Genomic DNA, 59,344 nt, shown 5'->3' with positions numbered 1-59,344 from the left:
TGCCACCTATTTGATCAATAGGAGACCGTGCAAAGCCATAACATCGCGTGTGCCGTATGAGCGTCTCCATGGTCGTCCTCCTCCCTACGACACACTCCGCGTCTTCGGCTGTCTTTGTTACCCCAACATTGCCTCCACCGCCAAACACAAAGTTAGCCACAGATCAGTTCCTTGTGTGTTTCTTGGCTATCCATCAAACCATCGCGGGTATCGTTGTCTCAATCCCTCGACAGGCAAAATACTAATCTCCTGTCATGTTATTTTCGATGAGACTTTATTTCCCTTTCAGCTCTTATAACAGCAAGGGGGTTCCCCTCCTCGGCGCTTGGACTTCCTCTTCGCCGCCCCACCAGCGGCCACACCTTTGACAACGGCCGCAGCTTTGGCTCGCGTCCCGACCACCCGCGGACGGTCGGCCGCTGCTTCTTCGCCACGTGCCTCGGCTGTTGCACCTACGGCTCCTCGCCAGGCTGCCGTGGCACCGAGCCAACCTGCCGTGGCATCAAGCCAGCCTGCCGTGGCTCCCCACCAGACTGCCGTGCCTCCTTCCTCTGCCACGGCACCAGACGCTGCTGCGTCACCCAGCGCCACCGACGCTGCCTCGACACCGCCCGCTCCTCCACGCATGACACGGTCTGGCCGGGTGCTGCGACGCCCTGATCGGCTGAACCTCTCCGCCATCACTACATCCGCGTCTTCGGTTCCAACCACTTTTCGCCAGGCTCTAAAGGACCCTCTCTGGCGTGCTGCTATGGCGGACGAACACCAGGCTCTTCTCGACAACAACACCTGGTCTCTCGTTCCTCACCCTCCTCATGCAAATGTGGTCACCGATAAATGGATCTTTTGGCACAAATTTCACTCGGACGGAACTCTTGCTCGACACAAAGCTCGCTGGGTGGTTCGTGGATACTCTCAGCGTCCAGGCATCGACTACGATGAGACATTCAGCCCTGTTGTCAAGCCTGCCACCATTCGTCTCGTCCTCACCATTCCCATCTCCAGCTCTTGGCCCATCCGTCAGCTAGATGTCAAGAATGCCTTTCTCAATGGCAACCTGGATGAAGTGGTCTACTGTCAGCAACCACCAGGCTTTGTTGATGCTTCTCGCCCTGACTATGTATGTCGCCTTCACAAGTCTCTCTACGGATTGAAGCAGGCTCCTCGTGCATGGTACCAACGCTTTGCTACTTACCTAGCCACATTGGGTTTCCATGCATCTGTCACGGACGCATCCCTGTTTGTTCTCCGCTCTAGAGGCAACACAGCCTACTTACTCCTCTATGTGGATGACATCATTGTCACGGCCTCATCCACTGAGTTTCTGCAACAGCTTCTTCACCGGCTGCACAGTGAGTTTGCTATGACTGACCTTGGCGATCTTCACTTCTTTCTTGGGATTGGTGTTACTCGATCCGCCACTGGGTTATTGCTCTCATAGTGCCAGTATGCCATGGATGTTCTTCAGCGTGCTGGCATGGCTGACTGCCACTCTGCAGCTACTCCGATTGATACTCAAGCGAAGCTTTCTGACACCAAGGGCGAGCTCCTGTCTGACGCTACTGAGTATCGAAGTCTGGCTGGTGCACTTCAGTATCTCACCCTTACCCGACCTGACATTTCCTATGCTGTGCAGCAGATCTGTCTTCACATGCATGCTCCTCGTGCACCGCATCTCGCTCTTATCAAGCGGGTTCTTCGGTATGTCCGTGGCACTTTGGAGTATGGTCTGGCTCTTCATGCTTCTTCATCCACCACATTGACAGCTTATTTTGATGCGGATTGGGCTGGCTGTCCTGACTCTCGCCGCTCGACATCTGGGTATTGTGTCTATTACGGCGACAGTCTCATCTCCTGGTCGTCTAAACGATAGACCACTGTCTCACGCTCGAGTGCGGAAGCTGAGTATCGTGCTATCGCTCATGCTGTTGCGGAATGCTGTTGGCTGCGGCAACTTCTGCAGGAGCTCCATCGTCCTCTTCACTCCGCCACACTTGTCTACTGTGACAATGTGTCCGCCATCTACATGTCGTCCAATCCTGTGCAACACCGGCACACGAAGCATATTAAGATTGACATTCACTTCGTCCGTGAGCGAGTCTCCCTTGGTGAAGTTCGGGTTCTACATGTTCCCTCCTCACTTCAGTTTGCTGATGTAATGACCAAGGGCTTGCCGACTCAGATCTTCCTCGACTTCCCATCCAGCCTTTGCGTTCGGAAACCTCCCGCTGCGACTGCGGGGGGTGTTAGCGTGTATATAGCGTGTGTAACATGTGTATGTAACCCTAACCCTAATTGGCCTTTGAGCCCTATATAAATACCCAGGAACCCCAAGTCATTACGTGCGAGGCTTCCCCCAAATCTCCCTCTCTCATGTTTCTACAGTGCTCTCAGACGCTTGGGCAGCCATGACTGACATGAGCAGCTGTTACAACGGATGGCTGAACCTGCAGTGGGTCCCCTTGGTGCATTTGCTGCTGATGTGCTCTCGACAAATCTCCCCAAGCGAGGTGCCAACGTTAGGCAGGATGGCCCCACCGGACGCGCCAGTGGAGGAGCTGGGGATGAGGCCGAGCAGGCTGGGGAAGGCGCCCGAGGTTAAGGAATCTGCGTAATTGGGCATGTTGGGCATGGTCTGGGTGACCATGCGGAGGAGGTGGCGGTGGGTAGGGGGATGTAGTGGTGGTGGAGGCGGCGCTGAAGAAGACGGGGAAGGGGCTGTCGATGATGGGCGCACCATCGAGGTCGACCCAAAGCAGACCGGAAACAAGTATCGATCTGCCTGTACAATCGGACCAATTGACTTGGCATGTTGCCGCGCCTGGGGACCACGTAGCTGACAGCGTAGGTGCTCTCCGCGTTGTCCCTAACGACGCCCTCGAGGTCAGAGTTGTCATTTGTCAGAGTTATCCGCGGGGCGGCGGCGGACACGCGCGCGCATCCGTAGGTGACCCGGCGCCCATCGCGGTCATTACCGACGACGATGAAGGTGGCCGGCTCGCCGCGGAGCCACCGGCGATTCCCGAGCTGGCGGCTGAGGACTTGACAGGGTCGAAGGGATTCAGCGGGGTGCGGGGACGGTCGTTGTCGTCGGAGGTCTGAGTCTGAGTTGGCGGAGGCAGCCCGAAGGGCGGGGAAGGAGGCGGGCTGGGCAGGGGAGGAGGAGGGCTCGGGGTCCTCGGGCGGCTGGTCGGCGTGGGCGGACACGGAGAGGGCGTGGAAGGCGGCCTTGGCGGCGGTGGTGTCGGCCTTGGACTTGAGATTTGCCTCCTCAGCCTGGCGCACCGGAGGAGATCGGCGGCGGCAGGTGGCGGTGGTGCTTAGGTGAGCTGGTTAGGATTTTGCTTCAACAGAGAAGAAAGACCGAAGACCGGTCAAAACAAACCCAAATGGCGACGACACGTACGCGCGCACAACCACATTTTTCCCCACCGGTGGGGCCCCTGAAAGGGACATGCATAGCAACGAGGAGCGTCCCCATACCTAGGAGATTAGTTCTCTTTAAGGATGCCTACTACCAATGATGGCTTTGCACGATTCATACCACTCATGCACACACATCTGAAATTTCAAATAAAGATGAAACACAAAATGGAGATGCAAAAGATGATGGTCAAGATGATGAAGAATGAGTGTTGCTTTCTAATTTGTTTTCATGAACTTTGTTTGTCATGAGCTTGCTTATGTTGAACTATGGTTTGCTTTTAAGCTATGTCATGGATTTGAAATGTGTTATGTTGAACAAGTCATTAATTTAGTTCAGCGTGTTTTTAAATTGTTCATCATTTCCTATGTTGATCTAGGACCTAACCTGTCACGCGCCCTGCATTTTACGCGTTTGGTGAAGTGTTGTTATCCATGCGCGAAGGTTTACATCGCCTTGTAGAGCGCGGACGTATGCCTCACACGCTAAGAAATCAAATCAAGTGATGTAAAACTTTTTTTAGCGCGCGGCTTTTTTAGGCGCATGTTGGAGATGCTTTTAGGATGAAAATGTTGCATTGTAAGTGTGTAACGTCCAACCCTCTTTCTCAGCTTGAGCTTTTCGAGTGAACTCATTCAACATATGCAGTTCTATAGGAAAGAAACAGCTTCGAGAACTACCTCCAAATCCACGGAGCACCAAAACGCTAAAAAACGGAGGTTTTGTTTGGAGCACCAAAACGCTAAAAAACGGAGGTTTTGTAATGCTGGTTTTTATTGTTTATTTTCCATTTTTTACCTCGATCCCTAGAGCTAGAGGTGCCATATAATTTTTCCTTACCTTCACGCAGCACAGGCGCCAGAGCACCAATTAGGATTGATGTACCGAGAGAGTAGAAATCCATATTTACCAATTGTGTTTTACAGAATTGGTCTTGCCGACTAATGATAATGTACCTCCTGTGCTAGCAAACCTCATGCATCACGTCCTAAGGGTGTGTAGTCGACAAGTTAGGTAGCAACTGACACTACGGGAAAGATACAATGTGCCGACTGCCAGACTGTGCCGATGGTGGTGAACGTCGGCACATCGTGTTGCCTGCCAAAACCCACCGGCGAGCAGCGACGAGCAACACGGAGAGCCGGGAGGCTCCCAGGACTGCTGGTGGGTCCTGGTCCATCGGGCAACGGCCCGCAATGCTCTGGCACACGTCCTGACGGTCGCAAGGGCGTGCCACCTGACCTATACCTGGTCAGGAAGGTGTTGGATCGCTTCGATTAGTTTCCTGCATGATAGACACGTAAACATTAAATACGAGCCCGATCGGCTCTCAGGTTGCCCTGTGAATCGGCTCAAAGAGCCGATTGCCCCATGGTTCACGTTGGATTTACGATGACATGGGATCCTGCTTGATCAAAACAAAGTTAAATCAATCTACGACAGTTTAGGGTTTTCACCGCATAACCGGAACATTCTACACGTAGTTGAGCCTAGCAGATACGAAAGATGATGGAAAATCAGTCCTAAAAGAGGCCTAAAAACCAACATAAAGTCAATTCCCGGAACAATCCCTCTTAGGACTAACAAACCACGCCTCACGCACTACCGGATCGTTCAACCCGTTTGTAAGGCCTAACCATGCGGATATCAAACTAATCCTTGGAGAACAAGGAGCAACTATAACAGATCGGATCTACTAAATAAAGAACAAGCAAGATGCTGCCCTTACACCTAAGATAGGTGTAAAGGCAGCTAGATATCGAGGGGTAGCATGGCTAAGCAAGCATATTCAGAAAAGCATCGATGCAAGCCCCAAAACATCTACGATAAGGGTGTTACTCGCCATCAACAAGGCTTCAGTACGAGCAACACCAGATAACGAATAAACCGATACTGCCTAGATCGCAAGATGCGATCTAGGCAGCATGATGCTTACCCGGAAGAAACCCTCGAAACAAGGGGTGGCGATGCGCCTAGATTGTGTTTGTTGTGAACGTGGTCGTCCTCCTTTCTCAATAACCCTAGGTACATATTTATAGTCCGTGGACTTTCTAATTCGGGAATAAACCTAACCGTGTATGAGCTAAACTCTATCTCTTAATTCTAAACTAAGATGCGATCTACCATAATGTACAGATACACGGGCAATCTAGCCCAAACTCTCGTACAAGGCCGATTTAGAAACACTTCATGCGCATATCCTCCAAGCCCATCTCAATAACGGCCCATCTCTTGATCCGGTTAAAATCTGGTGATAACACATGCCCCCTGGTTTTGGTAATGATAATTTCAAAACCACTCTGTTTTTTCTTCATCGGGTCACGCGTTGCAGAGCAGAACCGCTTCAGTGTCTTTCCATCATGATGCCTTGCCTTCTCAACTTCTCTGCACGATTTGACTGTTTTGGCACCATGTCCTCGAAAACTGCCGTAGCATTAAATCTCCACTATATCCCCTTTATTTAACCGAGTCGAACAGTTCGCTTCTTCGTCCCCCTGCTCCACATTAGCCATCGGAAAACCCTCCTTCGCACCATGGATTCCTCCTCCTCCTCCTCTGCCTCATCGGGTATTTCCTCCCTATCCTCTTCTTCTCGTGAGCCGACGCTGGAGTGGGGCTCGTTGGCGGCGCACGATATCCTCGCCCCAACGAAGTGGGACGAGGAGGATCACGATTCCTCCGTCTGGTCCGAGGATGACAAGTCCTTGACCGACGGAGAAGACGACTTCCAGTTCCTCGTCGATGGGGAGCTGGAGGCGGAGAGCGAGGATGACTCCTTCTCCTGGGACGACTTCACCTCCTCCGACGAGGAGGAGGAGGAGGAGGATGACACCTCCTCCGACGAGCCACCGGCGAAGCGCTTCCGCACCGGGTCGGATGCCGACGACGACGACGAAGACGACGACGACGAGGAAGAGGCCCCTGCCGAGGGCTACAGCAGCAGTGACGAGGAGCCCGCCGGTAGCAGCACCGACGGCAGCTACGACGGCGACGATGAGGGCAGCGACGGCCCTTAGACTAGGACTACTAGCATAGGACTAGTAGTAGTAATCGGCTCTTCTTTTGTTCTTCCTCTCCTGAGCAATCGGCTCTTTTCTGTAAAAATCCTCTTTATTAATGAAGAAAATGTTTCTATGTCGATTTTGCTTTCATATCAATTTTGCCGATTGTCAAAGCAAGTCAACGCGCAAAGAGCCGATGGCAGCGCATCGGCCTTTACCATAAAACGCGAGTAAGGCCAAATCAGTTGCCTATTTCAAACGGTAACCTGCAAACTTTATCTGAAAGAGCAAACTCAGATCCCCAAATCGCCGCTCGAACAGATCCACCTTACGGCGACGCGAACCTCAAATCTCAATCGCGTAGATTCAACTCCGCAGCGAATCCAATGGCGGAATCGTCCAACACCAACACTACGGTCTCTGGCCTGAAGGTAATCCTCAACCGCTCCTCGCTATCCGAGCATATTGTTAGAAGTAACAGCAAACATCTGAATTAATGTCTCGTTCCATCATTAATTTTTAGGTATCAGACATTCTACTGCCGCATCCTTCTCTTCCAAATTCTCTCTGTCTTGGCCCTCGTTCTACCGAGAGTCCTGCCCATTTGATTTCATGCGAGGCCAATAGAATTCCCTTCGTGAACCAGAATTTAGATCTAACTTCCTGGGCCGACTGCTTACGAGCCTGGCCTAATCCTCCTGAAGATTGGGTTTCATGGTACAATAGAATATCCAAAACTCACCAAGCTACCTGGGAAACCACAGGAATAGCCGATGCTCTAGCTTTATCACTGTCTCCGCTTGAGAAACATGAAAACCTTCTGAAAACCATAGGCTACTTTTGGTCTGACGCTTTGAATTGCTTCATGTTTGGCCATGGCTCCATGACACCAACCCTACTTGACGTGGCCATGATCACTGGTCTAGACATTGCATCCCCATGCCCCTCTGCTTTTATGCTGCCAAAGGTCCCTTTCACACTCTCTTCTAAAACAGAGTGCACAAACTGGGGTGCTTATCTTCGACGCCACATGAAAAACAAAGGCCCTGTGACAGAGAAAGAACACACGGCTTTCCTGAATTTCTGGTTGGAACACTTCATATTCTGTGGCCCTTCACTTGCTCCCACCAAGAACTACCTTTCCTTGGCCTATGAACTTGCCAGAGGTACCCAACTTGGCATTGGCAAACTGTTCCTTGGAGAGGTCTATCGATATCTCCAACTAATGTCTGTCAAACTGTTTTCCCAAAAGACAGTCAAAACAGGAGGTCCCTGGTGGTTTATTCAGTTATGGGCGCAGCTATACATCCAGAACCATATCCCAAGCTTCCCACTTCTGGCCACTCGCACCTTTCCAGATGCCAACGGGAAGCCAATCCGGTGCACTAGCTACGGCCAAGCTCTATATAGCCTTCCAGGTAGTAAACTGACCCTCAAGGAAGCATTGGAGTGGTTCAGAATTTTCTACCAAGGCCTGGACAATCCTCTCTTCTTTCCTTATACGGAGTGTGAACATTTTGAAAATCCAGTTTCCTTCAGGCTAGACAGCTTTGCCGATGACGCCAGCACCCGGCAATTGTATTCCATCATGATCTGTCCCTGCTTCCTTCCAGTTGGCATGAGCACCTCAAACAGGATCATCAAACCTGGTTATGAGTCTTATCAGCCGGTCGTAGCAGCCCGGCAGCTTGGTCTTGGGCAGGTATCTCCCCATTTCTTCCTCCACCACTTAACAGAGAGCAGAGCTGAACTGCCCGATGTTCTCACCAGTCAGAGGTGTTACTCTTTCTTTGATGCTCTAGCCATCCCAATCCCTCACAACCTCTCCTTCACCTCATCAACCGATGGTTTTGAGACCTGGTGGTCAATGTGGAAGACTCATGCCTTCAGGAGAGCTCTGGGACCATTGCTGAAACAACTTGATGCTGAATATGATATCCCTGCAGAACAGGTACCACTACTCACGAATTATCTTGAAGTGGCTCACAATGATTTCTTTCCTTTTATAATCCTGCTCTGTCTTCTTGCAGCAACAAGACGTTCCAGAACCTGTACATGATGACGGCTCCCCTTTCAAATTCCTCCCACCAGCTCCGGTGGTCCTCTTCTGCAAAAACTCACCACCCTTGAAAAAGGTCGTGCTGCAGAGCCAGCCGATTTCACCAAAATCGGCTTCCAAGAGCAGAGCATCTTCTAGGCCAGCTGCCCCCCGAGCCTCAGCTAAGGCGAGAACAGCAGTGAGGAAAGTAGCTGCCAGGAAGACCCTGAAGCGCCAAAACCCTACTCCAGCCCAAGAAAGTTTGCACGTAAGCTGATCCATGCCTTGGCTGATTTCATCTATCCTTCTAGGCTTCTGCAACATGCTTGTATTTATTTTACAGACCTCTACTGAAGAGAACTCCAGCGAAGAGACACAGTCCAGTCGAAGGGACTCGAGCTCGGGCAACTCTGGGAAAACCACCACGCAGAGCCAGCCAGACCTGCCACCATCGCCTTCCAAGAAAAGGTCAGCTCCTGAACCTGCTGCTTCCCAAGCTCCAATCAAAGCAGGGCAGGGCGGATTACGCACAAAGAGCCGATGCATCAAAAGAGCTCGCAAGGAACCGCAAACCTCTTCATCGAACCAGGAGGTTTTGAATGTAATTACCCTCCATACTCTCCTTGGCTCATATTTCATGCTAACCTGTTGCTGTTCTCATCGGCTAACCACTTCCTTTGCAGACTGATGACACCTCTAGTGGGGAAGTCGAGGAAGTACCGATGCCATCCGCCACCCTGGACCTAGCAACTCCTAACAGTGTAGCTGACAAGGTTGCCACCTTGGTCAAGCCCACAACAGAAACACAAGAGCCGATCACCTCTTCATCGGCTGTTCCTCTGGTCTTAGGAGAGGTACACTCCCTTTCCTTAGCTCTACCTTTCTCTTTCGCTGTATACTGACGTTGTTCTTGCTGTTTGTCAGGGTCATGACCTCTCAAGCTTACTAACGTTCGACCCTGAATCCATCGAACCAGCTACGTCTAAAGCAAGTGAAGAGCCAAGACCCAGCGCTACACATGGTCAACTCCAGCATCTCAAGGCCCTGCTCTCCTCCTCAATTGAGACATTGGTTGAAAACCCCGAAGAAGTGAAGAGCATTCTTGAAGACGTCCAGCCTCATCTCCCGGTGACGTTGCAGGTGAAACTCTGGCCAGTTGTGACTCTGTCTGCCTACAGGTCAAGGGTGAAATTGGCTCGTCAGAGAATCGGCCTACACCACGCCCAGCTTCCGTTGAAAGACGATATTGCAGACAAATGTCAGCGGCTTAATGAGAAGAAGGCAGCTTTGGACGCCAAAACTGACACCTCTGTCAGCACTGCTGAACTTGGGACCTTGCGAAAGGAGTTGGAGGACCTTGAAGAGAGGGTCCGGGCAACCAAACAGCTCATCCAAGATAAGGAAGCCCTAATTGCCCAATCCCACGAGGAAGCAGAAGGTCTCAAAGCTGAACTGAAGACTGATCTGGCCGAAATACGTGCCCTGAACAAGCAACTGGTGACAGGCAAGGACGAAGATGATGAGGCCGAGATCGCCGAGGTGGATCGTGTTCGTGCTAACGCCCTCCATGCTCTTGAGGCATTCCTTCAGTAGAGCTTCTCTATGTACCCTGATAACTGCTCAATTGAGCTTGTACCTCTGCTTGTAACAGTTTGTACCTCTTGAGTCGATGGCTGCACATCGGCTTTTTTATTCTAAAGTCGATGTCTGTGCATCGGCTGTACTTTGCCTCCTGTTGCTTTGTATATATTTTTTTATTGGCCGATTTCATGTATCGGCCCCCCCATGTTTCACTGTCCATCATCCCACATACTTGGGACATATTTCTTGAGATGCTGGCCATTGACAACCCCTGGGAACATACTTCATGGCCTCATATCTTACCCGTTTAGGTGCCCCCGAGCCGAATCTTTCAAGTAATTGAAGATATCGGCTTTCTAGTAATCCGGTTCCAGGAACTGTACCTGAACATCGGCTCCACCTGCTAGCTCGATGTTGTGCTCTACTATGGCTACGTGACATGCTTGAGGTGAGATCATTGCTTTCTATTTTTTGGGGCCGATCGCAGGGATCGGCCTTGCCACGTACGTCCATTGATTTTGGTCTTGCTACTCCGTCAGGCCGGTGGATAAGACCAGCCTCACCCCGTTTTTTGAAGCATCGATGCGCTCACAGCCGTCCAAACTAATTCCAGAGATCGGCTCTTGGTCGTCTGCATCCCAAATATCCATGCCAGCTAGTGAGATCTCAATCGAGTCATCTGCATGAACGACCTCCACTTCATCTCCATCCCACTGTATCAGGCATTGGTGCATCGTGGATGGAATGCAGCAGTTGGCGTGAATCCAATCCCTCCCTAGCAGGACAGCGTAGGTGCTTTTGCTGTCGACGATGAAGAACGACGTAGGGATAGTTTTTCGGCCCACGGTTAGATCAACGTTCAGAACGCCTTGTGCTTCTGATGCTTGGCCGTTGAAATCGCTTAGTGTGACGTTGGTCTTGATCAGATCTTCGTTAGAGCGTCCCAAACGCCGTAGCATGGAGTATGACATTATATTGACTGCCGCTCCCGTGTCAACCAACATCTTGTTGACAGGCTTCCCATTGATATTATCTCTTAGGTACAGGGCCTTCAAGTGCCTGTAGCTCCTCTCTCATGGCTTTTCAAATATAACTGGCCGTGGACCGCAGTCAAACTGTGCTACTGGCACTTCTTCAGTTCTTGGAGCACAAAACTCTGACGGGAGTATGAACACCATGTTTGTATCAGCCGATGTCTTTGCATCGGCTTTTGTCTGCTTAGGGCGCCATTCTTTCTTGTGTGGACGCGTCTCCGTTTCCAACGTTTGCTGAATTTTTACGGCCAGATCGGGCCGCGCTTTCCTTAACGTATACAGGTACTGCGCCTCGGCTTCCTCCAAGTTACGTAGCCTCTGAACCCTCCACTTTTGGGAATGACTGAGTCCATCAGGGCACCACCTTGGCCGGTGGTATCTATCTTCTTCTTCTTCTTCTTCTTCTTCTTCTTCTTCTTCTTCTTCTTCTTCTTCTTCTTCTGACTCCTCGAAGTCTTCCTCTCGAGATGGCTCAGCTCGTCGGTTCTGAGGTGGGAGAGGCCCTAGACGCTTGAACACTGAAACCTCACTTGCGCCCTTCTTCTGCTGTCTACATTCTGGGCAGTTGTCGATTGTAGGCAATCGGCTTACTCCTGAGTCCCAGCAGTGTTTGAAGAAAGGACAATCCCAGTGTCTGTCCATGTCTTCCTGCTCTCTTGACTTCTCCTTAGCGCAGCGCTCATATCTTTCGTCGTTTCTATCATACCGACGATATTTCCTGTTGTCAACATCAGACCGACGATATTTTTCGTCATCCACGTCGTACCGCCGACGTCGGTCGTACTAATGCTCATATTTATTCAAGAGATGCGCGGAGAGCGGATGTTGGTACCGCACGTTTCTCACTTGTTCCTCGGTGAGGTACCGTCTGTCATCATATCGGGGCCGGTCGCGTGGAGCGGTGACATAGGCATCCCAAATGGGCTTGCCGAAGATAGTATCCGGGGTTTACTGAAGGCCCACTACCCGAAGAATAAGAGGATTCGAGAGCCCAAGATGTATTTAAGGAAAGATAGAGTTGTAATAGGAAGTGTTATTTTGTAATCTGGCGGGATGAGTTAGAAACCGTCCCGGACTCTGTAATTTGTACTACACGAATCCCTCGGCTCCACCTCCTATATAAAGGGGGAGTCGAGGGACGAGGAGATCATCGAATCATTGTCTACAAACCCTAGTTTTCATAATCGTCGAGTACTTTTCGGCCGAAACCTTCGAGATCTACTTACCCTCTACTTCCAACTAAACCCTAGCCTACAATCCATAGGCATTGACAAGTTGATACCTTGTCAATTGGCGCCGTCTGTGGGAACTAGAGGCGTAAGGATCTGATCTCGATGGCACGCTCAAGATCTTCGACATCGTCAACCGCAAGCAACACAATGGATCGAGGTAAACAGATCGCTGCTGGTCTTGTCGATTTTGTTCCTCACCCACCCTCCCGTTTGGATGCATATGCGTATCTGGCGGAGCCCATGGAGATGACGTTCGGAAGGTTTCACTTTCGCGTCGAGAAGGAAGGATCGTATCGTGTCGAGATTCCGATTTCGTCGGGATCGTCGGTGGTCGATTCCGATTTTTCAAGCTATGCATCGTCAATCGAGTCAGGAGAAGAAGAAACCTCGGCGACACGTTACGTCAGCACCAGAACAAGAGAGAAACTCGCCAAGATCTTCAACGACATGTCGTTTGAGTCATCTGCAGACTCATATATAAGCGATGGCTCAAGCGATGTCGACAGTTACGACTTCATCGACAAATCTATCACAGTGGGCAAGGTCTTCATCAATCTCAACGATGATGTCACCAAACCCAACGTAGATCTGAGTACAAAGTATCATCAGATTTACGCCATTGAAGATCAAGAGGAGACATCTGAGGCTTTCGACGATCTGGGGAAATCCATACGTCGATCCCTCCAATCTGCGACAAGGCCTGGGCAACAAATACGTCGGGCCGAGCCGCGAGATAGAGTTCAACTTTCACAAGCAGCGTGGGACAGAGCCGCGAGAGCTATGAACGGCACGTAACCAATGGCTACTACAGCCACACCGGAAGAATTGCAAGCATATCAATATAGGCTCGCACGAGCTGCCAGGGAATTGGAAAACAGACAATTGAGTTGAATAGGAGAAAGGAGGCAGCTTCGCATCCAGCAGAGAAGGGCAGATCTAAGTCGACAATCTAGAACTACGGGTCATAGCCACCGGGAGGCGCGGAATGAGCAAGATCAAGGCTGCAACACATACCCGAAGCAGAAAGAGAACACTTGGTCCAAAACCTCGACATGTCCTTCATGTCGATAGATACAAGAGGAAACATCATCCCTAAGACACCAGAGGCTGGGTATATGGCGACACATGCTTTTATCCTTGCATCTAAACCACCTCCAGGTGATCCAAGGGAAACACTGTACAATATGGCGGTAGCAGGAGTTGGAGCTATGGGGACAGCGTTTGTATCAACGCCTCCCGAAGGAACGGCAAGGCAAAATAGTCCACGACCTGCAGCAAGAACAGCGGCAGCAAGACTCAAGGACCAAGTGGAGCAAGAGATACAGCAGCACAAGCAAGGGTCGACAGAGCGCGGCAAAGCGAAGGGATCATCGGCAATCTCCGTAACTTAACGACGAGGATATGTGCGGCTTACCATGCTTCACGAGGAGAGTCCGAAAACTCGAGTCCCCTCAGATTCAAGTTACCCGATAATTTCAAGAAGTTCGACGGCCTCCAAGATCCGAGGATTGGCTAGTCGACTATCCGAGACGGTGAAGCCGACAGAGGAACCAGGGCAACAGCTATGCAAAGCATCCAGGTACATTTGAGTGGAGCCGCACGATCTTGGATAAAGAAACTCGCTCCAGATCCATCGACACTGGGAAAGTTTCGAGGATGTGTTCGTCAAGAACTTCAGATCCACGTGCAAAAACCCGCGTCGTTAGAGGAATTGAGAGCATGTCGACAAAAGCCGATGAGCCAATGAGAAAGTACATCCAAAGGTGGAATATCATCAAAAATTCAGCAGAAAATATATCCGACGAGAGAGCGATAGATGCGTTTGTCGCAGAGTCGGGCGTGGAGATTTTGTCGAGGATTTGGGAAGGACCAATCCAAAGACAAGATCCGCGTTAATGGAGATAGCAAATAAATGGGCAGATGGAGAAGACGCTGTCCACAACAAACGGCACAAAGTCGCCGAGAGGAGGACCGTGGTCGAAACTATCAACCGAGGCGAAGATTTCCTCGGCAGTACCGTAACTACGACGCTCCAGGACAAATTTCAGCAGGTTTTCGGACAAATACAGGAGGAAGCAACAGAGATGATTACCAGAGAAGCAATGAACAGCGAGGTAATAACAGGGATGATTCACGCAGCAGGCAAAATAGCGGGCCTAGGTTCCCAAGACCTTTCGTGTCCCCTGAAGAGATGATGAATGGACCGTGCCAGATGCACTTTTCCTCGACAAAGAACGGTAAAAGACAATCAGGGCACTTGCGTAAAGACCGTCGAAATTTTCAGGCAATGTTGCGGTATGTAAAACGCTAACGCGCGGCAGCACAGAGAAATCCTCGAGAACCTAGAAGCGAGATTCACTTGCCACCACCTCCCGCGATTACAGACGACAATCGGCATCGGCTCGTAATAGCGGCAGCACTCGCACCACCACCTTATGTTGATCCTAACTCCAATGGAGCAGTGTCGATGATTCAGAAGGGAAGGCCGTCCAATAGAGCTCAGAAAGTAATCTCACGACAGGTGTTTATGGCAGAGAAAATGCCTCCACCAACAGTTGAGTACCTTAATTGGTCAGGACAAGATATCGGCTTCACAATAGCAGATCATCCGCAGCAAGTTCCTCGACCAGGGGCCAAGACTTATTCTCGCCAAATAGCTATCGCGGGATTTGATGTCTCTCGAGTGTTCATAGACGGCGGCAGCAGCTTGAACCTTATGTATGCAGATACATTGAGGAAGATGAACATATCCTTAGCAAACTTGAAACCAACAGACACAAGGTTCCACGGCATCACACCGGAGAAACCAAGTTATCCATTGGGAAAGATCAATCTCGACGTTCAGTTTGGGACCCGAGAAAATTATAGAATCGAGAGGCTCGAATTTGAAGTCGTGGATTTTCCGTCGCAGTACCACGCTCTGTTGGGACGACCAAAGCATATGCTAGATTTATGGCGGTGCCACACTATACATACCTGTTGTGGAGGATGCCTGGACCAAAGGGACCAATCACGTAAAAGGAAGCTTTGCCTTAGCCGATAAGTGCGACAAGGATTTCCACCGGTTGTCGAAACTTTCGGGATGCAAGCTGAGTACTTGGCGTCAAAAAGCATGACTGATTACGACGTCTTGCCGTACGTTGGGAGACCAAACAAAGAATCAACTTTCGATCGAGAAAAATTCAAAAGAGGTGCAGATTCACCCGACAGACCTGAAAAGACGACATCTATCGCAAACGACATGGATATCGCATAGGAAAGCGCGCTCGTCGAGTTCCTCCGTGAGCACCGGAAAATCTTCGCATGGTGTCCAGCTGACATGCCAGGAGTACCTGGGAACTTGCCGAGCACCACCTAAACTTGGATCCACTAGCGAGACCAATCAAACAACCTTTGCGGCGTTTTTCGGAACCAAACCGCAAAGCCATGCTGTCAGAAATCAATCGACTACAAGAAGCTGGTTTTATCAAAGAGATATTCACAGAAGCCACATGGGTAGCAAATCCTGTGCTGGTGCCGAAGAAAAACACTAAGGTCCTTCGCATGTGCGTCGACTTTACGTGTCTCAATAAACATTGTCCAAAGGATCACTTTCCCCTCCCGAGGATCGATCAAATTATCGACTCCACGGCTGGATGTGAACGACTTTCCTTCCTGGATGCATATTCTGGTTATAACCAGATCAGATTGAAAGAAGAAGATGAAGTAAAGACCGCGTTTATTACACCTTACGGCGTGTTTTGCTACAGAACAATGCCCTTCGGTCTAAAAAATGCGGGAGCAACATATCAGAGAATGATGCAGAAGTGTTTGGCGACACAGATCGGAAAAAACGTACAAGTATACATCGACGATGTCGTCATAACGTCAAAAAAGGGGACAACACTGATCGAGGATCTCAAAGAAACTTTTGATAACCTCGACAAATTCTGCCTGAAGCTGAACCCGACGAAGTGTTCCTTTGGCGTCCCAGCAGGAGAACTTCTGGGGTTTCTAGTCTCAGCAAGAGGGATTGAAGCAAATCCCGACAAAATACAAGCTATCGTAACAATGAGGAAGCCAACAAAGTTGAAGGAGATACAACAGCTAACGGGGCGAGTCGCAGCTTTGAGCAGATTCGTCGCTAGGCTGGGAGAAAAAGCGTTACCATTCTACGCTCTGATAAAGCAAGGAGATAAATTCCAGTGGAACGAAGAAGCCGACAGAGCTTTCGAGGATTTGAAGCGCACAATCTCGACACCACCAATTTTGGTGGCGCCAAAAGAACGGGAACCCCTCCTGCTGTATATCGCAGCCACGCCCCAAGTGGTGAGCACGGTGCTAGTTGTCGAAAGGGAAGAAGAAGGAAAACTCCACGGCGTGCAGAGGCCAGTATACTTCGTCAGCGAAGTTTTATCACCCTCAAAACAAAGGTACCCTCAGTACCAAAAGATAGCATATGGAGTGTTCACAACAGCACGAAAATTGCGCCACTATTTTTCGGCACACCCGATCATAGTGGTCAATGAAGCTCCCTTGTCAAATATATTGAACAATCCAGAAGCTACGGGTCGTGTCTCCCTTTGGGGAATAGAACTTTCCCCTCGGGGCATCACGTATGAAAAAAGAAAAGCAATAAAGTCGCAAATACTGCCGGACTTCATCGCAGAGTGGATGGAGTTGCAAAATACAGGACCTCCAGATTTGTCGAGAACCTGGACCATGAACTTTGACGGGTCCAAAAGACTAGAAGGAGTGGCGCAGAGTAGTACTCATATCACCTGAAGGCGACAAGTTGAAGTACATCCTTCGGATGACGTTCCCTAACGCATCTAACAATGAAGCAGAATATGAGGCTCTCATACACGGGATGAAGATGGCGAAAGCCTGCGGCGCAACTCGATTAAAATTTTTTGGCGACTCACAGTTGGTGGCTCAGCAAGTTATGAACCAATGTGACGCAGTCAATGATAGCATGATGGCATACAAGGAGGTGTACAACGAGCTCGAGAAGTTGTTCGATGGATGCGAAGTAAATCATATTAGCAGATTGAGCAACGACGAAGCCAATGTTCTTGCAAACATCGGGTCGCAATGCTTTGCAGTCCCGCCAGGTGTATTCTGGGAAGAGATAACAGAGAGGTCCACCAAATCAACAAAATCAAAAAAGAAGGAGAAGAAACCCTCGGGGGCTACCAAGGAAAAGCAAGAAGAAGAAGAAGAAGATCAAGACCTGGTCATGATGATACAGACACCGTGGATGCAGCCGTACATATCATACATCCTCAGGAAAGAAATACCCGACGATCCAGTTGAGGCAAGGCGAGTAATTCGACGCTCCAAAGCTTTCACGGTGGTCAAAGGAGAATTGTATAAGCGAAGTATTTCAGGCGTCTTGCAAAGGTGTGTCACACCCGAAGAAGGAAGAATAATTCTGAAGGATGTACACGAAGGAATATGTGGCCACCACGCAAGTAGTCGAGCTATTGCAGCCAAGGTCTTTCGGGCAGGATTCTACTGGTTGACAGCAATCGAGGACGCCAAGGACATAGTAAGAACTTGCGACGCGTGTCAAAGGTTTGCCGCAAAACCTCACTCTCCAGCAGCAGAGCTAGCACCAATACCATTGTCATGGCCTTTTGCTCAATGGGGACTTGATATGGTGGGCAAGTTACACAAATCCTGGCCAGGAGGAAAGGAGTACATGCTAGTAGCTGTCGACAAATTTACAAAGTGGATAGAAGCGAAGCCGATAAATTCACCAGACGGAGCATCCGCAAAGAAAATTTATAAAAGGCCTCGTCTTCAGATTTGGAGTGCCCCACAAAGCATCGTCACGCACAACGCAGTAACTTTACATCCCACGAATTCAAGGATTATTGCGAAGAGGTGGGCATCAAGTTGCACTTTGCGTCAGTTGCACATCCTCAAACCAATGGGCAAGTCGAGAAAGCCAATGGCATCATCTGCAATGGCATCAAGAAACGCTTGTTAGGACCACTGGAAAAAGCTCGGCATACCTGGCCAGAAGAACTACCAAGTGTGTTGTGGAGCATCCGAACAACACCAAACACAGCAACACAGGAAACTCCGTTTTTCTTGGTTCATGGAGCAGAAGCAGTACTACCAATCGAGATAGAGCACAACTCTCCACGTGTCGTCGAATATGACGAAGAAGTGTCGAGAAAAGCACTAGAAGACGACGTGGACGCACTTGATGAAGCCCGAGACGAAGTATTGTCTCGGGTAACCAAATACCAACAGGACTTGAAGAATTACCACAGTCGACGTTTGCGGCCAAGATCTTTTCGTGGGAGACCTAGTTCTTCGGCTCACGCAAAAAGTCATGAAAAACTCGAGTCACCATGGCTTGGCCCTTACATTGTCACGGAAGTAATCGGAGGAGGAGCATACAGGATAAAGGACAAGAAGACAGGGTGGAGGAGCCAAACCCCGGAACGTGGCGCAACTCGTGCGGTTCTACGCCTAGAGTCGAAATATAGTCCTTGTAAAACTTCAATATACTGAAACGCCCGCGAGTTTTCAGACGCACTCTTTTCCTTTTTCGGGGCACCGAGTGGGGCCGGAGAAGGTTTTTAATGAGGCGGGCTCGCGGTGCTGCAATATAATAAAGATAGTATCAATATAACCTTTCTTCCTTATCGACATGATCAAAGTCTCTGCTCCGACGAATTTCAATATAGTTCATCGACAAAAGAAAAGCCTTGCCTTGGTATTAAAATACCTCGTGAGTCAATAAAAATACAAAATAGTACTCAATAAAAAAGCTCGGGGGCTCATATTCGCCATAAATACATAAATGCCTTGGTTCAAAACCTCGCAAATATACAAATATAGTAAAGAGTCACCGAGACACTCGGGGGCTAGACAAACATAGAAATATAGTGGTTGCTTCACAATATAATCATAGTCATGGGTTACAAAAAAGAAATATCTACAAGAGGAAAGTAACTAGTCTTGATTCAATATGTCATCAAGAGTAACTCTGTTTTCTTCAGGAGCAGCGCCAAGAAAATCGGCATAATGGCCATCGGCAAAAAAGTCGGCGTCCATCCGAAGAAGGTCCTCAATCATTTCTTCGCCATGTGCGTAACCTTCGTGTTAATCCTATCAACACCAACTCTTCGACGTTTTACCTTTTGATGAACTTTCGCGACAACTTGGGTAAGGTCAAGATTTGAGTGGCAGATCTGGAGCATGATAAGAGCAAATCTGGCGCCAGCTACCAGTTGAGCTTTGACAAAATCATGGATACTGCCAGCATCCTTGAATCTTTCCATCAATTCAGGGAGAGTTTTTGGTTGGACGTTCCGAGGAAACATGGAGTTGTAAACCATGGACAAGGTCTTGGTACAGAAGTCAAGGAAATCGCGAGTTTGAGAGGTGCGATCTTGGAATCTGACAATTTGTCGGGTCCTCTCTGGGGTAGCCCAAAACAAAGAACCATGGTCCAGGGAAAGGTTAACAAGGAGGTTCGTCCTAGCATTTACCCTCTCTTCCTCGGCAGCATCGCAAAGGAACCTATCAAAACAACGAAGGGGAAACCTTTAAGAGACATAGCATGAAGATGAAAGATATCGGAGGATGAAGCAAGCATACCCGACATATCTGCACTGGCTTCATTCATTAATTCGAGCATGAAATTTTCTCGAGTGGTCGCCTTTTCAGCCTCGGAAGCAGCAATTTCCTTAGCAGCCACGGCCTCGCGAGCTTGTCGAAGAGCAACTTTTTCGGCTTCGTATGACTTACGAGATTGCTCCATCATCACAAGCGTTTGCTTCTTCGCATACTGAAGTTGCTGTCGAAGCTCATCCAGTTCTTGCGACAAGGTATCGTTGACAGGTGCAGTATCAGCAAAAGTTCTCGCGCGAGAAGAAGAAGGCGAAATATTGGAAGGAGCGGCAGACGGAGTATAGTTATCAAATATCAACTGAAATTTAGACAAGACAACATCAAACAACAAACAAAGATAGAGTTTTCATTGATCTCTCGGAATAATTACAAAGGCATTACAGTGGAGCTAAGGAAGTACGTGTCGCCAAATGACTACTTTGGCGACAAGAGCAAAAGAAACATAGAAAGAAAAATAAAGAGGCATGCAACTAGACCTCCGGCCTTGATGAGCTAGGAGTCGACGCTGGTTTGATCCCGAGATAGGCCAAGATCTTCTTCGTGTTGGGCTTGGCTGCCTTAATCAACGACCTCCATCTTGATTGCTCTATCTGCTCGGTGTCGCCAACTTTCGTCCAATCAACAGCCTGTTGACTGTCAGCAACCAAAGCGACAGTGCTTTCGACAGCAATTTTCATATTTTCTTGGCGCATCTTCAGTCCAAGGTCTTCTGATGAATTGAACATCTTGGCGAGATTAAGGAAAGTCGAGGGCTCCTCTTTCTTCGGGAAGAAGTAGGGGAACAACGCCGACAATCCTGCATTAGCATTGGCCACGCCTTCACGAATTTCGGATCCATGCAGCTCCAGATAGGAAAGTGCATCAATGAGAGGGTCGTCGACAGGATTCGACAGATCAAATTCCTGGTTTGTTTGGTCTGCCAAGGAAATAAAATGTGGGTCAAACAACAAAAAACAAGTGACTCTCGTAAAAATAGAAGGGATCAAAAACTTATCGAAAGTGCGTCGACTTTGGGATTTCAGACGTTTGAGGATTCCTTGTTCACGAGAAGCTTGTGCAGCTTTGTGCTCGTCTAAGGCGCATAAAGATCCTCAAGTTTTTTCTGCAATCCCTCGACACTAGCAGCCTTTGCTCTAGCGTCATCAGCCTCGGCTTTGGCTTCACTAGCAACAAGCTCGGCTTTCTTACGAGCCGCTTCACTTTGCTCAAGTTTTTGAGCAAGTGCGTCGGCATGTTCGTTGGCCTCTGCAAGTTTCTCTGTCGAGATATAAAAAAAAAAGAGAGAAGAAAGATCAAAAATCGCGACAAGCAACAGGAGCAAAAAGTCAAGGAAAAAACGGAAAGTTTAAAGGTCGTTACCTTCGGCTCTGCTAGCATACTCACGGTACCCAATAAATTGGGACCCAATGCGGAGAAGCTCTTTGATCATGGGCTATTAAAGAAGAACGCAGAAAAGAAGCACCGACATGAAAAAGAGAGTGAAGACGTAAAAAAAGCAACATAGGGGAAACACAGATATCAACATACTTACCTCTTCCTTGAGCAGAGTCGACGAACTGCCCAATTGAGGGGTAGGCTCAACAATCTTTTCAACCCTTGTCCTTTTTGGTGAAGGAGCAAGGGGGCTTCCTGGCGGAGTTGTGGTGACGACGTTTTGTTGAGGAGGCGAGGATTCTTCTCCTTCAACTAGCGTGTCTGAGGCAAGTACAGTACGTGACGTGCTTGTCCGAGGAGCCACGTCAGTAGTTGGTACTTCTTCCTCGTCATCACTGTTGATTAACAATCGGCAGCTTAAAAAGCAAGACAAGATAAATATTTCGAGTACAAAAATAGGGAGCACTAAAGACGACTTACGAGCTGACGAGGGATTCAATATAAGGATCATAAGCTGCCTTCGGATGAGAAGGAACAACTTCTTCAGCCTTAGAGGTGCCAGAATCTTCGACATCGTTCCTTTTCCTTTTGCCTCTTGGAGAGACAGCGGGGGAGGAGATTGTGCCGATAAAGTATCTTCGTAATGACCCGCAGATTTTCGAGAATCCACGGGTTCGTTCGTAAAAGATGGAGCTTCCCGATTATCATCCGTGACAATGGTCCTTTCTTCGACTTCTCCATCCTCAGGAAGAGGAGGAAGGGAAGCCATAGTAGGATGGTTCTGCAAGAAAATAGCGACAAAAGAAAATTAGCGAGATACCAATACAATGAGATGCAAGGAAAAGTTTAGAACAAGACATAAACTCGAGAAGACAAAATACCTCGGGAAGAGGATTGGAAGCACTGTATGGTTCTACTCGACAAGAGGAGGGAATAGGATCCTTCTTGGCTAGTCGAGAAACTCTTCGAACCAATTTCTCCAAGTCCTTTACGTAAAGATCGTTGGAGATTCTGTTGGCGTCGTTTTCACCGTAATACGTCCAAAGGGGATTTTTGCGAGCCTGAAGAGGCTGCACTCTAATCCTAAGGAAGTAGGCAGTGATTTGAACACCAGATAGTTCTTTGCCTCGAGTATTTTGGAGCTGATGAATACGAGACATAAGAGCTTCTGTCGCCTTTTTCTCTTCTTCGGAAGCTTCAGCGTCCCAGGAACGGCGGCGCTGGATCTTGGCACTTCCGTCGAAAGGAATTATGTTGTGCTCCACAGAGTTGGCACTTTCTTCGTGAATGTAGAGCCATCTTTTGCGCCATCCTTGGACAGAATCAGGAAACTTGACGTCGAAATAATCGACATCAGTTCGGACACAGATAACAACGCCGCCTATGTTATAGGTGGCGTTGTGAGAGCCATTACGGCGGAGGCAGAAAATGCGTTTCCACAGAGCCCAATTGGGAGGGATTCCGAGGAAGCATTCGCAAAGTGTGATGAAAATAGAAATGTGAAGGATGGAATTGGGGGTCAATTGGTGCAGTTGAATCCCATAAACGAAAAGAAGACCGCGGAGGAAATCGTGAATTGGGGCCGAAAGGCCGCGGATGAGGTGATCAACAAAACTAACCCGGTACTCCATTGGAGGCTTGGGGTAGCTTTCTTCGCTGGGAAAGCGGATGGCGTCCTCCTTCTTCATGAGGCCAAGCCTCTTCAGCATGTTGGTGTCCTGGTTGGAGATTTTGGATCTCTCCCACTCAAGATCCTCGGCGGCCATCTTGGATTCCGGAGTACTGTGGCGAGTGAGTCGCGTGCGCGGTGGCATCAACGACAATGGGCAGAGCAATGCTCGTGAGTGCGGAAGATCAGAGAGAGTTGGGCGCAAGGGAAGTTTTTGCGAAGAGGAACAGATGAGCGGCGCAAGCGAGGGGATGAACGGAGGTTGAAGAAAGGTTTATATAAGAATCGGGTGAAGCAGTGTGCCGTTGGATGAAGAAATCCTGTGGTGAGAAAAGATTTTCTAGATACAAGGGTAAAGAGGTATTTTTACTGAGATAGGCGTTACCGTACGTGCGCCAGAAAAAGCGGAGGGCGTGTGTCCCCCACTTGCACGACGTGTCAACATGGTGGAAGCAATGGACCCACAGGGCAGAAAAATCACGACTATTCAACAGGGATGAAGTAAATTTGATTAAGGGAAGCATGTCGACAAGGAAAATAAAAGAAGATTGGCGACAGGGAGAATTATTAAATACTTCGGGAGCATTTGATCAAATACAAGTTTTTGCCCAAATGCTCGGGGGCTACTTCGACAAAAAGTAAAATTTCGAGTATGGCAATATAGAAATTGCGGGAGCCTACAACCAAGCACAAGTCCTTGGCTGTAGCCTCGGGGGCTACTCCCATCGGGAGCGCTGTTCGCGCACCCGAGAGATAAAAAAAGAAGAAAGAGATCATATTGGGAAATAATGACAATATAGCGACAATGTGGACTAAAATGTTGAGCCTACAACCAAGCACAAGTTCTTGGTTGTAGCCTCGGGGGCTACTCCCATCGGGAACGCTGTTCGCGTGCCCGATGAAATTAACAAAGGAAAAATAGAAAAGCAAGAGAGTATATTTCGAGTTATAATTAACTCTACATATACTCCCATCGGGAGAGCAATATAAGTCATATTTGACTCGATAAAATGTGCCATTCCAACAGCCGGAAAAGCACTCGACAATATATTCTCAGAACGCCGAAGTTGCGATCAATTTCTGAATGCCGCAAATTTGCGAAGGTAAGACCCCAGATCCGTTCATTGGGCGTGGCATCGCCAAAGACTGCGCTACGCTACCTTTATCCGTATCAACAGATACGAAGAAAAATCCTAACGGACGCGTTAGGTACCCGATAAATTTGACTGGGACTCGACAGAATGGTAAGACCTTAAGCGGCACCTGTCGAAGTTTACACCAGTATCCCGAGATCATGTCCAGGGACGTGATTTTGAAGTAGGTTTTTGCGGATTGCCACTAGAGCAGTTAACTAGTACCTGATCCGTCAGATGAACTAGCCCCAACTACCATTATCCCTGTACAATATAGAATTTTATGTGAAGAAATATAAAAAAGTTGAAGCTTTCGAATAAAAATAAACAGTGGAGATTTTCCCTGATTCTACGATTCAAGTAAAATCTCGGGGGCTACTGACATAGGCATCCCAAATGGGCTTGCCGAAGATAGTACCCGGGGTTTACTGAAGGCCCACTACCCGAAGAATAAGAGGATTCGAGAGCCCAAGATGTATTTAAGGAAAGATAGAGTTGTAATAGGAAGTGTTATTTTGTAATCTGGCGGGATGAGTTAGAAACCGTCCCGGACTCTGTAATTTGTACTACACGAATCCCTCGGCTCCACCTCCTATATAAAGGGGGAGTCGAGGGACGAGGAGATCATCGAATCATTGTCTACAAACCCTAGTTTTCATAATCGTCGAGTACTTTTCGGCTGAAACCTTCGAGATCTACTTACCCTCTACTTCCAACTAAACCCTAGCCTACAATCCATAGGCATTGACAAGTTGATACCTTGTCAAGCGGCCTCCTCTTTATCCTTACCACGGGAGTGACTGATGTCTTCTTTATCCTTGCCATGGCGGTCTACAGGCCCTGCCATGTTAACCTCGAATGAGAAACCTGGCTCGCACCCCGTGGAGTGATTGAGTTCCACCATGTTAACACCAGGAAAGGGGTGCGTGTCTACTTTCATGGCAAACTGACCGAGGATCAGACGGCCCTGTTCTATCGCCATTTGGATCTGCCGATGCAACTCTTTGCAGTCATTGGTGGCGTGGGTGAACGAGTGATGCCACTTGCAGTATGGTCTCCCATTCATTTCTTGCGCCGTAGGGATTTTATGGCCTTCGGGTAACTTCAGCTGCTTCTCTTTCAGCAATAAATCGAATATATGCTCAGTCTTGCTTATATCGAAGTCAAACCCTTTTGCAGGCCCTGGTTGTTTCACCCATTTGCAGGACACAGGGACTCCCCCCCCCCCCCCGAGTCCATTCAGCCACGGCGACTTCCTGATCTTCTGCAAAGTCTTCAACCTCATCTGCCTCGACCAGGCCTATCGGGCGCTTGAACTTGTCTTGGTACAATTCTGGATGGCGTTGTTCATATAATGTTAACTTTTGAACCATGTGTGCCAGTGAATTGTATTCCACTTGGAAAGCCAGATCTTTGGTCGGCGCTGCGAGGCCTACCACTGCCAGATCGACCGCTTCTTTTTCAGTTAAACGAACCAAATAGCATCGGTTCTTGACAGTCCTGAAACGCTGAATGTACTCAGACACCGTCTCTCCCCGCTTCTGCCGTACCTGCGTCAGATCGGCAATGCCAGCTTCGGTAGCTTCTGAGTGATATTGCACATGAAACTGTTCTTCCAGTTGCTTCCACGTCCGGACTGAATCCGGTGGCAACGAGGTGTACCACCCAAAAGCTAGTCCTGTGAGAGATTGCGCGAAAAACCTCACACATAACTGGTCTGATGCCGAAATCATGCCCAACTGTGCTAGATATCGGCTCACATGCTCAATGGAGCTAGACCCTTCTGATCCACTGAACTTTGAAAACTCAGGGAGCCGGTACTTGGGCGGCAGCGGGATTAGGTCATATTCGTTGGGATACGGCTTGAAATAGCCGATTGTTCTCCTTTTCGGCAGGATACCGAACTGGTCTCTCAAGATTGTACTAATTTGATCCACGGTATGAGCTGCAGGGGTTGAGCTTTCATGACTCGTTCCGGTGGCATATTTAGCTAGCCACGCCTGTTTATCAGCGTCTGCTCCAGAACTCCCTCCTGCTCCAACAATTGCTCCTGCTGTAATCCAGTTCGTGCGCGCCCAGTTATTGCAGTCCGGCACGTATGTGCACACTTATCCATGTGGGATCTCTTTGGGCGGCTCATACAGGAATTGGTAATCGCCAGGATCACCTCCAACCTTGCAGACAACGTATGCCGGTGAACCTTGTGGCTCTGGAGCTGCAAGCGTGAATGGCAGTTGTGGTCTGGTGTGGAACGGCGCTTCTCCCTGGTGCGTTCCTAGGACAGGTCCTGACGGGGAGTACTGATGCTTCATGATTTCCTGAACCACGTGAACTGCAATCCGCTCCAAAGTGTTCACCAGGCTCTCAGAATGGCGGTGTAGAGAATGAGCCACCATATAATTAACTTCTTGGCGCAGCGCTCTGGTGCGCTCCTCCGAAGGGAGAGATAGATCTACTCCATCGAGCACGCCTTCGGGTGTGAATCCTTTGAACCTAATGCCATGTGCACGGGTCCTTTCGAAAGAGCCGATGAGATCGGCTTCGAAGAGAGCCTTAAGCTCATCATATTTCTTCTTGTGCTCCGCAGGCAGCTCTTCATACTTGACTGGTTCGTCCGACATCGTAGCTGCAGATGTTGACGTAATTGGTGTAGAGTGTCCCACCGGGCGTGCCAGAATGTGGTGCCTGCCAAAACCCACCGGCGAGCAGCGACGAGCAACACGGAGAGCCGGGAGGCTCCCAGGACTGCTGGTGGGCCCTGGTCCCTCGGGCAACGGCCCGCAATGCTCTGGCACACGTCCTGACGGTCGCAAGGGTGTGCCACCTGACCTATACCTGGTCAGGAAGGTGTTGGATCGCTTCGATTAGTTTCCTGCATGGTAGACACATAAACATTAAATACGAGCCCGATCGGCTCTCAGGTTGCCCTGTGAATCGGCTCAAAGAGCCGATTGCCCCATGGTTCACGTTGGATTTACGATGACATGGGGATCCTGCTTGATCAAAACAAAGTTAAATCAATCTACGACAGTTTAGGGTTTTCACCGCATAACCGGAACATCCTACACGTAGTTGAGCCTAGCAGATACGAAAGATGATGGAAAACCAGTCCTAAAAGAGGCCTAAAAACCAACATAAAGTCAGTTCCCGGAACAATCCCTCTTAGGACTAACAAACCACGCCTCACGCACTACCGGATCGTTGGCCTAACCATGTGGATATCAAACTAATCCTTGGAGAACAAGGAGCAACTATAACAGATCGGATCTACTAAATAAAGAACAAGCAAGATGCTGCCCTTACACCTAAGATAGGTGTAAATGCAGCTAGATATCGAGGGGTAGCATGGCTAAGCAAGCATATTCAGAAAAGCATCGATGCAAGCCCCAAAACATCTACGATAAGGGTGTTACTCGCCATCAACAAGGCTTCAGTACGAGCAACACCAGATAACGAATAAACCGATACTGCCTAGATCGCAAGATGCGATCTAGGCAGCATGATGCTTACCCGAAAGAAACCCTCGAAACAAGGGGTGGCGATGCGTGATGTTTACGGGTGCTTCTATTCTTGTAGACAGTGTTGGGCCTCCAAGAGCAGAGGTTTGTAGAACAGCAGCAAGTTTCCCTTAAGTGGATCACCCAAGGTTTATCGAACTCAGGGAGGAAGAGGTCAAAGATATCCCTCTCAAGCAACCCTGCAATCACGATACAAGAAGTCTCTTGTGTCCCCAACACACCTAATAGGTGCACTAGTTCGGCGAAGAGATAGTGAAATACAGGTGGTATGAATAAGTATGAGCAGTAGTAACGGCGCCAGAAAAGTGCTTGCTGGCGTGCAGTTGATGGTAGTAATATTGCAGGAAGTAAAGATGCGAGAAACAAGTAAACAAGCAGCGATAGCAGTATTTAGGAACAAGGCCTAGGGATCATACTTTCACTAGTGGACACTCTCAACATTGATCACATAACAGAATAAATAAATAGATGCTAGACTCTACACCCTCTTGTTGGATGATGAACACCACTAACTGTGTAGGATTACACGAACCCTCAATGCCGGAGTTAACAAGCTCCACAATATTCAATGTTCATATTTAAATAACCTTAGAGTGCATAACAGATCAACATAACCAAACCAAGTACTAACATAGCATGCACACTGTCACCTTCACACTACGAAAGGAGGAATAGATCACATCAATACTATCATAGCAATAGTTAACTTCATAATCTACAAGAGATCACAATCATAGCCTACGCCAAGTACTACACGATGCACACACTGTCACCATTACACCGTGCAGGAGGAATAAACTACTTTAATAACATCACTAGAGTAGCACACAGATAAATTGTGATACAAAACACATTGCAATCATAAAGGGATATAAATAAGCACTTCACTATGCCTTTCATAACAGTGAATAAGTATTCTGTGAAATATAGCCTAAGAGACCCACACGGTGCACACACTGTCACCTTTACACACGTGGGACAAGGAGTCTCCGGAGATCACATAAGTAAAACCCACTTGACTAGCATAATGACATCTAGATTACAAGCATCATCATATGAATCTCAATCATGTAAGGCAGCTCATGAGATTATTGTATTGAAGCACATAGGAGAGAGATTAACCACATAGCTACCGGTACAGCCCCGAGCCTCGATGGAGAACTACTCCCTCCTCATGGGAGACAGCAGCGTTGATGAAGATGGCGGTGGTGTTGATGGAGAAGCCTTCCGGGGGCACTTCCCCGTCCCGGCGGCGTGCCGGAACAGAGACTCCTGTCCCCCAGATCTTGGCTTCGCGATGGCGGCGGCTCTGGAAGGTTTTCTCTGGTTTCGTCGAATGTGGTAGGGTTTTCGCGACGGAGACCTTAAATAGGCGGAAGGGCAGCGTCAGAAGGGGTCTGGGGCCACCAGACACTAGGGCGGCGCGCCCCCCTCCTGGGCCGCGCCGCCACCATGTGTGGGCCCCCTGTGGCCCCTCTCTGGCGGCTCTCGGGTGTTTTGGAAGCTCCCGGGGATTCTAAGATGCTGGGCGTTGATTTCGTCCAATTCCGAGAATATTTCCTTACTAGGATTTCTGAAACCAAAAACAGCAGAAAACAGGAACTGGCCCTTCGGCATCTTGTCAATAGGTTAGTTCCGGAAAACGCATAATAATGACATAAAGTATGCATAAAACATGTAGATATCATCAATAATGTGGGATGGAACATAAGAAATTATCGATACGTCGGAGACGTATCAGCATCCCCAAGCTTAGTTCTCGTCGTCCTAGCAGGTAAATGATAACAAAGATAATTTCTGGAGTGACATGCCATCATAACCTTGATCATACTATTGTAAGCATATGTAATGAATGCAGCGATCAAAACAATGGTAATGATATGAGTAAACAACTGAATCATAAAGCAAAGACTTTTCATGAATAGTACTTTCAAGACAAGCATCAATAAGTCTTGCATAAGAGTTAACTCATAAAGCAATAAATCAAAGTAAAGGTATTGAAGCAACACAAAGGAAGATTGAGTTTCAGCGGTTGCTTTCAACTTATAACATGTATATCTCATGGATAGTGTCAATGTAAAGTAATATAACAAGTGCAATATGCAAGTATGTAGGAATCAATGCACAGTTCACACAAGTGTTTGCTTCTTGAGATGGAGAGAAATAGGTGAACTGACTCAACATAAAAGTAAAAGAAAGGTCCTTCAAAGAGGAAAGCATCGATTGCTATATTTGTGCTAGAGCTTTGGTTTTGAAAACATAAAGAGAGCATAAAAGTAAAATTTTGAGAGGTGTTTGTTGTTGTCAACGAATGGTAGTGGGCACTCTAACCCCCTTGCCAGACAAACCTTCAAAGAGCGGCTCCCATGAAGGACGTTATCTCTACCAGCAAGGTAGATCATCCCTCTTCTCTTTTGTTTACACATGTATTTTAGTTTTATTTATGGATGACACTCCTCCCAACCTTTTGCTTACACAAGCCATGGCTAACCGAATCCTCGGGTGCCTTCCAACATTCACGTACCATGAAGGAGTGTCTATTTGCAAAATTAAGTTGCTTACTGATGAATCAGAGCAAAACATGTGAAGAGAATTATTAATGAAGGTTGATTAATTGGGGGCTGGGAACCCCGCGCCAGCTCTTTTTGCAAAATTATTGGATAAGCGGATGAAGCCACTAGTCCATTGGTCAAAGTTGCCCAACAAGAATGAAAGATAAACACCACATACTTCCTCATGAGCTATAAAACATTGACACAAATCAGAGGTGATAAATTTTGAATTATTTAAAGGTAGCACTCAAGCAATTTACTTTGGAATGGCGGAGAAATACCATGTAGTAGGTAGGTATGGTGGACACAAATGGCATAGTGGTTGGCTCAAGGATTTTGGATGCATGAGAAGTATTCCCTCTCGATACAAGGCTTAGGCTAGCAAGGTTATTTGAAACAAACACAAGGATGAACCGGTGCAGCAAAACTCACATAAAAGACATATTGTAAACATTATAAGACTCTACACCGTCTTCCTTGTTGTTCAAACTCTTTACTAGAAATTATCTAGACCTTAGAGAGACCAATTATGCAAACCAAATTTTAGCAAGCTCTATGTATTTCTTCATTAATAGGTGCAAAGTATATGATGCAAGAGCTTAAACATGAGCACAACAATTGCCAAGTATCACATTATCCAATACATTTTACCAATTACTACATGTAGCATTTTCCGTTTCCAACCATATAACAATTAACGAAGCAGTTTCAACCTTCGCCATGAACATTAAAAGCTAAGAACACATGTGTTCATATGAACCAGCGGAGCGTGTCTCTCTCCCACACAAGCATTTATTCAAACAAAAACACAAACAAAAGCACACAGACGCTCCAAGTAAAGTACATAAGATGTGACTGAATAAAAATATAGTTTCAAGAGAAGAAACCTGATAAGTTGTCGATGAAGAAGGGGATGCCTTGGGCATCCCCAAGCTTAGACGCTTGGGTCTTCTTGAAATATGCAGGGATGAACCACGGGGGCATCCCCAAGCTTAGACTCTTCACTCTTCTTGATCATAGTATATCATCCTCCTCTCTTGACACTTGAAAACTTCCTCCACACCAAACTCGAAACAAACTCATTAGAGGGTTAGTGCACAATCAAGAATTTCACATGTTCAGAGGTGACACAATCATTCTTAACACTTCTGGACATTGCCCAAAGCTACTGGAAGTCAATGGAACAAAGAAATCCATCCAACACAGCAAAAGAGGCAATGCGAAATAAAAGGCAGAATCTGTCAAAACAGAACAGTCCGTAAAGACGAATTTTAAAATGGCACCAGACTTGCTCAGATGAAAATGCCCAAATTGAATGAAAGTTGCGTACATATCTGAGGATCACGCACGTAAATTGGCAGATTTTTCTGAGTTACCTACAGAGAATTCTGCCCAGATTCGTGACAGCAAGAAATCTGTTCCTGCGCAGTAATCCAAATCTAGTATTGACTTTACTATCAAAGACTTTACTTGGCACAATAATGCAATAAAATACAGATAAGGAGAGGTTGCTACAGTAGTAACAACTTCCAAGACTCAAATATAAAACAAAGTACTGTAGTAAAATAAACACATGGGTTATCTCCCAAGAAGTTCTTTCTTTATAGCCATTAAGATAGGCTCAGTAATTTTAATGATGCTCGCGCAAGAAATAGTATTTGAACCAAAAGAGAGCATCAAGAGGCAAATTCAAAACAAATTTAAGCCTAACATGCTTCCTATGAAAAGGAATCTTGTACACAAATGAATTCATGAAGAACAAAGTGACAAGCATAAGAGGATAAAACAAGAGTAACTTCACAATTCTCAACATAAAGAGGGGAAACTTAACATTATTAAGATGCATACAACCATGTTTCCCTCTCTCATAATAACTTTCAGTAGTGTCATGAACAAATTCAACAATATAAGTATCACATAAAGCATTCTTATCATGAATCTCATGCATAAAATTATTACTCTCCACATAGGCATAATCAATTTTATTAGTTGTAGTGGGAGCAAATTCAACAAAGTAGCTATCATTATTATTCTCATCATCAAATATAGGAGTCATATTGTAATCATAATCAAATTTATCCTCCATAACAGGCGGTACTAAAAGACCAATATCATTATAATCATCATAAATAGGAGGCAAAGTATCATCAAAGTAAATTTTCTCCTCAATGCTTGGAGGACTAAAAATATCATGCTCATCAAAGCCAGCTTCCCCAAGCTTAGAATTTTCCATATCATTAGCAACAATGGTGTTCAAAGCGTTCATACTACTTTGTTCCATATGCCAAACTAGTGTAAACAAGAAACAAAAAGATGCAATTGCAGGATCTAAAGGAAATAGCTTCGAGCACACACACAACGGCAACAGAAAAGTACTTTACCTGGGACCGGAGTATGAATGCCTTTTACCTTTCCTCCCCGGCACCGGCGCCAGAAAAGTGCCTCGTTGCCGGGATCCGGTGTGTGTGTGCCGTTTACCTTTCCTCCCCGGCAACGGCGCCAGAAAAGTGCTTGATGTCTACGGGTGCTTCTATTCTTGTAGACAGTGTTGGGCCTCCAAGAGCAGAGGTTTGTAGAACAGCAGCAAGTTTCCCTTAAGTGGATCACCCAAGGTTTATCGAACTCAGGGAGGAAGAGGTCAAAGATATCCCCTCTCAGCAACCCCTGCAATCACGATACAAGAAGTCTCTTGTGTCCCCAACACACCTAATAGGTGCACTAGTTCGGCGAAGAGATAGTGAAATACAGGTGGTATGAATAAGTATGAGCAGTAGTAACGGCGCCAGAAAAGTGCTTGCTGGTGTGCAGTTGATGGTAGTAATATTGCAGGAAGTAAAGATGCAGTAAAACAGTAAACAAGCAGCGATAGCAGTATTTAGGAACAAGGCCTAGGGATCATACTTTCACTAGTGGACACTCTCAACATTGATCACATAACAGAATAAATAAATAGATGCTAGACTCTACACCCTCTTGTTGGATGATGAACACCACTAACTGTGTAGGATTACACGAACCCTCAATGCCGGAGTTAACAAGCTCCACAATATTCAATGTTCATATTTAAATAACCTTAGAGTGCATAACAGATCAACATAACCAAACCAAGTACTAACATAGCATGCACACTGTCACCTTCACACTACGAAAGGAGGAATAGATCACATCAATACTATCATAGCAATAGTTAACTTCATAATCTACAAGAGATCGCAATCATAGCCTACGCCAAGTACTACACGATGCACACACTGTCACCATTACACCGTGCAGGAGGAATAAACTACTTTAATAACATCACTAGAGTAGCACACAGATAAATTGTGATACAAAACACATTGCAATCATAAAGGGATATAAATAAGCACTTCACTATGTCATTCATAACAGTGAATAAGTATTCTGTGAAAATAGCCTAAGAGACCCACACGGTGCACACACTGTCACCTTTACACACGTGGGACAAGGAGTCTCCGGAGATCACATAAGTAAAACCCACTTGACTAGCATAATGACATCTAGATTACAAGCATCATCATATGAATTTCAATCATGTAAGGCAGCTCATGAGATTATTGTATTGAAGCACATAGGAGAGAGATTAACCACATAGCTACCGGTACAGCCCCGAGCCTCGATGGAGAACTACTCCCTCCTCATGGGAGACAGCAGCGTTGATGAAGATGGCGGTGGTGTTGATGGAGAAGCCTTCCGGGGGCATTTCCCCGTCCCGGCGGCGTGACGGAACAGAGACTCCTGTCCCCCAGATCTTGGCTTCGCGATGGCGGCGGCTCTGGAAGGTTTTCTCTGGTTTCGTCGAACGTGGTAGGGTTTTCGCGACGGAGAACTTAAATAGGCGGAAGGGCAGCGTCAGAAGGGGTCTGGGGCCACCAGACACTAGGGTGGCGCGCCCCCCTGCTGGGCCGCGCCGCCACCATGTGTGGGCCCCCTGTGGCCCCTCTCTGGCGGCTCTCGGGTGTTCTGGAAGCTCCCGGGGATTCTAAGATGCTGGGCGTTGATTTCGTCCAATTCCGAGAATATTTCCTTACTAGGATTTCTGAAACCAAAAACAGCAGAAAACAGGAACTGGCCCTTCGGCATCTTGTCAATAGGTTAGTTCCGGAAAACGCATAATAATGACATAAAGTATGCATAAAACATGTAGATATCATCAATAATGTGGGATGGAACATAAGAAATTATCGATACGTCGGAGACGTATCAATGCGCCTAGATTGTGTTTGTTGTGAACGTGGTCGTCCTCCTTTCTCAATAACCCTAGGTATATATTTATAGTCCGTGGACTTTCTAATTCGGGAATAAACCTAACCGTGTACGAGCTAAACTCTATCTCTTAATTCTAAACTAAGATGCGATCTACCATAATGTACAGATACACGGGCAATCTAGCCCAAACTCTCGTACAAGGCCGATTTAGAAACACTTCATGCGCATATCCTCCAAGCCCATCTCAATTACGGCCCATCTCTTGATCCGGTTAAAATCTGGTGATAACACATCGTCATCGAGAAAGCTCTGGTCAGGGTAGGTAAGTTGGCCGTCGGTACAGACTGGCCATCGGCACATTATTTTTGAAAATGTGCCGACGGTTTTACCCTCGGCATAGTATTATAAAATTTTCAAATTTATTTTTGAAAAACAATTCAAATTATGTTTTTTGAAAAAATTGAAACATTTATTTTTATTTTTCTATGCCGACGGATTTACTGTCGGCATATCATTAAATTTTTTTTTTTCACTTTTCTTCTTCTTGTTTTTCACTTGTTAATCTTTCACAATCACACTTTTAATTCAAAGTACACTTAACCTTAGGTCAAATTGCACTTGTGGTCAAACTGCCCATTCGGTCACCATCCTCACACTACTTCCGCGGGCCAGCACGCTTAATTTCTTGGTTCTCTTCGGATGAGATTCCATTAAAAAAATAACACCTTGTTATTAATACTACAATTTCAATCATAATAACCCTTTGACCGTTATGCCTCACCTCTATATTTTTGAATTCTAAACAATTAATTAAGTAAACAACAATGAATATATAAAAATAATAATAATATAAAATTTGAAAAACAATTAAATGATTTTATTTTTTATCCTTTTATTTAATATGGAATAATTAATATCAGTAAATGTGAATTTGGTAAATAATATGTCTAAATTGATCAGAAAAATGAGAGGAATACAAATATGACATCCATATCATCTTTTGAACCTACAAAGTTAACTTACCCAAAAATTATGAGCACTAGTTGAATGCACGTGCGTTGCTACGGTCTGCTTAAGTTTTTTTATCCGAACTTATAAATAATGTATACATGAAAATTCACATCCAAATAGCCACATAATGTTCTAGAAACAAATATATTTCACTTTTCTTAAAATTTAATTCCATAGAATTCGCCATCATATGCTTTTACTATTCTTAAAATATAATTCCATATAATTCAGCATCATATACACAGAGAACAACTCAACAATTATCTTTCGCCGACTAAGTTTTCCCTCGCTCTCCATTCTCAAGACGGCGGCTTCACATAATAGCTTTCAAAGAGATGTTAAAGATCTTTGCAACTGATTAGAGCATCAATTCAATTGTCTGTATTCTCATGCCCTCAGTTCGGTTGTGCCTTATATCATCACAGTTACACCCTTTGGTGCGTCTAGAGAGACAGTATGATCTATACACCAAACAAATGAGAGTTCATTTCTACTTATCAATCCTCTCCGCATTATCAATTGGTACATCTATGCTATGTATTTATAAAATTCTGGGACTTTTCAAGTGCGTAATGCATCACAATCTTTATTTTACCGCTTCTGCTTACAACACTCTCTTGTTCTATGTCCTTCCCAATCTCACCCGCATGAAGACATTGTGTCCAATGGGTTCTTCAAAGTCGGAACAGTCTTCTACTGTACCTATTTAATGTTGGCCATCAACATCTCAAGGTGGTGAACAAATTATCCTAGACGAGCCTTCTGCAACCATTTGCAAAACATTTTTGCGATAAAAGGCGGGCTCGAATCATTTGAAGTCATGCATTTAAAAATCAACACATGAATATGAAAATCTAGTGTATGAAAATTTAAAGATATTCTCACAGTTCATCCCAATTTGCTAGAAACTAATCAGTTGTCAACTTAAGTAATTCAATCTCATCCATTAGTACATTATAAATTATAATATAAACTCAAGCGATCAAACCCTTGCATGTTGTCATCGTCAATCCAGTATAATTTATAAGTACACTTACCTGGCATGAAATTCAGAACATCACTGTACACGCAAATAAAGTATATGCCCCTCCTCCCCTCCTTAATGTATTCCCCACTTTGCATGTTTAAACTTTAAGGTCACCCTAACTATGCAACAATATACTGAAACAGTACTGCCTCTTATCATTATTAATAAATGAAGTGGCACAGGCAAAGCATCAAACGAAGCTAATCTCCTCCACCAGCCAGTTTTGGAAGGGACACAAGTCTTCCCTTGTTAATTTGGAGAGGAGGAGGGCCATGCACAACGAGAATTCAAAGATCATAAGATCAATATCAGATTACTTTTACGCATGCTTCAACAAATATCTGAAGATAATCCCAATAATCAGTAGTTTTCTCTTTGCCAAAAAATTCATGAGATGTAGACCTGATACAACAGTCGGTTAATATTTCATCCATTTGATGATTTCCTCTTTAATGACTTCACAAACTGAATAACAATACGCATTCTTTGAACAAGGATGGGATTGCCAAGCCACCTGCAAATTACCTCTGCCTGGTCTAACAAGAATACAGGATGATGCAGCCATGCCGGTCCGGCTCCATTGCCGTGCATGCCATCGAACATCAGCAGCCGTGGCCCATGGAGAGCCTTGAGGTGTTTCCCGCACACGGCTCCTGCCAGGGATCAACAGGGCATTAGATTATCCATCCATACACAATCAATATACATGAGGGACTACAGACTTGGTCAACACAAAGATGCGCTGCAAAATTGCAGCTCCTCATTCCATGGACGAAGGTGAAGGTGAAGGTGAAATCAATAACTCGATGGTGTACACGGTCCCATGTTATCCAACATTTGGTTATCACGCATGTTCCACAAATTCGTCAGTTTTCTTTTTTGCGAATACAAATCCATCAGTTCAGAACAATGCTCGTGCACGCACAAAAGGTACATACCAAATGCATCAGTAAGAATTCATATGCACGCTTTTGATGTCAGACAAAATCAATTCTACGGAGTAATATACCTGGGAAGGATCTTAATCATAAAAAAGTGATTCTTCTAAATACATCCATGTTCATCACTGTAACAATTAAAGGTAGAAGTCGATTTCCTCTAGAAATTCAGGTGTGGATATTTTTATACCTTTGCAGATGTGGTTGAGCTTCAATCATCAACAGGCAACGCAGTGGATATCGGCAGAGTGAACGGGCGGGCTCCCGTGGTGAGGCAAGGTCGCTGTGGACGATGGCGGAAGGACGGCGGAGTGACCAAGCTGACGGCCATAGCGTTGGTGTGCGGTTCGTCGGCTTCCGGCGCGTGTGACATCGGGCACGGGGATTATGACGGAGATTGCAGCAGTTGTGTCTCTGCTGTACTTTGGGTAGTCGGGCGTGGGAACTCGGCGGCGGGAGGAAATTATAGTGGTGGCGTCTCTGATGCGGTGGGGTAGTCAGGTGCGGGCACCGGCGAGCGCGTCGTCGGTGTGAGGAGTTAGTACCAGAGCGAAAACATGGGATCGCAGCGTCATAACGGGGATAGGCTCGAGCTGAACTTTTTCCCGTGGTAGGTGGCGATTGATTAGGAAACTTTTTTTTTAGATATCACTGATTTAGGAAACTGTTTTGCGGGATTAGCACCCGAGCAAAAATAACGGATGATTCGGCATACAACTCTGTAGGGTAATCTGAGTCGTTAGATCAAAAATATGTATGGCGCGGATGATCTGAAACTCCTTCATCAAACATTGAGTGGTGTAGAGAAGATTCCTTGATTTTTGGCGAATGTTGAACGTGAATGTTTTGTACAGATCTGATCTTCACAATACTAATGGGACGTGATTTTTTTCCTGGTTTATGTCGATCTGATTGGTAGGAAATAAATTATTATTTTTTTCCATCTAGAGCGATGTGGGTTTGATGGACGTTTTAAGGATGATTTGATAGGTAATGGACGGCTGAGATTGCTCCAATGTTTAATGTCAAAGTGACACACCATCCGCAACTGCAATATAATAGTAATAAAGAAGATTAGATATGACCGACTTTATCGGAAATGAGGTGGGAAATGGTCCCGGCATGACATAGTTTGCCAAAACGAGGTCATATTTGGCACGTATGTGGGCCCTAGGATGGGAAGCAAGACCCCGGACGTGGATTTTTAATCCGATCCACGGGCGACCATTTTTCATTTTTAGCGTGTCCACACGGTTTTTTTTGTGTGAAGCACTACATGAGTCGCATAGTATGACGCCAAACCTCCGTGTGGTGATAGTAGACCACCTACACACCACCTATCACATGCCATGTGCACATGTTAGCTTTTCGGGAACCCGTGCGGCTTCCGGCGGTGTCCCACCGAATCCGGTGGAAACTGACCGGATTTGAACTAGGGGTCAACTATCCGTCACTCCAGACATTCTGGAAAATATGTTTTTAGTTCTACGACGCATCATTATATCTGCTAATTTTTGTCCGTTTAGTTTGTTCGCGAATGGGTGCACCCGCACGCCTGGTACGACGATACCGCATGTCCCGAGGACCCTGTTTTGGCCAAATGGCAATTTGAACGAAGTCAAAAAAATCCCACGGAGTCGCGTGGTGTCATTTTATATGTCATAGTAACTATTCCGTTTGTCAAAATTGGAATACGGCAATTATTTTGAAAAAACCTTCACGAAAAGGGATATCACGTCCGGAGTTCTATGGATTTCAGGGGAAATGTGGTGGGAAACGGCCTCGGCATGACATAGTTTTCCAAAACAAGGTCATATTTGGCGCGTGTGTGGGCCCTAGGATGGGAAGAAAGACCATCGACACGGATTTCTAATCCGATCCATGGGCGACCATTTTTTATTTTTAGCGTGCCCAAACGGTTTTTTGTGTGAAGCAACTACGTGGAACGCATTTTAGTATGACGCGAAACCTCTGTGCGGTGATAGTAAAGCACCTACGCACCACCTATCACATGCCATATGCACGCGTTAGCTTTTTTAGGAACCCGTGCAGCTTTCGGCGGTGTCCCGCCGAATCCACTGTAAACTGACCGGATTTGAACTAGGGTCAACTATCCGTCGCTCCAGAAATTTCGGAATTTTTTTTTGTTCTACGACGCATCATTATATCTGCTAATTTTTATCCGGTTAGTTTGTTCGCGAATGGGTGCACCCGCACGCTCGGTATGGCGATACCGCATGTCCCGGGGGCTTGTTTTAGCCAGATGGCAATTTGAACGAAGTAAAAAAATCCCACGGAGCCGCGTGGTGTAATTTTATATGTCATAGTAACTATTCCGTTCGTAAAAATTGGGATACGGCAATTATTTTGAAAAACCCTTCACGAAAAGGGCTATCACGTTCGGAGTTCGATGGATTTAAGGAGAAATAGGGTGGGAAACGGCCTCGGCATGACATAGTTTGCCGAAACAAGGTCATATTTGGCACGTGTGCGGGCCCTAGGATGGGAGCAAGACCCCGGACGCGGATTTCTAATCCGACCCACGGGCGACCATTTTTTACTTTTAGCGTGCGCAAACATTTTTTTTTGTGAAGTAGCTACATGGGCGCATTTTAGTATGACGAAACCTTCGTGCGAAGGTGGCCACCTATCACATGCCATGTGCACGCGTTAGCTTTTTGGGAACCCATGCGTCTTCTGGCGGTGTCCCGCCGAATCCGCTGGAAACTAACTGGATTTGAACTAGGGGTCAACTATCCGTCGCTCCAGAAATTCCGGAAAAATTGTTTTTAGTTCTACGACACAACATTATATGTGCTAATTTTTGTTTGTTTAGTTTTCTCACGAATGGGTGCACCCGCACGCCCGGTACAGCGATACCGCATGTCCTGGGGGCCCTGTTTTGGCCAGATGGCAATTTAAACGAAGTCAAAAAAAATCACACGAAGCCGCGTGGCGTCTATATGTCATAGTAACTATTCCGTTTGTCAAAATTGGGATACGTCAATTATTTTGAAAAACCCTTCACGTAAAGGGCTATCACGTCCGGTGTTCTATGGATTTCAGGGGAAATGAGGTGGAAAACGACCTCGGCATGGCATAGTTTGCCGAAACGAGGTCATATTTGGCACGTGTGTGGGCCCTAGGATGGGAAGCAAGACCCGGGACGCGGATTTCTAATCCGACCCACTGGCGACCATTTTTTTCATTTTTAGCGTGTGTGAAAGCCATGAAACATTGAACATTATAGCTCATTTCTAAGAAGGTTTGTTTTAGGTATTTGAAATATTCCATTTTGATATTTTTCTAATATAGATCTTATTTTTCTGCAAAATTTAATATATTATACTTATTTTTCTCAATTAGAATAATTTAGTTATGCTTTTTCGAAGAGTGACGGGGAGAAATAGAAAATAGCTATGCCAACGGTATAACCGTCGGCACAGGCCTGAAGTGAAAAAATATATAAAAAATGTTGTGCCGACGGCACCTCCGGCCTGTACCGATGGCAAGTTTAACGCCTACGGCCATCCTTATCGCTGGTTTCCGGAGGCTCGTGTGCCGACGACCCCGATATTTGGTCGTCGACACATACGAGGGCCGTCGGCACATCTGTGCTCTCCCGTAGTGTGAACTACTTAAGTCATCGACATTGTACAAGGCATAGTAGAGTTTAGACACTTAACCTTTAAAAATAAGGCCAGCCTGCCACCTTATCGGTTATTCCGCCCCTGATGGCAACATCAATGTCGACATGCCATATATCCATACTACAATGAGTTCTGTAAAGTTAAATATTGTGTCACCGTCGAGAGCTTGTAAGGCTAGTCATAGTGCTAGTATCATAAGGAGTATCATGCATGCCACCTTAGCAAAAATCTAATGTGGCACCATAATTAATGATGAGAGATATGCTAGTGGTATCATAATATGATACTATATGATAGCACGTGAAACTAGATAATTTAATGTCAAATACGGAGTATATCATATACACACAATTACATTGAGATTGTACAAATAATTAAATATCATGAGATTATGATAGTACTATATGATACTAATCACGTAGTATCATATACTCGTATCATATAGATAATACCACTATATAATACTTTGCACTGTGGCCAGCCTAATGAATCTATTCATGTTGTCAGTTATCCTCTGTCCTCTTGACCCAGATCTTGTCACAAGGTGCCGAGTCTTACCCAAATCTAGCATCAAACAACATCCTAGCTAATCCTATATAGCTAGGCCGGCGAGCAATCCTCAGCTCGACTCTTCAAGCCAAGTTTTCCTCTTAGAAATTTACTTGACCATTTCTTCTAGCCTGGCTTCATGGCTACCTTGCTGAGCATACTTCTTGCTGCCTCCGTGGCTGGCTCGGTGGCACAATCGCCGTCCGGCTATCGCTCGGCGCTGACCCACGTGGACTCGAAAGGTGGCTTTACCAAGACAGAGCTGCTGCACCGAGCAGCGCATCGGAGCCGCCTCCGAGCAGCGACGATGCTATCGGGTTATTCCACCACCTCTTCCAACTCGACCTCCCGGCCAAGGCTGCAGTCGGGCCAAGCCGAGTACCTGATGAACCTCGCCATCGGGACGCCACCGGTTCCGTTCGTCGCCCTTGCGGACACCGGCAGCAACCTCATCTGGACGCAGTGCCAGCCATGCAAGCTCTGCTTCCCGCAGGACACGCCCATCTACAACACCTCCGCCTCGACCAGCTTCTCCCCGGAGCCTTGCTCCAGCGCCATGTGCCAGAGCCTGCAGAGCGACAACAATTGCACCCTCAACTCGCAGTGCATGTACTACTACGATTACGCCGACGGCGCCTACTCCGCGGGCGTCTTGGGGAGGGAGACCCTCACGTTGGGCACTACTGCGTCGGCCGTCTCTGCCAGCGACGTTGCGTTCGGTTGCGGCAGCGACAATGGCGGCGACTCGTTCAACTCCACGGGGACGGTCGGGCTCAGCCGCGGGCCGCTGTCGCTTGTGGCGCAACTAGGGTTCGGGAAGTTCTCATACTGCCTCACCGACTTCTTCCTGCCCAGCCTGAGCAGTCCAGTCCTGTTTGGCTCCCTCGCCGAGCTGGAACCTAGAGGAGGCGACACCATGCAGACGACGCCACTGGTGCAGAACATGGCGTACCCGTCATGGTACTATATCTCCCTTGAGGGCATATCTCTCGGCGACACTCGCCTGCCGATTCCAGAGCAGGCTTTCCAGCTGCGCAACGACGGCACTGGAGGGATGGTCGTGGACTCAGGCACCACCTTCACTATCCTGGAGGGAAGCGCTTTCATGGTGGTCTTGGATCATGTGGCCGAGGTGCTCGGTCACCCGGCAGTGAACTCTTCCAGCTTTGAAATCCCTTGCTTCCCGGCTCCAAGCGGCCAGCGGCAGCTTCCACCCATGCCGGACATGGTGATGCACTTCGCCGGGGGCGCGGATATGAGGCTACACAGAGATAACTACATGTCATTTGACGAAGAGGGGTCGTCGTTCTGTCTAAACATGCTCGGTGATGATGCGACATTGTCGGGTTCAGTCCTCGGTAATTTCCAGCAGCAGAATATACAAATGCTGTTTGATATCACCGTTGGGCAATTATCATTTGCGCCAGCTGATTGCAGCATACTCTGAAGCTCGTAATACTGTACTTGATGTTTTGTAATTTGAGACAGTGGTAAGACTAGTTAAGCAAAAAGGAAAAGCAATTCCTAAGTGAATGCATGAGTACTAGGAAATCTCGATTAACATACCAACTTTTAGCATTTCATTTTGGACTCAAGGTCAAGTAAGAAGTGGGTTGTTCACTTGTTCTGATGCCAACCACAATTTTCTGAAACTTTGATTTTCTTGTTTGTGTGTCACATCTCTTTTTTTTTCGCGGGCACGCGAATAGCGTGCCATATCTTTATAGAATAGAGCAACAAAAATACAAGAAGCCAAAGGGGATGCGAACATCTATCCCCGGCCAACCCACGCACACCACCAAAACCTAAAGACCTACTCTCGCAACATGACTCGCCACTCCTCTCCCCTCGCTGCCCACCAAAGGCTGAACTCCTCTAGAATTCTATTTATGATCTGCTCCGTGGACCACTGCCTCTCTAAGTTCCTGAAGACATGGGCGTTCCTTTGCTTTCAAAGCGTCCCTATCAACAAGACCAATGTGTCAAAGCCTCTCCTAGCCTCCCTCCGCAGCCTCTTCCTCGGCTCCGTCCACCACCTCTCCAAATTTGTGTTCTCCTGCGGTTCCTGTAGCTGCGACCCCAGCTTTCTCAAGCAGTCAAACCAGACCATCTTGGCATACAGACACTGCGAAAGAATATGGTCAACATTATCCTCTTCCTGAAGGCAAGTGCCGCAGGGGTCTAGGTGATCCTGCAGGCCATGCTGAGCCCTCCTATCCGAAGTCCAGAGCCTACGTCTTATCGCCAGCCAGCCGAAGATTTTGCATTTTAGGGGTGCAAAAGATCTCCATATCGGCTTAGCCATACTCCATGTGATCCTTCCCTGGGCAGAGCATGTTGTAGGTCACACTGGTAGTATACATCCTAGACGCTGACCCTTTCCAAGTGATCTGATCCTGTTGCCTGCCAAAACCCACCGGCGAGCAGCGACGAGCAACACGGAGAGCCGGGAGGCTCCCAGGACTGCTGGTGGGCCCTGGTCCCTCGGGCAACGGCCCGCAATGCTCTGGCACACGTCCTGACGGTCGCAAGGGCATGCCACCTGACCTATACCTGGTCAGGAAGTTGTTGGATCGCTTCGATTAGTTTCCTGCATGGTAGACACGTAAACATTAAATACGAGCCCGATCGGCTCTCAGGTTGCCCTGTGAATCGGCTCAAAGAGCCAATTGCCCCATGGTTCACGTTGGATTTACGATGACATGGGGATCCTGCTTGATCAAAACAAAGTTAAATCAATCTACGACAGTTTAGGGTTTTCACCGCATAATCGGAACATCCTACACGTAGTTGAGCCTAGCAGATACGAAAGATGATGGAAAACCAGTCCTAAAAGAGGCCTAAAAACCAACATAAAGTCAATTCCCGGAACAATCCCTCTTAGGACTAACAAACCATGCCTCACGCACTACCGGATCGTTCAACCCGTTTGCAAGGCCTAACCATGCGGATATCAAACTAATCCTTGGAGAACAAGGAGCAACTATAACAGATCGGATCTACTAAATAAAGAACAAGCAAGATGCTGCCCTTACACCTAAGATAGGTGTAAAGGCAGCTAGATATCGAGGGGTAGCATGGCTAAGCAAGCATATTCAGAAAAGCATCGATGCAAGCCCCAAAACATCTACGATAAGGGTGTTACTCGCCATCAACAAGGCTTCAGTACGAGCAACACCAGATAACGAATAAATGATATCGCCTAGATCGCAAGATGCGATCTAGGCAGCATGATGCTTACCCGGAAGAAACCCTCGAAACAAGGGGTGGCGATGCGCCTAGATTGTGTTTGTTGTGAACATGGTCGTCCTCCTTTCTCAATAACCCTAGGTACATATTTATAGTCCGTGGACTTTCTAATTCGGGAATAAACCCAACCGTGTACGAGCTAAACTCTATCTCTTAATTCTAATCTACCATAATATACAGATACACGGGCAATCTAGCCCAAACTCTCGTACAAAGCTGCTTCAGAGACACTTTATACGCAAGTCCTCTAAGCCCATCTCGATCACGGCCCATCTCTTGATCCGGTTAAAATCTGGTGATAACACATGCCCTCCTGGTTTTGGTAATGATAATTTCAAAACCACTCTGTTTTTTCTTCGTAGGGTCACGTCGTGGCAGAGCAGAACCATCACAGTATCCTTTCATCATGATGCCTTGCCTTCTCAACTTCTCTGCACGATTTGACAGTTTTGGCACCATGTCCTTGGAAACAGTCGTAGCATTAAATCTCCACTATATCCCCTTTATTTAACCGCGTCGAACAGTTCGCTTCTTCGTCCCCCTGCTCCACATTAGCCATCGGAAAACCCTCCTTCGCACCATGGATTCCTCCTCCTCCTCCTCTGCCTCATCGGGTCTTTCCTCCCTATCCTCTTCTTCTCGTGAGCCGACGCCGGAGTGGGGCTCGTTGGCGGCGCACGATATCCTCGCCCCAACGAAGTGGGACGAGGAGGATCACGATTCCTCCGTCTGGTCCGAGGATGACAAGTCCTTGACCGACGGAGAAGACGACTTCCAGTTCCTCGTCGATGGGGAGCTGGAGGCGGAGAGCGAGGATGACTCCTTCTCCTGGGACGACTTCACCTCCTCCGACGAGGAGGAGGAAGAGGAGGATGACACCTCCTCCGACGAGCCGCCGGCGAAGCGCTTCCGCGCCGGGTCGGATGCCGATGACGACGACGAGGAAGAGGCCCCTGCCGAGGGCTACGGCAGCAGTGACGAGGAGCCCGCCGGTAGCAGCGCCGACGGCAGCTACGACGGCGACGATGAGGGCGGTGATGTCTACGGGTGCTTCTATTCTTGTAGACAGTGTTGGGCCTCCAAGAGCAGAGGTTTGTAGAACAGCAGCAAGTTTCCCTTAAGTGGATCACCCAAGGTTTATCGAACTCAGGGAGGAAGAGGTCAAAGATATCCCTCTCATGCAACCCTGCAACCACAAAGCAAGAAGTCTCTTGTGTCCCCAACACACCTAATAGGTGCACTAGTTCGGCGAAGAGATAGTGAAATACAAGTGGTATGAATGAATACACTACAAAGGAAAACAATTTTTTTGACAAATCACTTTCGTCATGTTAAGGCCAATTTTCGTCAAGGATTACTTCGCGGTGACAAAATTTGATCGTCATGGGGTTCGTCAAGGAAGCTCCGTCATAAAATATCGGGGGTGACGGTATGCATTTTTTCGTCAACGTCAAATGTTTGATGGTGACGACCTGCAAATTCGTCAACATCAAAGGTTCATTGTTGACAGACAGGTTTGTCACGAAAAATTGCAACTTTCGTCAATATCTAAATCTTGGGAAGTTTCTGATTGGTCCAAAAAAAGCATACGTGGCCTTACATGTGGGTCCATTTGGCTTCTGACAACATGGGTCCGACGGCGCTGACATGGATATCTGTCATGTGGGACCGGCATGGTGCTATTTTGGTGGGACCCACAAAATATTATGACAAGCTGGACCCACAATATTCTGACCGGTGGGATCCACAAAATTCAGACAAGTGGGACCAGGTTGTTGCCGACATATGGGTCCCAATAATGCTGACTAGTGGGACCCACAAATTCTGACAAGTGGGACCAGAAATTGGTGCCACGTGGTTTCATTTAATAGTGACGTTGTGACATTTTCCGTCACCTTTTGAATTTGACAAAATTTGAGAGCATTTGAATTATTTGCGAAATTTGGGAAACAAAAAAACTGGCGAAATATCAAAAAGTAGACAATAAATATCATACTTAAATGGTGGCACAAGAAGTATATATGTCTCTCACAGACCGAAAGATTCATAAGAAAATTACAATTTGAACACAAAGAAATTAAAAGACCTATGATTAATAATGTTGTAGGACGGTGGTGCAATAGATTAGTTGCCCTGGGATTGAGACATGGATGGTGGCTGGGATGTCCTCAAGAGCAAATTAAGCACGGCATCCATTTCTGTCAGCCTCTTTTCATAAGCCAGAGTCTTTTCTTCTTGGGCTTTCTTCACAGCTTCAAGTTCTTCCTCCTGCTTCTTCCTGATCTCTTCAAATTTTTCATCTTGTTCTTGCAGTCTTGCTCGCATCTCAACGTGGTACGTTTCAGCTGCATGTAAGGAGTTATGCTCTTGATCTGCCGATCTTTGTTGTAGCTCTCGGATGCGTGTAGTCGAGACGAGAAGACTTCTGGAACTTGTTGCGACGCCCAATCTTGGTAGGAATGTGCTGTTGCAGGTGGTGGATGGGCTTTTCTCGCTCAGAACTAGCTGAACAATTTGCAAATCAGTCAAATCAGGTTCATCTTCATTGCGTGGCGCCGCTTTTTTTGCCACCATTTGATCCTGCATAAAGATTACAATCATTGCATGGACAACATACAAAACTGGATTATATTATATTGTGGTAATAAGAAATATTTCTTACATATGCACTTTTTGCTTCAAGCACTCATAATGTTATCCTTGTTAGTGTGTGTGATTCTAAAAATTCAATTGGAGAGGTTTCTTCTTCCTGCTGCTTAGCCTTCTGCTTGAAAAAATGTAGAATGCACATTACCATTGTACACTGTGTATGACAGAAGTATGAACTGTATTGGGAAATTCAGAACACTTACTAGATGTTCCCAGTGAGCAACATAGCTTCGAGATCCAGTGGTATGGAACTGTTTCACAGCTTCTCTGTTCTTTCCATTTATTACACACAGTCCCTATGTTCAGTACATGCATTTTATTTATCCAGATCAGAGAAATGTAAGAATTCAGTAGCTGTTATTGAAAGGAATAACGTTTATGTACCTGGTACTTCTCATCAAACCATCTTTTCACCAGTTCTTTCCAGCTTTTCTCTTCTACATGATCTGGCTTCTTGAGATATGCTTGCTCCAGTGTGAGATTTTTAATTTTCGGCCAATACTCCTTTTTAAGCCTATATCGGAACTGCCGAATACTAACTTGCAGCATATCAGTGCACACATCTTGAGCCACCTCATCATTTTTGTCCATATTAAACTTTCCCTTCAAAATAGTGATGCATTAATCAGTAGATTCTTAGATAGTTGATCATGTAGCATACTAATTAGGTTAAACCAAGATTGTACAGGACTCACCGCTACTGTACTTATAGCATGAGGAATGACATGTTTGAGAGTTTCATCTTTCTTGTACTGTGTCCAGTGTGTTGCAAGCGGCTTTTTCACGGATGTGAATACCAACCTCATTGCTCAGCTTTCTTGTTGGACATAATCCTTGGGTCTCCTGACACCAGCAGTGAATTCAATTGGCATCTTATTGCCACCATGTCTTCTTGTGTACTCATGTAGTCCATGGCCCATGGTACGTCTGCGTCCACCTCTCTTTCTCTTACTACCGCCAGATGTTGTCAATGTCTCTGAAAGAAGAGATATGAAATGATTCTCTTTTATATGAAAATATGCGGTACAGTGTTTAGTTTTTACAAATTTTCATACCTTGCCGCTCAAAGTTTACAATTTGATTGTCCTCAGGAGATGAGGTGCTGCCTCCAGATGTCATGATCTGGTTAGGTGAGGGTGCTCCTTCAGTGTTCAGACCAGCAGTGGCCGTCGGCTCATCAGATGACCCAGCTTCAGGTTCAGTTGTTGCCATTGATCTTGTTGCAATGTTGGATGGTGCAACTTCAGGTATGGATCGCTTCTTCTGTGCAACTATTGCAGAAGAAGCAACTATCTGCAAGCAAAGTAGAGGCTACATTAGTAGGAAACATTTAGCATGTACGTATTTCCTATCATAGTTCAGACATAGTTCCACAGACCTGAGCTGAAGTTTTGCCGACAGTGCGCTGATCCTCATCTGAATGAAGATCATCATCAGTAGTAGCTATCTCTTCGGATTCGGTTCATACGAAGGGTCCTCTTCGACCTCCATCTCTTCGCAGTCTGTGTCCTTTAGATTGTTACTAGTTCCTATTTGTACCCCACCATACACTAATGTACGTGCAAAACCAGAGAAATCTTTCTGAAATTTGTGGCCAGGTCCATATCTTTCAGCGAAATTTTTTTCCATGCGTACTACATTTTCTTGCATTTGTTTCTCCTTGGCAAGCTCATATGCCGGCTTGACGGGGTTTTGTGTCTCCGCTGAAATAATCGGAAGAGCGGAGCGTGAACAAAACATAAGAGGGGGCCAATTCCATAGAAAACAGCAAATAATTGTCTTTGCAAAATATTGTACAGCAGCAAATGATTGAAAACATAAGAGTCTACGTATGATGTCGGCGAACAAAACATAAGAGGGGGCATATGCCAGGCTAAGGGACATCATGTGCTTTTAGATATCTACTCGTAACAAATAATTGACACATGAGACTCCCTCGCACACTGAATTTATGCATGTCTGTTGATAGCTGGTTTCAGTCTGTTATTGGACAACTACCACCTCACATGGTGGATACTACCCTTCTGGTTGCTTGGCGGGCTTGGTATGCATGTAATGAGGTATCGGTAGTTCAGTCCTATACCGATAGAAGTTCAGATATGTGCTGATAGAAGTTCAGATATGTGCTGATAGAAGTTCAGATTTGTGCTGATAGAAGTTCAGATATGTGCTGAAATTTGATTTTTGACTTTTGAAAGACATAGATAAACAAAAATTGTGGAAATAAATAGACTGATGAAACAAAGTACATGATTAAAAAACTTCATTACATTGTTAAGACGTGCATTGCACGTGCAAACTAACTAGTTCCATAGAAAACAGCAAACAATTGTTCTAGATCAAACTACGCTTCCCTCTGAAACCGAGGAATAAAAGTCTGAAGCAATGTCGTTGTTCACTGTAGCTCGTCAGGCTGTTTTCGGCAACGGCTGGAATTAGTTCAGTTAAGTGTTTCGGCAAACAATTGTCTATGCAAAAGATTGTACAGCAGCGGGATGGCAAAGATTGTATAGCACAACATGATTGTCTCTGCAATAAAAACGATAAACCCTATACGTATGATGTCGGGATTGGATCTATCAAATATGCAAGATCTAGATATAGGTCAAACGGGCGTGGTAGACATGTAAAACCGATCTCTCGATCTAACCATCCGAAAAACACAACAACAAGCCGATCACCGACAGATTTACCTTGGCGTTTCTTCGAGCTGGGCGCCTTCTTCGGCGTGTGTGCGCGATTTTCCTTCCCCCCGACGTTTCGACGACTGCCGGCCATGGCGACCACCGGCCGGGGAGATAGATGCGAGATGGAAGAACGTCCGGCGAAGACACCGAATCGGGGTGAGCACGAGAGGATGAGGTCGGGGGGTGGGTAGTTAAGATGCTCGTAAATCATGGGGTAGAGGCACGACGTATATAAGGGAGGGCGAAATATTTGATAGGTGGGGTGCACGGGAGGAGTGGAGGGAACAAAAAATTTGGGCGTTTTGGCAGCCGGCGTACTACAATTTGGAGGGAACAAGTTTTTGCCGTGAAATAAAAAATATTACTCTGAAAATGGAACTGTACATGTATATTTTAATTAAAAAATGACAGAAAACGAGTAAAACTCATAATAAATGCTAAATTCAATGTAAAATCATCAGTAACTAGTGGGACTGAGTAAATGTTGTGACATTCATGTGGAAAATTCAAATTTAAATTTTTCATGAGGTTTGGTGTAGTTTGATGTGAATTTACACAAGTGAGGGCATTTTCGGCATAACGGTCGAATCGTCGACCCCGGAAGTTGTAAAACCTTTTGCATGTGAGGTATATGTGAGAACACATCCCACATATACATGTTATTGTTCACACATGTGAGATTTTGTCTGAAAACACTTGTGGAACCTCATGTTGGTTGGGTCGATCCATGTGTGGACCCACATCGATCATGTCGGTGAAGGGCTCCAATTCACGCCAGCTGCACTTCAAAGACTCAGATTGAGCTGCAAATTTTTGTGAGTGGTCATGAAGGGTAGGTATGTGTGCCTAAGGAGTTTCAGATTTTTCTGACAATTTTAGGTGTTTGTTGATTTTTTTATTAAAAAATGACAGAAAACGAGTAAAACTCATAATAAATGCTAAATTCAATGTAAAATCATCAGTAACTAGTGGGACTGAGTAAATGTTGTGACATTCATGTGGAAAATTCAAATTTAAATTTTTCATGAGGTTTGGTGTAGTTTGATGTGTTGAAGTGATGCCTACTTTGGTATAATTGTGCACTTCGTCCACAAATGAGCATTTGTTTTTTATGTATGTTGAAAAAATGACTAACATGCCATAATTGTTCTGACCTAACCTATAGTCCGAACAAAGGCATGTAGTCAACATTTTGTTGTACATTTGAAGTTGTAAATCATATGGTTTTAAATAATTTTGAAGTGCAACTTTATGATTCAATGTATTTTTCGGTGTCGATGTTTTGCCATTGTGAACTTATTGACAGAGATTACATAATAGCAGTGGGCTCCATTTTTGCATGAGATACTTTGTGTTTGACTTTTGAACTTACAGGATAGCAACCACCATCTACCCCACAGCCTCATTAAATAGCGGTTGTAGGCAGTTACTACTACTTATTGTATTTATAATGCCCCTGGTTGGTTTTGCCTTCTGCCCTCCCTTGTTCATGCGGTGAAGCAAGTCTCCTTCATCTTCTTTCTCTCTCTCTTTTGTGCTGAAAAACTCTTTTCTCTCTGAAGATTTTCGTTTGTTTTGAGAGGTAGGAAAATATGTTTTTACATGTCACTACTTCACCTCACCTCCTTTTTCTCTGTTTGTTGAAAATCCTTTTTGTCCTCTGAATAATCTTGTTTGTTCAGATCTATGGATATATGTGTATGGTTTCAGATCTATGGATAGATTTCTATGAATATGCCCTACCTACCTGTATTTTTTACTAGCTTTGGTAATTGCTAAATATACACAGGATGAACTGTGTTGTTTCTGGTTCGATGGGCAATCATTGTCAGCAGAGGCGGGAGACTCTCAGTTCATTTCATTGTTATCTTGGAAGCAGATTTGATGACTTTATGGTATATATCCTTTTTTAGAATGTATCTTTTTTGTTGATAGATTCTAGACTATATCCTTATTTTCTGCATTTTTGTTCTACTGTTTTTCATTTGTGCCTTGTTTTGTGAGGAGGCAGTTCAACAACCTTGTTGGTAATATCTTTTTTGTCGTTACTTCGGATGAAGTGAAGTACAAATTTCATGTTAAGAAAGGCAGTTCGAAGACACGTGTTTTTGGTAGTGGATACCAAAAATTTCTTCATGACTACGACCTAAAAGTTGGTGACTGTATCATGTTTGGGTTTGATAGTGCTCCTGAACTGTTTGGGATTTTTGCAGAAGGTCCTGATGGCACTGAAAAGCATCGTGTCGATGGTAATTCTGTTTTATCCTTTACCATGTGTTGCCCATTTTTTTAATATAACTGATGTTATATCTCCTCTTTTTTTATTCTTTTATTAATTTTAAATTTGTATGCAGAAATTCCAACTGCAGTTGTCCACACTAAAGGTGTTATGCTTACTACTGCTCAAACATTGAAGAAGGAACAACTTCTCCGTGAGCGTGGTCTTGGTCTTGGTGTTGTTTTTGTGCACACCTTGACGAATACTGATTTGAAGGGCAATGGACTGGTATAATTCTCCTTTTCTTTATGTAATCTTAGTTATCCTTTATATCCTTCCCATATATAATTTAATTTTTATTATTCAGCGTATACCGAAGGAAGTTGTTAGGTCCTTGAATATCTCTGAAAGCGGGGAGGCATGTTTTTTTGTTGATGACTATGGCTACCGCCCTCAGGGTGCATACTACACTACTACTGATGGAAGGATGAAGTTCGATTCCTGCTGGTCCGAGTTTACTAAGGAGTATAACTTTGAATCTGGGAATGTTGTTCTCATTCTTTTCAACCAGGGCGGCCGTGGTGGTATTGAAGTTTCAGTTGATATCATATGATATAATCTTTATCATATGATATAATTGTTTTAGTCTACAATTTGTGTGTGCCCATTGTGTGTTTATGTCATTTCGCTACCCTGGCCGCTCTTGTGTGAAGGGATTGTATAGTGGGATTATGTAGGGGGTACACTTTACGATTGACTATTTGGTCCTGCATTTTTTCTACTGCCAGTTCAATTTTCACTGATTTTAATTGTTCATTTTTTGCAAATTAATATGTACTTCCCTGGGCCTTGGGGAAAACAGAACAAGCCCACTAGGCTGGAAGTTAAACAACTGGGTATGATTGCCCAGGTTCCAAATAACAAAAGTAGAACATAGTCTTTGAAACATGACATAGTTTAACCATGAACCTCCAGGGGAACAACTAAACAGAAACTAAATTTAGTAGAGAACATGAGGGCCAACAGCTGGACCGACGAACGGGATGAGGCCAGTCCTGACGTAGTCCTTGAGGAACTTGCCAAAGGCAGCGTGCTTCGCCTTGCTAGCAGGCTTGTGCTTCTGCTTGCTACCTTTTCCAGCTCCCGTCGCGTGCTGGATCAGACACTCGAGATCGTTCGGGAAAACCCTGCCGCAGAATGGGCAATGTGGCTTTCCGTTACGACGGAAGGGATCTGGCCAGTCTTCGACTTCTTGAGCAGAAGCGGCTCTTCCGGTCCCGGTCCTCCTTGTCGCTGTCAAGGTCCTCAGAGTCTTCCTGCGATTTTGAAAGTAAAGAAGAAGTGAGAGAAGGAAATTAACTGAAATACAATTGAAGCATTAAATATTTTTGTATGAACATTATTAAGAATTAATCATGTAGAATCAACATTTATGATCCAGATCCAACCATACATAATTACTTCACTAATATAAATAACCACCAATTTAAACTGTTGTCACAACTTGTTCATGGGTAGTCCAATCATTATTTCAGTATTATAACTAAGCACCAATTTAAGAGAAAATGGTGATTATAAATTTCATGGATCAGGGATCAATCATTTGTTCCCTGAAGATGTACTGATTCATAAAACAATATGGATTCATGACGTCAATAAGCAGGAATTGAACAAAAATTATGGTCATAAATTACATGCAACTGATAATTCATTTGTTCCCCAAATAAAAATGATGTACACACTATGGTTTCATCGTATAAATAAGCACCAGTTTAAGACAAATGGTGATTATAAAATCCATGTATCAGATCAATTAATAGTACCTATAATATAATTCTTGTAATCATAATCACTCTGGTATGATTCATATTCGGATGAATTTAAGTTTGAAATGCAGTGAGCGTTACACTAAGCAAGTATGATTCATCACACAAAAGGAATCATTACAGTTGAATCAAGATGTGCATCAAATATTACAGATCTAGTAACTACAAACCATAAATCAGATGAGCAAGAACCCCAGAATCATCAATTTGTACAAGAAGTCGCAGACAGGGCAAATCAATCTACCCTATGAGCAAACCCTATGGTGAACAGTAAGATCAAGAAAAACAGGGGATCGATCGGAATAGTAGAGTACCTCGCTGCAGTTGTCGGAGGCCTCCTCTTCGAACTCGTCGCACTCTCTGGGGCCATATAGCTCGCGATGCGCACAGGTGGCGGTAGAACGGGTCATTCGGATCGAAGCCCTGGTCATCTGCTTGTGCCGCGGGAGCGAGGACGTCTCCGTTGGCCTCATCAGCGACGGCGACCACGGCCGGTTGGGCGGAGCCCTCCACGGTCACGGCGCGGTGAAGAGCGGCTCCAGTTCCGGAAGAAGATCCTGCCTCCGCGACGTCGACTACTACCGGACCATCGCCGTCGCCTATGTCGACGTTGACGACCGCACTCGCCTCCGGCTCGTCTCCGCGAACACGCTTCATCTTCGGGATCTTCGGTGGAAGGGGAGGTCGGTGTTGCGCTGGTGGAGGTGCAAGCAGGGTTTTTCACCAGAGATTGGGGAATAGAAGTTGCGGGTGGGAGAGACGATGGGGCCGATGGATATACAGTAGGTGCTGCCGTTTGGGTTCCTCTGTCTGACGCGTGGGTGTGAAAACGTGGATTGCTGCATGTAGTCAGTCCAGTTTCCCATTACTTTGACATGGGTCCCACGCATGACGGATGGGCTGGCACAGAATTTTCAGTATGGGTATTAAAAACTCTAAAATATTTGAAATACGAATTAGTGATCACACATAGCCTCTTCTTGAATTTAGGGGATGAATTTTTGAAAATTTTCAAACCAAACTGCCAAGATAGCATGCTAGCATCATTACCCACATGTTGATGCACCCTTATGCCAAATTTCAGTCCATTTCAAGTTATGTACCTCAAAAAATGGTCAAGAACTGCCCGTTCGAGGTAGACGGGCATAATCTTTCACTACGCACCTCACTTTTGTGAGTGCTTTGGTAGGGAAACAAATTTTTTTCTAGTTTGTTATTTTCCATGGAAAGTGTTAGCCACACATTGGCCAATACACAAGGTTTGGAAAGATTTCAACAAATTTTCAATTTTATATGAAAGTTTGAGTGTTTGGTGAAACCTAGGTTGACCTAATTGCACTAAGAGGTTGTCAAACCTTTTTCCAAGTGAAACTTCAAAAAATCAAAACCCATAGCAACCAAGGTGTCATATCACAATGTGCACAAGGGTGCCAAATCATGCCCCAAATGCATGGTGGTTTGGTGAGTTTTTGGCGATTTCCCCCTCTTTTCGTCCGAAAACCCCTCGTTCGACACATGTCCACCATGGGGCCACCAACTCCAAAAAATCAAAACCCATAGCAACCAAGGTGTCATATCACAATGTGCACAAGGGTGCCAAATCATGCCCCAAATCCATGGTGGTTTGGTCAGTTTTTGGCGATTTCCCCCTCTTTTCGTCCGAAAACCCCTCGTTCGACACATGTCCACCATGGGGACACCAAGCCACCAACTCCAAAAAATCAAAACCCATAGCAACCAAGGTGTCATATCACAATGTGCACAAGGGTGCCAAATCATGCCCCGGCCAAATCCATGGTGGTTTGGTCAGTTTTTGGCCTTTTCGTCCGAAAACCCCTCGCTCGACACATGTCCACCATGGGGACACCAAGCCACCAACTCCAAAAAATCAAAACCCATATCAACCAAGGTGTCATATCACAATGTGCACAAGGGTGCCAAATCATGCCCCAAATCCATGGTGGTTTGGTCAGTTTTTGGCGATTTCCCCCTCTTTTCGTCCGAAAAACCCTCTTTCGACACATGTCCACCATGGAGACACCAAGCCACCAACTCCAAAAAATCAGAACCCATAGCAACCAAGGTGTCATATCACAATGTGCACAAGGGTGCCAAATCATGCCCCAAATCCATGGTGGTTTGGTCAGTTTTTGGCGATTTCCCCCTCTTTTCGTCCGAAAACCCCTCGTTCGACACATGTCCACCATGGGGACACCAAGCCACCAACTCCAAAAAATCAAAACCCATAGCAACCAAGGTGTCATATCACAATGTGCACAAGGGTGCCAAATCATGCCCCAAATCCATGGTGGTTTGGTCAGTTTTTGGCGATTTTCCCCTCTTTTCGTCCGAAAACCCCTCGCTCGACACATGTCCACCATGGGGACACCAAGCCACCAACTCCAAAAAATCAAAACCCATAGCAACCAAGGTGTCATATCACAATGTGCACAAGGGTGCCAAATCATGCCCCAAATCCATGGTGGAGCTGAAGTCCACATCTGGCAAAGCTGTACGTAAAAGCTGAAGTAAGAGATCAAATCCTCTGTTTGTTATCCGGCTGTATGATTTGACATGAAGGAGCTTAATAATGAACGACAACCTAGTGAAAGAGGTGCATCCCTCATAAAGTTCTTTTTTCGCTGACTCAATTAGATTAGCATACAGATTTGGCAGGTCAGGACCTTTATTTCCGGACTGCAGTTCATCGATCATACTAGACGAATCATCAACATAACAATCACCATTGTCTTCCTCTTCATCGTTGTCACTATCATACGCACCATCATCGTTTCTATCCCGCCCTTCGTCATCACTAAAACCTTCCCCATGTCTAGTCCATCTTGTATACGTCATGGACATACCTGAACAATTGCAGTGATCCTCGACTGTTTTTATATCCTGACGTATCAGATTTAGGTAGTCCTTGCAAGGGCACAAGATTGGTTCATCTGTATTGTCCAAGTGTTCTCGCGCAAACTTGATGAAATCCCTAACACCTGCCATGTACTTTGTTGTGAACTTCTTGGTGCCATCAGTTATCCAACTTCGATCCATTGCCTACAATTCAGTTAAGAACATGCCAACGTTCTTCAGAACAGATCTTGACAACTGATTAAAAAATCTAGACCTAACGAACAATCAGGAGAACTCACCGATGATGCTTCTCGCCGCCACCACAATGGAGCCTTCACGGAATTCTTCTCACCTCGACGAGAACCCTAGTCGATTCGACTGTTAGCAAGAGCACCTATATAGGCCGTGTCTGCTAGCGGCGCGACTTAAACGAGGCACCCTCGGCCGACATAAATATTAATAAGGGAATTATTATGTCGTAACATCTAGATCACACCATTGAAATAAATATGTAGAATAGACTACTTACGGATCTAGATCAAAATTCCATATCTACCTTAGCGGTAAGACTCCGCGTCGGTCACGCCAAAGCCCTTGTTCGATTCTTCCAAACCACAATTTTTACTTAATTAAATATGTTCCTGACAAGTGGGTCACGCATGATATATAAAACTAATAACATTTAATAAAGTAACTTAGTATTATTTCGTCACCACGATCTTTGATTTCGTCACCTATTAACAGACACGATGGAAGCCCTTCCCGCTTGGGTAATGGGTGACGATTTTTTGTTGACGAAAAATCATACCGTCAAGCATTACCTTAAATGCTTGACGAAAGATGAATTCGTCACCTATAAGGACACATCCATGACGGTATGCATTTTTGTCACCAGGGTTTTCGTCAACAAATCCCCCATCTCTTGTAGTGATATGAGCAGTAGTACGGCGCCAGAAAAGTGCTTGCTGGCGTGCAGTTGATGGTAGTAATATTGCAGGAAGTAAACATGTAACAGAACAGTAAACAAGCAGCGATAGCAGTATTTAGGAACAAGGCCTAGGGATCATACTTTCACTAGTGGACACTCTCAACATTGATCACATAACAGAATAAATAGATAGATGCTAGACTCTACACCCTCTTGTTGGATGATGAACACCACTAACTGTGTAGGATTACACGAACCCTCAATGCCGGAGTTAACAAGCTCCACAATATTCAATGTTCATATTTAAATAACCTTAGAGTGCATGACAGATCAACATAACCAAACCAAGTACTAACATAGCATGCACACTGTCACCTTCACACTACGAAAGGAGGAATAGATCACATCAATACTATCATAGCAATAGTTAACTTCATAATCTACAAGAGATCACAATCATAGCCTACGCCAAGTACTACACGATGCACACACTGTCACCATTACACCGTGCAGGAGGAATAAACTACTTTAATAACATCACTAGAGTAGCACACAGATATATTGTGATACAAAACACATTGCAATCATAAAGGGATATAAATAAGCACTTCACTATGCCATTCATAACAGTGAATAAGTATTCTGTGAAATATAGCCTAAGAGACCCACACGGTGCACACACTGTCACCTTTACACACGTGGGACAAGGAGTCTCCGGAGATCACATAAGTAAAATCCACTTGACTAGCATAATGACATCTAGATTACAAGCATCATCATATGAATCTCAATCATGTAAGGCAGCTCATGAGATTATTGTATTGAAGTACATAGGAGAGAGATGAACCACATAGCTGCCGGTACAGCCCCGAGCCTCGATGGAGAACTACTCCCTCCTCATGGGAGACAGCAGCGTTGATGAAGATGGCGGTGGTGTCGATGGAGAAGCCTTCCGGGGGCACTTCCCCGTCCCGGCGGCGTGCCGGAACAGAGACTCCTATCCCCCAGATCTTGGCTTCGCGATGGCAGCGGCTCTGGAAGGTTTTCTCTGGTTTCGTCGAACGTGCCGTGGTTTTTAGGTCAGGGACCTTTATATAGGCGAAGAGGCGGAGTCGGAAGGGCGACGAGGCGGCGACACACTAGGGGGGCGCGCCCCCCCTGGGCCGCACCGCCCTGTCATCTGGGGGCCCAGTGGCCCCCCTCTGGCGACTCTCGGGTGTTCTGGAAGCTTCGTGGAAAAATAGGATGCTGGGCATTGATTTCGTCCGATTCCGAGAATATTTCCTTACTAGGATTTCTGGAACCAAAAATAGCAGAAAACAGGAACTGGCCCTTCGGCA

At 46.0% G+C, this 59,344-nt stretch overlaps 1 protein-coding gene and 1 long non-coding RNA gene across 2 annotated transcripts; one reads left to right on the top strand and one right to left on the bottom strand.

Moving 5' to 3' along the window:
• Nucleotides 1-36,796: 36,796 nt before the first annotated feature.
• Nucleotides 36,797-37,962, bottom strand: LOC127298282 (uncharacterized). The gene is made up of 2 exons (XR_007849694.1): nt 37,583-37,962; nt 36,797-37,107 (listed from the first exon to the last, which is right to left on the bottom strand). It is a non-coding gene; the product is annotated as an uncharacterized lncRNA (long non-coding RNA).
• Nucleotides 37,963-41,730: 3,768 nt separating this feature from the next.
• On the top strand, nt 41,731-43,038 carry LOC127304195 (aspartic proteinase nepenthesin-1-like). Its single transcript, XM_071821211.1, has 2 exons — nt 41,731-42,459; nt 42,799-43,038. The coding sequence occupies exons 1-2, from the start codon at nt 41,731-41,733 to the stop codon at nt 43,036-43,038; spliced, it is 969 nt and encodes a 322-aa protein (XP_071677312.1).
• The last annotated feature ends 16,306 nt before the right edge of the window (nt 43,039-59,344 follow it).

This window comes from Lolium perenne, chromosome 5, assembly GCF_019359855.2.
Source record: "Lolium perenne isolate Kyuss_39 chromosome 5, Kyuss_2.0, whole genome shotgun sequence".
In the NCBI taxonomy this organism is placed as follows: Eukaryota; Viridiplantae; Streptophyta; class Magnoliopsida; order Poales; family Poaceae; genus Lolium; species Lolium perenne.
This window is presented reverse-complemented; position numbering and strand designations above follow the sequence as displayed.

What these genes read in the sequence shown, in the direction of transcription:
- LOC127304195 (XM_071821211.1), top strand. Translation starts at nt 41,731, where the DNA reads ATGGCTACCTTGCTGAGCATACTTCTTGCTGCCTCCGTGGCTGGCTCG. An exon ending in TGCCCAGCCTGAGCAGTCCA is followed by an intron (nt 42,460 to 42,798) that starts GTCCTGTTTGGC and finishes GGCCAGCGGCAG; the next exon opens with CTTCCACCCATGCCGGACAT.